This window comes from Dermacentor andersoni, chromosome 10 (genome assembly GCF_023375885.2).
Source record: "Dermacentor andersoni chromosome 10, qqDerAnde1_hic_scaffold, whole genome shotgun sequence".
Taxonomy (NCBI): Eukaryota; Metazoa; Arthropoda; class Arachnida; order Ixodida; family Ixodidae; genus Dermacentor; species Dermacentor andersoni.
Genome location: NC_092823.1, coordinates 28,288,748 through 28,360,310, shown reverse-complemented (window position 1 = coordinate 28,360,310; position 71,563 = coordinate 28,288,748). Strand labels below are relative to the sequence as shown.

Sequence of the window (71,563 nt, the reverse complement as noted above, 5' to 3'; positions counted from 1 at the left end):
ATGTACTTACAAAGAAGCTAGTCTGTTCCATGTTTTTTTTTTTGTCTGCGGTGGACAGTTCGAATGGGCAAGCTTCCGAACGCAAACCACAAGCGATATCACGAGCTTAATGAATCCTGGGATTTTACGTGCGAAAACGCTATTTAATTAAGAGGCACGTTGTAGCGGGGAATTCCAGATTGTGCAAAAAAGGGTGAGGTGTACAGACAGGACACAAGAGAAGAGAAGTGGACAACACGAACGCCGAATATCAACTTACTCTCTTGCGTCATGTCTGCACGCTTCACCTTTTTTGCATATTGAATCCTTACCAACTAGCTCAGCTTTGTGTCGTTCTAAGACTCCAGATTATTTAAGATCATTGGAGCGTATTTTCATGCCCCCATTGCACGGGACACGGCTGTTCTTGTAGTTCGCCCCCGTGGAAATGCGGCCGCCACGGCCTGGATTTGATACCACTGCCTCGTGCTGAGCCGCCCAACACCTTAGCAGCTAACCCATCGCGGCGTCTGATTTCACAAGCTACGTTGTGTGAAGAAGATCGAAGAACAATAACAACAAGAAGAAGGAGTCTCTGATTCTGTCACTGTTCATTTTTTCACTATACACTAGCCGCGATCTTCTGCTGGGATTTCCACGCCGGTATTCATTGACGAAATTCTCATCAGGAGATGCCTGATGCGTACGGGGCGATCTTTATCTTGTGGCTCAGATGGCATCCAGGCGGTCTTTGTCAAAGCCTACAGTAGTGTTTGTCTACCTCTGGTGAGATTAAACTTTTATAACTGTCTGAGTTATTACACTTTCCTGCGTGCTTCGAAAACCGCTTGCTCTTATATTGTGTTTCAATCCGACCCCAATACGGATGTCGCGAGCTATCGGCCGATTTCTGCGCTTTAGAATGATTTATTATTCTCGGTGTATTGTTCTTAGTGTAAAAAAAATGTGTTTTTCCAAAACAGCATGGTTTCCTTCGGGTCACATAACGTCCACGAACCTTTTCAGGCGTATGATGCAGGTTTGCAGTCCCCTAACGTAAAGGGGGTAAGTTGGTGCGGTGTACTGCAACCTCAGCAAAGCCTTTGATGTAGTCAGTCATCCGCTATGGCTCAAAAAGCTAGCGCACTATCGTGTTTAAGCTGCTATTGTAGCTCTACTATAGAGCTACGTCCTCTCGAGTTCCTGCTTTCTAAGTATCAATGATTTGTCTGCATGGTACCTCGTGGTGTGCCCCTGCGCTCCTTTTCAGGTCCGCTTCTCTTCCGAATATTCATCGGCGACGTTTCCTCAACAATTCAGAAGTCTACATTCCGTCTTTACGCTGACAACTTAGAAACATTGGTGGAGATACAAGCTATCGAGGACTGTCGCGCTCTGCAGTCCGACCTATCCTCTTTTACTGAATAATGCCAATTAAGCGCGCTCAGTCTAAGTTCATCTGGAACTAGAATTTTGTCCTATTCGCGTCAAAACTACACTATGGTCTTCCAGCATTCGAAGAAGTCTTCCCGTATTTCAGAGCTATCCGGGCAACTGCAAGCCGTAGCTTATACACTAAGCCTTCGCTACTGTTTTCTGCAGGATTCTTCGCCCGCCCTGACTGCTGCGCCACGCTTTCCGTCGAAAGCCCCACGGGCGACTGGCCCCTTCGACAGTCTGCGCACTGCGCTGCACGTGGACAACCGGATACGGGATGCTCCAGTGGCTTAGCGCGGCAGTGTACAGTATATACACTATACAGTAGTATAGTGTGTAGTAGTATACTGTATAGTATATAGTATACACTATACAGTAGTTTGAACTGGCAGCCGCACATTGATAACATATGTTCGATACAAGCATCAGCGTGCTATGGGCTGAAAGGCAACGACGTGTTTAGATATTCCGACATTGAAATTAATTTACTTTTCTATGTTTCATTGCTATATCACATATTGTTGAGAATCATGGGCTACCACATTAAAACATACTTGGATATAATTGTACGCTTACAAAAGAGAGCCGTGCGGACAATGACGTTTTCCGATCCGTTCGAATTCAGCAGTCCTTTATTTAGCAGGTTGGAAATACTTCCTTTTACCTCATCCTCCGAAATGAAAGTCGCTATTGTAGTGAATAACGTAATACATCGCAATCACTCATTGCCATTTAGTATGTTTGTGATTCCTACAAGAATTACTAGATATACCACTAACATAATTTCTGTTTACCAGCTATTCGAAACACATAAGGCCAAAGAATATTTCAGTATCACGCTACAAAAATATGGAACGCCTTGCCAATAGACGGGAAAAGCGCCAGTAACTTTGTGTTCTTAAAAAGGTATCTTTCAAAGATCAGTTAGGAATGTTGCAATGTCTTTATGGTGATATTGTTTCTGTAATCATACTATCTCACTGCTGCACTGATGTGTTCTTTTTTCCTTGGCTTCTCATGCTGATTAATTATGTACAACCAATACGCGATTGTTCTACTCCGTCTTGATCGTTGTTGCACATACGCACGTATACCATATGAGCCTACACTAGCCTTGGCTATGGGCCCAACAGTTGTTTGCTTGTGTTCATGTACAATTTTATTATGAATTAGATGTCTAAGGTCTAGTGTGTGATCCACGTACCAAAAAAGGCATCTCAGAACTGGAAAAAGTGCGGAGACGTGCAGTGGATTTCATTTACAAAAGACAAAAAGATGATGCAGTGGAGATAAAAGTAGTTCACATAGGTGACTTCGCTGTGTTTTTGATAGTACGTTGCGCTTTTCTGCCCACTTTGAGCTCGTAGGATCAGTCTATCTACTCGTGCTCGGTTCCATCTTCAGAATTACAAGAGGTGTCCGTACCCCAATTCACGTCCCCCCCATTACTTGAATATGCCTCCGTGGTGGGTAATGGCACAATGAATTGAAATATAATTTATTGTGCAGAGAAAAAAGTTCACGAGTGTACAGATATCTATAAATATCCTCTTCTGAGCTCACGCAATAAATTTTTCCACTGTGAATAATATTCCTACGCTTTCATCACTTAGCTGTCAACGTAGTCGTACTAACGTCATTTTTACATTTATAGAAAAAAAATCATTTACGAAATAATTACATCTTCGGATCTACTAGCTTCGCTTTCATTGTGGGCTCCGCAGAAGACTACGAGGGAACACAGGCCATACCAGGTTCATGTCTCCTTCAGCAGACACTCGCTTCTCAGAAGAATGCGAAAGCTTAACAACTCATTTTGCCCTTCATGATATCTTTCAAAACGTGTTGTCGTCTTTCTGTTCCCCGTTTCGCACTTCCTTCCTTTATGAAAATGTGCTTAGAGTTCCATGAGAACTCCTAATGAGTTCCTGTGGAGTCAAAAGGGACTCTATAGGAACTCGCGATCTATAGAGTCTTCCACACAGAATCTCTATAAGAAATCTAAAGAAACCTGTCTATAGAAACAAGTCATTTCACACACAATAGATGTGCAATAGAGGGCGTATTGACGCCCTATGTACTGAATTCGATAAAGTCATTTTTATAAAATGCCTCTAAAACTTATAACGCGACCTGTCTATAGAATGGCCCTCTATTCGCCCTTATAGACGTTCTATAGAGGGCTTATTGATATCATATGTACTAAATTATATAAACTAATGTCTATAGAACGTTTTTAACACTTCTGATGCGGCTTGTCTATAGACTGACTCTCCACTGACCCTCTATAAGCGTTCTATACAGAATTTATTGTCATAACATGTACAACATTCTATAGAAGAATGTTTATAGAACGTTTTCAGCCCTTTTAATGCGCTGTTTATAGACTGGCTCTCCATTCCCATTCTAAAAATGTGCCATCATAAGATATATGTAATGACTTCTATAGAGGAACGTTTATAGGACATATAAAGAAGCTAAAGTGCGGCCTGCCTAAGAATTGCTGTATATTTGCACTCTATAAACATTCAATAGAATGTGTTCAATACTGTTGAATATTATATCAAGTTATCTTTCTTAACTCTGAAAGGCAACAGTGCACCCATGCAAAATTTTGTACATGGAACAAATTATATAAAAAAAATGTTCTTTTCATGCGAATCGGAGAATTGCATTTGCCCTTAACGTGGTGCGAGACGTACCGCACTGAGAGCGTACTGATATATTGACTCATCATATCATCATAGTACTATTCACGCACTGTAGCGCGTTTAGATATTTCGGTTTTTAGTTCCATGTATAGAGCTTTATCACTAAGTTCTTGTAAAATTAACACTTACGCACTTTTCGAGGAATAAAGAGTCTGATTATTTCAACCCAATTTCAGACGTTTTGCTATCAAGCAAGATCGTCTTTGTAGAGACACTCATTGACGAAGGCGAACAAGACTATAATCGAAATTATAGAAACCAAGACAATGTCACGGAAGCACGCATTCTGGTTTCTATCGCATATCCAGGTAAATCACAAAGATGGCCAAGAAACACTAAGCAAAACTTTGCGCAAGCAGTCGCGTCATATCTATTTACTGGAATGCAGTGACTGCAGCACTTGGGGTAGAAACACATCGAACGTCGCCGCACATTTCCAGAAGACATTACTTCAATGTGGCAAATGCACGGTGAAGAAACGTGCAGTTTTCTATTTTTTTTTTTAGAACTCTTGGTTAGTCGCGCAATGCACACAGAAGGCGTGGACGACATGAGCGCGATCCGCGCACGATAAACACACCGCCACGAAAGTAAGATACACACCACATAAGCGTAACCTGCGACTCATAAGCAGAACTGAATACCATCGCATATTTGTTGCTATGCGACGGGCACAGTTACAAAGCGCAAGGAAACATCATCCACTGCGCACGTGTAGCTCTGAGATCGTGTCAACAATATCTGGGTTACATTTAAACGACAGTAGAAAGATACTTCAAAGAGAAACGAAGTGATCCCACAGGAAGTGCAGGTAACGGCTGCGCATAATGTCATTTAGGGCTTTAAGGTCAGTGACCGAAGTTGAAATCGTTGAAATCACACCCCAGCGATAGCTACCTCAGGCTAGGTTGCTCAGATATTGAAGGCCATGATTTTGCTGTCTGTATGCGGCATAAGCGATTCAAAAGCAATACGTCATTTAATTTGTTTCTGCACTAAACTACTGCGTACAATATAAGCATGTCAATGCTTGTTTTTGTCTCGCAAGATATGTATGTATTTGGGCCCAAAATGACCCAAAACCTGCTGTAGCGGTTATTATTGCAGGCATTACGGAGGCCACAACGACCGCACAAGTATGCAGACGGCGCTGTCGGCGCGGGTCCCACGGGACAGTAAAATAAGGGTTCTTGTTATTGCTTTGTCTTCAATCGGTCGTGCGAGCTGCTTCGATGTGTTAGTTTGATCATGTATTTTTAGGTTTGCTGTAATGAAATAAGACGTATTTTGCGTGCACGAAAGTGCCAGAAGATGGTTTGCGTTTCGCTGAAAACTCGCCGTATGCGTGGCACGCCAGCTAAATGTAGACCAACGAGTTTCATGCCTTGGAGTGCGTTCCCTTCGTCTCTGCTGGTTGTCGTAGAAGTTTGGTGGACGTCGCGAAGAAATCGTGCGTATCATTAGCGCGCCTCATCTTGTCCACTACGCAACGGCATATATGCTGCGAGTAACATCGTCGACGCAGCACTGGAAACTTGGAGAGCGCCTTTCAACCTCATCGTACTGTTAAAACGGTAAGCAATTGTGCTCGCCCACTACAGGTGCGTTCATGCGTGTTATGCGTGCTGCTCGTGTGTGCATAGGGCGCCTTGCGAACGTACGAAATGGAACACCCACGACAACAGTGAAACCTGTGCTGATGCTTGCTGCGCGTTGGTTGTTAGAATTTTTTTACGCAACTCTGTTGCCACGGTGCGGAATTGATAATCCTGATAAGCGTTTCCTTCCGCGGGAAAATGTTTGGGAAATCGTGCTCACCTTGCGCACCTGTGCGTGAGCTCCCGCTTCTCTACTAAAGTAGCATAGTAACGACCCGTCTACCTCTTGATCGATTCTTTCTTCAATGAGGTTTCCTCGCTTATAAATGCTTTGATGTTGTGCACAATCTCTGCTTACGAGGTTTTCAGTTAATGAAGAGTTCTAGGGAAAAAATGTAAGCTTATCACAGCTTGCTGCGAATACAGCTTTATTTTCAAGACAAGAGGTGTTGACAGAACTTTGACTTATTTAAACACGACAGGGGAAACTAATGGAAAAAGGAGATTACATTGTAATGTGCTGTTGCGGCGTGTCCAAAAGTTAACTTTGATGAACGGGTCCCTATTATCATGACATTCGAGGATTTCAACATTTTCCTCCCTTGCCACATTAATGCAAACATTGTTTTCGTGACTCTTTAGGTGCTGCTTGTATGTTTTCACAATATGACAACATTATTGTACCACTGCTTTAAGCTAACACAGAACTCATTTTGTAGTATGAGACCGTTACCCACAACATAAACCACAAGACCGAGGAGCCCCCAGAAATGCAGACACTGTAGATATATGGCCGCAGCAGCATGGCGTGTGGTCTTGATGGCCATGTCAGGTGTGTACGAAGTGTACATGTTTCAAAAAGTGGGCTTCATATCATTCATGGTGAAGTTTATCAACACATTACTTAACGCAGCTTACTAAAGAGGATAAATATTTAAGCACCTTTATTGAACTTGCTGCTTATTTATGTGAATAGCCATAATGCCCACATTATCGTGTTCCGTACAAAACTATACCTCACCTTTCCTGATGTTTAGTATTTTTTCTTTCATAAGTTGCTTGGCTACAAGTTAAATTTTATTTTTGCTTTGTACATAGCATATCTATCACGCGTTAGGGTGGTTTTATTCTTTCAAAACTATTTCCTACGTTGTATCTTTTGCTTACATTTTTTCTGTTTGTGCTGCAATCTCTTGCAGTTTTCTGTGCATGTAAAAATTCGAAGTGCAGTGGGCTAAATATGTCTCAGGTCTAAACACGTAGTGTGCACACCATTGTTTGTCATTGACACGTTCAGTTCGTTATTTCTGTGTTTTTTTTATAATAACAGCCACTGGCCAATACATATTGGATGAGCTTGAATTTCTTGGAAAATTACCATGAAGGTCGGTATTCTCTATGCTGCATTTACTTCAGATGTCAATAAGCACAGACTGATTTCGATCCCTTGCGAACTACACAGGATGCATTTTTTGCTGTTGCATTTTAAATGGGGGCTCACTCACATGTGTTGCTATTTATGTGATATGCCTCACTGATTTCACTGGTAATTCTTTTACGGTAGATAAAAAACGATTAACGATTGTAATCCAGCATGAAGCCCCATTTTGGAAATGAACGGCGGTGAAATGTATGGCAATCAATTACGCTGATCTCTTAGGCATATGATAAGGCATCGGCCAGTTTGCCCTGTCTATGTTTGACCACGTTTGAAAGGCATACACTACACTCCTTATGACTCCCGCTGGACAAATTTGGGGGTATCTTTCACCGAACAAGCTTCCTTTGCCTGCTTGCCTTTCTGAATTCACTTGTGCACTGCCATGCGTATTCTGCATACTTTCTTCTTCACAGGATACATAGGCATACTGACAAGGAAGGCTTGCTGAAAGACACCACTAAACTCGTTGTGGTTGCTTAGTGGCCATGGTGTTGGGTTACTAAGCACGAAGTCGCGGGATCTAATCCCGGCCACGGCGGCCGCATATTGATGGGGATGAAATGTGAAAACACCCATGTACATAGATTTAGGTGCACGTCAAAGAACACCAGGTATTCCGAATTTCCGGAGTCGCCCACTACGGCTTGCCTCATAATCAGATCGCGGTTTTGGCACGTAAAACCTCATAATAAAATTTTATTAAGTATACCACTAAATATTTCTTCTGGCTCTCAGGGGTAGTGTAGTCTATTCGTGGGATCATCTCTGTATTTGGTCAAATGTACATGCAGCCGGCTGGCCGGTGCCTCAACATGCGCCTGGGAGAGCACCATAATTAACTCAAGGGACCAGTATGCTCGTCCCACTTGACCATGCATGGATGGGACTGGGGCTGCGTGCTGGATTTAGACTGTTCATCTCTTTCGTTCACCTGCGGCAACCAATCGACCAACAAGATCGTTGAGAAATACCACATAAATATAGCGGGTCAAAATCTGCTTAGTGAATTCTCCGCAACATCCAGTAGTAACAAATTTTTGTTGCTACTAGTTTCGGGCCCCTTATTTCTTGCCAAATCTTCTGCTCGACCTATAGAGCAGTTATGCAATAAAGTTTCAAATTTACGTAATTCCTCAGTATAATTTTTGTTTTCTGTTTTTCACATGCTATGTTGCAAGAAGGACCCTTCTTAATTAACACGGAATTAACTTTTCAATTACAATTGGGAATTCTCTTCATTGAGCTCAGGATACACATCAGTGTACATACCCGTACTATATTAGAAATGAACAGTTTCGATAACTCAAAAAACACTAAAACACTGTGCCCATTGTATCTGACAATGACACGGTGACTGTGTTCAAAATACCACAAACTGGCAGTTATCCAACATAATTTGCGAAAACCACTTAAAACATTATTGGTCCCCATGCAATGAATACTTATAAGCATCATCATGATCGCTCAACCTTAAGCTCCATGTGAGAAATTTATTATTGGAACATTGAGCATAGTACATAACAGCTATGTCTAAGAGCGGATGGAATATTAATTTTGTCTACCGCTCAACAATAGAAGCCAGTAAGTCATTCCCTGCTTTTGAAAAAGTTTGTTTGCTATGCATAGTGTGACGTCTGTACAGGACTCTTAGTTCATGGGCGTTCCTACTTTCTTATGTTATAAATGGGAATGTGTTCTCATTGCAAGATGAGAATAATGTGTGACTGAGCTCTCTTCGTTTGGAGATACTTTTTGTCATTATCAATGATATTCTAGTGCCAGGCACATTAGACCAGGGCTAATGTCACAGAATCATAGAAAGTGAAATTATTCTCAAAAGTGATTCTCGGAAGAACGGCCCGGCCCTCTTTGGCAGAGCGGTCAGGGAGGTGGGGCGTTCTGCCGCTTTTTTGTTATGTTTTTTGAACTACTAAAATGAATCTTAGCATAGTGCAACAGCTATATACATATTTATGCATGTTTGTGCCTGCTAATATATTATGGCACAATGTTCCTTACACCTTTTGAAAATTTATTTCAGTTGTATTTTGCAGGCTCCACCGTCGCCGTTTACTAGACGGACCAAATGAGGCTAAGAACTAGCCTTTCCTCGCTCCTTTCCCGCGAAGTAAAATAGCAGGTGATCATGTAAGAATGAACTTACAACATGTGAGCAGTAGCCAAAGCTCCATACAGGTCACGCTGGTGGTGGAATAAGATAAACCGCAATGTTTATTTCTTCACTTAGTCATTTATTATTTATTTATTTCTATTTCGTGAATGTTTCACAGGTTTCCAGCAAGGAATCAGGTAAAATAAGGAAATATTGCTTGCACCAAAGTACACATGTTATTCGAAAAAGCATAATTCACGCAGCACAATACCATGATGAAACGTTTTTAGGCAACTAGTAGGCTTTTGATACGAGTTCATGAAAGCTGCAATATGTGAAGAAGCAAAGCTGTAAGGTTAACACACCTTACTCATAAGTAAAAACGAGATCACCATTCTATTCGACATATTACAAAAATTTTATCTGGCAAATGTGAGATATTGTATGCTGCTCTATTATACAATCACTAATTTGTGAGTAGATGCGCAAAACTCTCAAACATTGCAACAATCTTATGTTTAAGCTGTAAACTCATATTTTGAATTTGTTGACTTAAGTCATAGCACATGGAGTCTGCAGAACTGCGATATCTGTTTTTAGCACGGAGACGCGGATTATTAGGCTTCGTGGTGTTGTTTTTCTTAAAGCTGCCTATTTTAAATCATTTTTAGCTGTACGCTCTAAATCAAATTTTTCTTCCTTGATCGAGAAGAGTTTCACTTTCTCAAATGCCACAAACTTAATTCAAATTAGTACAGTGGTTGCCTCAAAAGTATTTCTGCATTTTGGACGGATTTCAGTAGTAAACTTTGCAGAATTGATAGAATTGTGCTAGTTCGGTTTTTGCAAATTAGAGTTGAAAACTGAGCAAGTTCTTTTCCTTCAAGTATTGCTATCTTCAGCAATTTTTAATAAGAATTGATGGCGTTAATGTAAAAAGTGTGATCTTAAAATTTTTATATGTGTCAAACCTCATCAAATCTGGTCCCATAGTTGCCGACAGAACGATTTATTGTTCATGTGCATTGCATAGGAGCTGCCGAGCTACATCTTTTTCTTAGGCATTGCGTGTGTCGGTCTGGTTTGTATTTCTCACCCTAGTTTTATAATATTGGCTCTGATCTGAAAATCGTTTCCCTTACAACGAAATTCAAGCTTTTAAACTTTGTACGGTATATCGTGTACTGCTCTATTAAGACCAATATTTGCGAGATTTTTGCAGGGATTGCCAGAGTTAATTTTACCCATAAACATAGAGTAAAATGCTGTGTTGGTTCGGTATATGGTGTACTTATCTGTGAAGACCACTGTTTGCTATATTTTTGCAGGAACTGCCAGTGTTATTTTCGCACTTAAACATAGACTAAAATGATGTGTAATTTCGTTAGGTTGGCACAACGTTGCAGTGCACATTCATGTCAGTCTATTTTCAGGCTTTAGTATCCAACCATTTCATGTCCACTGCTGGAACGGGCGGTCCTTTTGCAGTTTTAATGGTGAGGTTCCCTGTCCTAGTCAAGCCTGTTACTGCCAGGTTTCAACTGTAATCATGTCTGCCCCTGATTTTGTTACCTCATGTTTCATGCGTTAGGACCACCAGCATGACCCTAGAAGCATGTTGGTAGCTACAGCTTGTGTGTTGCAAGTTCTAGTCTGAAGCGTGTATGTAACATATATGAAGCATGTATCTAGCCTGAAGTACAATAAACATTTCAAAATGAATAGTTTTTGGTTTTAGTACCAATTTTTTTCCACAGGATATACTGTAGTACTTATTGTGTTCAAGAGAGTTCTCAAGAAATTTGGTAAATTGCGAGCGCTTTACACACATCCTCCTAGCTTCTACAGGCATTTGCCTGTACGGACTCGCAAGCAACTGCATAGAAGTATTCTATAGAAATTCGTCTGTAGCATCTCTAAAGCAATTCGATAGAAATGTTCTATAGAAATTTGTCTGTAGCATCTTCAAAGCAAGTCCATTCAGTGATTCCCTAGAAATGGGCCTTTAGAGTTCCTATCAGAATGCGTTGGCCATATAACTTTTGGAACTGTATAGGAAAATTCTATAGGCAATCAAAATAGACCCTATAGAGTTGTATAGAATAACTTGAAAGGACTTTTTCAGAAAACACTTTAAAATTTTTTTCAATGGTTCTGTGCCTTCTTTCCTTCTAATACTTCGCACTTCTCTCCTGACTTCTCATACTTTCTCTCTCCTTCTATACACGTTCTCCGTCTCCAAATTGTCGGTTATTGCTGTACTGTTGCTCGGAATGTACCTGTTTATCTATTGATCTTTTTATTCATTAGTTTTTTACCGTAGCGCACGGCTTTCGATGCGCCTGCTCAACTGGCACATGCCGCTGAATTCAAGCCACCGCATGAAGGCACCAATCGCCCGGCGCCTATTGTAATGATTTTAGACTAAGTTTAATACGCATTTGCTATATAAGCTTTGTACTTCTCGTAAAAGCGACGCAACAAACTCACTAAAACGCGTGATATCGACGCTTTAATGTATGTGGCTTTCAGGCAGTAGTAACGACACACTGCTTGACGTAATATTGCCCTCGTCAAATATAAGTGAGTACAATGATATCTGGCAGCTCGGCGAGCTGCCGAAAAGCAAAAAATAAATAAATGTAGCGGAAAAAGTTTTGTATTTTTCTGGCATCGAATGCGAGTACCCTAGCATGGTAATTGCACAATCTACCGGAACTCTAAGAACTATTTCTTTGCTCGTAATATTACATATTGGACAGCAAACTATTGAGGTATGTGTCGGATGATGTTTGTGGATTTCGCCACTCCTGAAGGCCAATTCTCCTGCGCATTAAGTATATTCTACTTTAACCTCTTAGTTAGAGCGCATTGAAAGCCTACACGCTGTTCTAAATGTCTTTATCGCTAGAAAATCGATTCCGCAGGTGCACTGTTGCTGACTGACATCCAAGCGACTACGGAGGCCCTCCCACATGTTTGCGCAGCACCGGACCTACAGAATTCACGTTTTTATCTGGTCGAACCAACAGCAAGCGTAATTGCCGAGTTTCCTTGGAAACTTATGTAGAAGTCTGCCGTCTGAAACGACATCGCACACACACACTACTAGTTTTGACGTTCTATAACATAGCGGTATGATTACAGCACAGTCTTGCGCAGAAGCGTCGACACGGAACTGCTTGTGAGGGACAAATCAATTTGCACGAGAATAGTCACTGGCGCCTGTTCGGGAACGAAAACGGAACGCAGCTGAAAAAGTGGACAGTAGAGCCAACTGTACGTTGAAGAGTTGCACATCGCTCCTTCTAGAAAGTTAAAATTTCTGTCATTTATGGTATCTCAGTTTTGACTTCGGCGTGTACCATGGCAACTGCGCAATATACAAACAGCACGACCGCATTTCCACCGACCAACCAAGCAGATCGCTAGCAAACATAATCCATTAGCGAGAAGTACTCGTTTCATAGTATGCAATCGAGAGGGATCGAATTGAAAGCGTTTTTCCTTGCTGGAAAAGTACGCATGAACACTGTGGAAGCAGATATCAGAGTTGTTGCAATACTGACGAGGACGGCGATCTCGATCGGCGGCATTCACGGAAGTACGATTCGCCGAAGACACACAACAGGAATGTTGACTCGTGAGAGCCACGTACTTGGATTTTTCCACGTGCTTATGGCCGACGTACAATAAGGCGAAGCATGCTAAAACCACCGAGATATCTCGGAAATACGCCATAAAAAAAGAAACCATCACATCCGCCTAACGTAACTGTAAAGAAGTTGAAGAGATGCGTCGGACGTTCTTTTAGCCACAGCTATCATGTTTAGTGAACGAATAATTTCCCGGTAGTTGGTTACATATATATGGCTTCTTGAAATGCATAAACTCAAAAATTGACTTTTATAAAGATTTTATCGAGCTTTCTTGCATACATATGTGCCGTAAAAATTATAATATAAATGGGCGTAATTAGTGTGTGGAGACAAGCAAATCTTGTCTCCCTGGGCAGATAATTCCCCCGCAGTGACGTGATTAGAGTAAATTTCCTGTGACCTGTTGAAACGCGTTCCAAGGAAAAAGAAATAAAAGCACTACATTTACCGCGCTTCGGGGGTGCTAAAAAGGCAAACCTGTTCGTATATGACGTCCTGCTATTCCAAAGGTTTGATCGTAGACATGGAACGCATAATTATTTCTAATAACACAGATGCTACATGCAAGCTCACAAAGGTATCTGAGGGTATTAAAATATGCTGTAAAGTACTAAATAACCACATCACGCAGAAGCAAAAACCTATAGGCCAGTAGGGAAGAAGTAGGAATAATTTCACCTAACCTGAAAGACGGATGTAATGTTCAGCTGGTACAAGACGGGGATCACGACGCTGGTAGCGAATGGGACCAAAATAAGGTTGGACACAGTAAGCCAGCCGAGGTGGAGGCCGTATGCGTAAAGGTGCGCCGGCCCGCCAACGACGCCTCCCGCTGAGGCCAGAGTGGCAAGATAAGATGCAGCCAGCGGAAGCTTCGCCAAGGCCTTGCTGCCGAGAAAGACTTCATCCGTGCTTGTAGCATGCGTGGTGGTCTTGCGGAAAGAGAAGCAGCATCCGACGGCTAGGCTGGCACCCGTTAGAACAAAGAACGCTCCGTAGTCCAGAATATGAAAAGTCATCTTGTTTAGTACAAGAAAGTTGCAACGGTAACAGGCGCTGCTAGACGTGGCGTCGGCAGCTGTCTGGCCCGCTGACTATTATCTCTTTGTTTTTCAGATGTTCTCCTTGTCCTAGGCGGGACAGGAAGCAGTGCTTGCAATTCTGCAGGTGATGGTCATCCGAAGCCGAGGCCGACTAGGATGTAACTGTGAGAGCAAGAAGACCATATGCACGGATAATGAAGACATCAGATGTGATCCCCTATATATTGCATATTGCTTTGATAATTGCATTTTATAATATTTGAAGACTGATAAAGTAAATGGATATTGTTGTAATTATCTAGATATAGCTTCTGCTTTGCCCAGGAATGCAAGTATAATTTTGCTACATGCCTAAATGATTTCCTGAACATACCGGTCAGTTTCGGCATATGTGGAATGATCAGGGCGCTGTATGCTTGCGAATCATAATCTCTATATTTAAACGGTCCCTCGCCACTCTTATCTGCCTATTTAATGCCAGAGCTCCTGCCAGGCTTTCTTAGCATCATTGTAAGCTCGTGGAACAGCTCTTGATAATACTGTAATATAGTATAAAGGGCTACTAAGAATGTATATTTGGCATATAAAGCTGTTATGTTATATAAGTTTGACTATTATATATTTTAATAAACCAGAGCATATGTATTTTGCGTTTGAAGAACAGAAAGACGTATTTTATTTCTCATTTGTAACTCCTTTGAAATTCGCAATTTATCCATGGCTTTTTTTCCTTTTCTACAATATGATAGTTTCATGGAAATTGCTTTCTCATAACAAGCACGTAACTAGCCGTCATGGGGACTTAGTGGCCCTGACCTGGCTTGTCATCGTATTTCTCTCCGTAGAGAGTGAGAAAGCCATTCCGCTGGCAACTTCTCGAACTTTTTGCTGACTGACTGAATGAACTTTTGGGGGAGACTTTGGGAAATTGTGCACACTAAGTTTCACCCAATAAACACTTTATGATTTATTCTATAACTGCTTGCCTGCCTTCCTGCTGTCACAAACACGTGGCAATTAATGTCAAGCAATAGCCATACCAGACAACACATAAGAGGAAGCTTTTGCTCGGGGGCTCCTGTCTATATACATGCGAATGCAGAAATCGTGTTCTTGGTAACCCCTGCACCCAATGTGATTAGGCTTGTTGCATTTAAAAGAATAAGTTGAAATATAGTGAAGGCAAGAAGCGATATCTTGATGAAGGTCATCAACTTGGTGATAAAGCATATCGAAAATCACCAAAATGTTTAGAACCGGTGTATCACGTTCACAACTTTGTAACTCAGTAATGAAAATTGATATCACAATTCAGTTAACTGCATATAGTGATCACAAATAAATTAACTGCAAATAATAATACATCTAAAGTAGATCAAGTTGGTGCAAAGCACACCACATTCAAATATACCCCGATGCAGGCGTAGGATTTTCCAAATCAACGTAAACTATTCAAGCAACACAACTAAATGTCATTAAATGTATCACATTTTTAAGCCTCTGTATGTTCTAAAGGATGTGATTTACAGAGCTCGGATACGTTTCGTTTTCGTTTTTTTATCGAAGAATAATAATTTGTACATTTCACCTTTTCACATTTTAAGCATAACAATTTTCCGGAAGTATTGTAGAAAGAAATCAGGCTCTAAGTAAAAATGTTTCTTACTAAATTCATTCGACATTAAAGTTCCCTCACAAATAAAAGAAAATGTTAGTCATGTGGGTTGATTGGTTGCCACGAAAGATCATTTCTGCGCAATACATATATTTAAATCGGCCGCATGACAGTTGGCCCCGAGCTAAAGCTTCGCCCTAATGCTCCGGTAAATGGAGTCAAGATTTTTCACAAGAATGAGGTCTCTGCGATGAATTTTACTGTAGTTATTGCTTCTTTTTTCAACATGTCTTCATTTCTTTGTGATTCAGTAATTACAATAATCGAATTGCCATTTTCTGCGCTTCACACAGGATAACTGAAATCTGTGTTTGGGGCTTCAGTTTTAGCCCTAATCTTGGCGCTGACACTTCAGTCTTAATGAGACAATATTTTTATACTGCGAGTTTCATGCTTTAGTTTTTGGTACCTTTCGGTCTGTATAATAGCGATTAGCGATTGTCAAGGACTTGCAAAGATTTCGAGAATTTTTTAAGCAGTCCTTGTTATGCTGTTCGAAAAGCTTAAGAATTCTTATTTCTCTATCGGTTGCTAAAGATTTTTCTGTTGTGACGTTCGACGTTCTCCGTTTCAGTAGTACTTTACTTTTTAAGTGGTATCATTTGTCTTCCTACTTTAGCAAAGCTGAAGCAAGTAGGTCAGGTATTGCTGCTATGCGAACTTCTGGGAGCCCACTTTTTATGCAAGCAAGTTTTTATTTCTTGAAGAATTCCCTTCTAACTAGCCGTGGTAGAAATCTGCCTACGGTGCTGAACGCTTAACTGTAGATCAGGGTTTATTTATTTAATTAGCATACTTCCAAGGCCCGAGGATATTACCGGAAGGAGTGGTGAATAAATACATTTGCGCAGAAGACGACAGAAAGAATACAGTTATAACAAGTAAAGAAGAACAAGTTAGCAAAAGGTTTCATGAATGGCAGTCTTGAAGCTGTTGATGTCGATGATAGCGGCGATGGACGCCGCAAGGTGGTTCCATTCTTTGCTAGTCTTTGGAATGAAAGATTCGCTGTAGGAATTAGTTCAACAACATGGCACACCAACTTTATAGCTGTGATCTGAACGCAATGACACGTAGACGGGAGCGTAAAAAACGTCATTTAAAATCGGATTCGGAAAGGGTTAAGCCGCAGGCCGCTGCCTTTTGATGGGATGCAATGCAAGTACGTTCAAGCACTTGCATTTACTCTGACGTTAAACAGACGCAGGCAATCAAAGTTATTCCAGAGACCTGCACTACGGCGTGCCTGATAATCAGTTCGTGAGACTGACAGGTCAAGGGCTAGAATTTACTTTTTAGTTTTCCTTTTGGAAACACACTTATATCAGCTACAAAATTTTTCTGCTTGGGCAAGTCGGTGACTCAATATCGTGGCTGTACGCCACAAAAGTAAAAAAAAAAAAATTGACAAGACAACCGATGGGGACAAGCGCTGGTTCATTATTTTGAGTGCACAGCACGAAAATGAAACGTGGACCAGACAAGTGACAAGGACAAGCGCTACTTGACAAGGACAGCGCTTCTTCTTGTCGCTCATCGCGTCTGTGTTTAACGTTCGCTTTGTACTGTCACTATATTGCGCTACCGATCACAGTAGTGGGCTCAGCTTTAAGTGAATATGGTGAAAAAAAGATCACACACCTGCAACGTCACTAACATCCCGCTTTGATCTCGCTCTTAGATGCTTTTTATTTCGATTTTTTGTCGGGCTTTGCACAGCTAAGGTTTGCTGCAGCCTTCTTATAAGAATAATTTTATCAAATCAAATCAAAGTTTACTTCATCTCTCAACAAAAAGAGAAAGGTGGCGGGAAAAAGCAGCATTACTGCAGTTTGACTAAGCGCGGCCCCCTAAGGCACAATTCGGCAGTGTGCAGCACTAACATAGGTACATGGCAGCTTAACATATGTCTAGGCTCTTTACAGAAAATGTGAAGAAAAAAGCAACGTCCAAAACAGTAACATGGATGTACATGCAGTAAATTTGGTTTTCCTCTCTTTTTGATGTAGCACAAAGAAGTAGAAAACGGTATCAGAGTGGTACACACAAAATAATTTCAGAAGATAAGCTGTGCCAATGCAGTTTAAGAGAAAGTGAAAACAAAAAGGAATACATCAGACGCATCAAACTTCATATACATAGACGACATACCTATATTTGCATATATGTGCAAGAATCACACAGGGAGATTTTCCGAAAGGAAATAAGTGAAAAAGGAACGAGTACACATAGTATCCGGTTTAATTCACTTGTAGTTAGGGTGTTTAGGAAATCAGCAAGGTGGTAGGATACGTTTTGCTGTACATAATTAGTACGACAAAAGTGTATTCACCAGATGGCTGCAGGTATCGTGCTATAGGGAATTTTGCGATGATTCAGGTTAAACAAATTTACATAATCAACATTTACCCTTCTCAACGTAGTTGCGTACATGCATGCCAGATGAAATGAAACAAGTAATTCAGTTGGTATTATATTGTATTCGTAAAAATATATAGACCTGCGTTCTTTGGCGGAAAGATTAGATACAGCACGAATTGCTCGTTTTTGAGATAACTTTAACTTAATGATGTTTTGTTTTGATATTGTTGCCCAGACTAGGCGACAATAATTTATTGTAGATAGAAAAAGGGAGTCATCCCTAGTTCGTTCCACGATGGGAGGCAAGAAATACATCTAGGTGCCTATGCACAGTCCCATTATTCTAGTTAGTTTCCGCAAATAAATTCGTCAGGCTTGTTCCAAAGTAGATTTTCTGAAAATTTAACTCCTAGTGTTTTACGCTCATTTAGAACTTCAATTTCTTCATTTCTTAAATACAACCTGTTTTAAAGATTTAGGGCATTATGCTTTGGGCGAAACATGATCGCTTGTTTTTTAGCATTACTTTTTAAATAGTTTTTATCACACCAGTCTGCGATATCCTGGAGCACAAGGTTTGCACAATTTACGAGAGTGTCCCGATTTGTGCTCCTGCAAAAAATGGTGGTGTGGACTGGATATCGAATCCATAGATATCTTCAGCGGTCGGAAAAAGGTCATGCATGTAAACATTGAGAAAGAAGTGGTAGGAGAATGCTACCTTGTGGCACATCAGGGGGATAGGTTTTTTTTCAGTTCAAATGATGATGGCTAACATACTGGACCGATGTTGCAGATACGAAGAGAAAAAGTCGTTTACATGGCCACGTAGTCCGTATGGATCCAGCTTAGCTAAAAGTGTGATACGAAAATCACAATAGAATTCTTTTGTGAAATCTAAATATCTACCCAAAACCAGTTCTTCTGCATCAAGCGCGGTATTTACAAATTCTTTTTGCGTTAGTGAAGCCAATTCCGTTGATTTTCCATTGACGAAACCATACTGTGGTGTCTAGATGAGCGAGTGTTTGTCTAAGAAACCATACATTTGCTTGTGTATGATTTCTTCGAAGCCCGTAGAGAAGACAGGCAAGATCGAAAGAATATTTGGGTCGTTTTTATTTCCACCTTTATGGATTGCTACCACTTTTGCACTCAGAATTTTCTTCGGTAAATAGCTCTTTTCTAAGTATAAGCTGTAAATCGCAACTAAAATGCGCGCATCATTCGCATCAGGCGAGTTGGAATTTTTTAGGGTATAAAATACATTTTTACCTTTATTTACCCGTTTGGGAAAAAAGCATCACACTACAAGAAAAATTGCTGTTTTGTTGCAACCTCTAAGCTCACCAACAGATATGAAATGATCATCTGAAATATTTGAAAGATCTGCCGCGCGGACAACGCGCGGCAGAATTCAAATCTGTTATACTTGAGTCATCCGAGACCACACGAAACACGCCGCGATTGACCACTCGAACTTCCACACGGTTCATTCACCACATCACACATCACACGAAGTCAGGAGTGCCATAGTTCAAATCGCTGCAGCGGCAAACAGAAATAAAAACTCATTTCCTTTGAGATTGTTTCTGAGCTGGGCTCGTTCACTGGCCAGTTACGAACTCGATGGACGTGCTAGACCTACGCGTAACTTAAACAACATCGGCGGTAGGCGAGTGCTGAATATCCAGATTTCGCAGTTCGGAAACATGTTTCCGTGCGTTTTGAGCAGAACGAAATACCCATACAAGTACAGACGTTGCGGCAATCGTGATTATGTTGGCTGTTTTAGATGACGATCGCACTGTGGCCGGCGGAACACAGTGGACAGGTTGCATTAGTCGGCGTCATTCGAAGTCGCTTCGGACCCACGTCGCACTGCCACAACCCACGGTCGTCTGTCGGTCGGTTGTGTCGTTGACGGCCTACTGTTACAACACCGTTTTTCAGGAACACTGTCGCATGCGTCGTGCGTCCAAAGAACTCGGACGATCGTTGGTGCCGGCGCCTTCGCATGGGCGGCCATCATAGGCATAGCAGCCGGAGGTTTCGCAGCCTCCGATTGGTCGACACCGGCGACGCGTCACAGCCTCTCACTGGTGCACGCCGGCGAACCTTCGCCTCGCCTCGGCGAATTTCTACCATCGGCAATAGACATAATCGCTGCACATCGTCATGCTTCGCCCTGTTCTCGACCGACGCTTTCGACGCTTTGGCGCGTGCCGAAGCTTTCCGACGCGTGCCAGTGGTTGAGGTTTTAGAATTATTCCCTCTTTGCGCGTGGGCGTTCGTGGCAAAGCGCAAAATCTATGCATTCTTGTGTTGAGGAAACCTTGGAACGTGAGTTCCGTTCTGCTCAACGCCAGATCCACTTTAAAAGCTATTTTCATTAAGATTGGCATGAATGTGGTAGATACAGCCTTACTCTGCAAACTAGGTGAAGCTCTCGAAATATTTTACTTGTGATAATACAAATTGATCCAAAAGGACAGCACATTCCAACTGAGACAGATCCAGCAAGAAAGAAGCCTGACGATCAAAATTTGAACAAAAATGTGTCAACTTTAATAAAACAACATAAATTCCTCCAATGAGAGCGGCAGTATAGTACCTGACAAAATGGCAATACGCCTGATTAGGAAACTGAGTCCGAGACCAATGCAAAGCTCACTCGCACTATGGAAATTTCCCATGAGATCAAAATGAATTTAATCAGCAATGAAGCTAAAGCTAAGAGAGATTGGATCAGATTAGCTGCATTAACATTGGTGATATTATACCCCTGTAGTGACGGTGAAAAATATTTAGAAACACTGCGGAGAGCGTACGTTGGGAGTGTAACTGTTTATTGCGTGAATATGTTTCTCGAACGGCAAGCAACGCTCAAAGTTCATCAGTAGCAGTGAGCGTAAACAAAGTTGGTCGTCAAGTTTGGTCCACAGGTAAAGTGCGTTGGCTACTTATACATTGTGCATTCCTGCATAATCGTGGTCGCTCGCGTACATTTCAGGATTTACCCCAGGTGTCGCATTGCGCGCAGAATATGATTACACAACGCCATCTTGGTATGAAATCGGCCACAATGTTTATGAAATTCGAACAAAGTTTGTGCATCTTTGGCCTAGTGGCAAATTGATAGCACATAATAGCACTTAAGGCACTCGTTGCAGAGCTCAGACATGCTGAGGGCCAGCAAGAACGCTGGCTTGCTTAGATGCTCTTTCATTGCGCACACGTCCCTCTCTTCCTGTGCGCCAATTATTACCCCAATATTATGCCATCCTCGAGCTGCTGCGGAACGCCATACCGGAGTTGACGAACTTCGCGACGAAGCTGCGGTCTTCCAACAGCTTCTTTGTGTGCTTCACGAGTCGGTTGGAAGGCGCGGGGTGGGAAACTTGCCTTTGAATTGCAATTCGTGCGGAGAAAACCGCCACCTGGTGTTCCACCGCCGACGTGCCGGGCTGTACTTACGCACGCCAGCGGGCTTGGTGCAGGCGAGAATCAGAGGCGACAGTCGTAGGATGGAGCTCGAATGACGATGTTGCAGCGACCACGCCGGCAATGCGAACATGAGCATGTACCCAGCAGCTCAAGTTGGTAGCCAGCGCAAGTCTCACCGGCGTAGAAGACTACATGGATAGGAAGACACACTCAAAACGTTCGAAGTTCAATGTTTCGCATTAAGAGAAATATTACGTAAACTGGAGCATTTATTCTGCCGAGGCCAACGTTTAGGACATATTGCTACACCCGTGGGGTATTTCATTGTTTGAACGAGGGGCGTGGGTGCCATCACTCGAGAAAAGAGGAGCAAGAACGAACTGGGCTCGCGCTGTGAATCGCGCTGTGTGTGTTCAGCGCTGCAACCGCTATTGTAAATATAACATGTAAATAGTTGCTAGTCTTACTGACTCGTCCTTCGCACAACATTGTCGTGGAGGTGTAACGTTGGCCGTCCTCGCCACGGAGCTCCGAAGCGGCCACACCGTCGTCTTCTCAGCCATGGCTTCCGAAGAAATCACCCCGTCGCCACCTACACCTGCGGCGTGAACCACAGCGTACGTTACGGTTCCCAGTCTCCGTGAGCCTGGTATATTCTCCGCCATCACGGTGCCTTTGACCAAGCGGCCCACACTATTTCCGTTATTCAAGCAGTTGTGCTTGAAATTGCAAACCTTGGCATCCCTACTACCTGCTCTGTCTCCCGACCTAATTCGGCACTCATTCCCATGTCCACAAGCGTAATGACCAGTATTTCGCTCCCAGACAACGTAATCCTACTGAATGGCGTACTGCAGACGGCAAACCGATCTGCTTCCGCTGCCACCGCGTTGTTCATGTATCCCGCCACTGCCACACCACCCGGATGCCGCCGCACTGGAGCTCATTCCCTGCTCCTCGCCCATACGCCGACGCTCGCCGTTATTCACCTCGCCATCCTACTTCTGATGCTTCAGACAGCCGCACCTCCGTGCGATCGCTGTCGCCTCAACGCCGTCGCTCCCCGTCACCCCAACCCCGCTGCTTTTCCTCGCCAAACCGGCGGACGGAAAACTAGGCCATGCAACTCTTGGAGGTAGTACTGATTCACGTTCGTCCTGTCCAAATCATCCGGTGATTCTCCTCACCAATACGAACCTAATTGAAGTAGACGTAGGTGGTGTTCCGTTGACGGCATTATTTGATACTGGAGCCGAAGCGTCCGTAATGAGCGGTAACCTATGTCGTCGCCTAAAAAAAATCTTACACCTGCCATCACTCCAGCCGTACGCGTCGCCAATGGCGCCACTGTTGCCGTCAGGGATATGTGCACAGCTCGCATAGGAATTGCTGGCCGCCAAGTTCCAGTCCTGTTCACCGTGCTGACGAGTTGCCCTCATGGTCTAATCTTCGGGCTAGAGTTCCTGAAGACGCATTCTGCCCTCATCGACTGTTCCAACAGTACGCTGTGCCTCGAGCTTCCTCGTCTTTCAGACGTTCGTCCCGAAAAACCGAACACCCTTTGCACTACCGCGTTTGTTCGCTTACCTCCAAAAGCCATAACCTTCGTCGAACTGGTCTCAACGGCAACCGTGCCTGATGGCGACTATGTCGTCGCGCCTATTCGTGATGTCCTCCTGGCGCGCGACATAGGACTTTTGCTTTCCTACCGCGACATTTCTGACACCGTCAATCGGCCACTTGCTCAGACGTCCCCTGTTAAGCGTCGGATAAACACTGGTGATGCTGTTCCCATTCACCGCGGACCGTATCGCGTGTCCACGGCAGAGCGGCAAGTTATTCAGCTGGAAGTAAACAAGATGCTCGCCAGAGGCATTGTTGAGCCCTCGTAGAGTCCTTGGGCGTCGCCGGTCGTGCTCGTCAAAAAGAAAGTTGGCACATAGCGTTTCTGCGTTGATTACCGCCACCTATACCGAATTACTAAAAAGGAAGTTTACCCTTTACCACGAGTCGACGACGCTCTTGTCTTCCCGGCGCCAAATACTTTTCGTCCCTCAAGCTGGTTATTGGCAGATTTCAGTCGATGAGCAAGACCAAGAAAAGACCGCTTTCGTCACTTCAGATGGCCTCTACCAATCACAAGGTTACGCCTTTCCGTTTATGCATTGCCCCCGCCATGTTCGAACGGATGATTGACTGTCTGCTTCAAGGTTTCAAATGGTCAACTTGCCTTTGTTACCTCGACGACGTCCTTGTGTTTTCTCCTACGTTTTAGACGCACCTTGAGCGCGTCGAAGGTATCCTTGACGTCTTCTGCAAGTCTGGGCTCCAATTAAACTCATCGAAGTGCCACTTTGGGCGCCGAGAGATCACAGTGCTAGGCCATCTCGTCAATGTTTACGGAGTACAATCTGAGCCGGAGAAGGTTCGAGCAGTAATGGCTTTCCCGTACCTGAGTCTGTCAAAGGCGTCCCGAGTTCTCTGGGGCTCTGTTCTTATTTCCAACGGTTCGTGACAGATTTTGCAGCAATCGCTCGACTACTCAACTTCGGAAGAAAGACGTGCCTTTTACGTGGGGTTCCCCTCAGGCTGCCGCATTTTCACGCCTTATCACGATTCTCACCAATCCATCGGTCTTGGCCCTCTTGGACCCATCCGCGCCTACAGAGGTCCGAACCGATGCCAGTGGTTATAGGATCAGCGCATTCTTATCGCAACGCCAACACCTACACGACAGCGTTATAGCCTACGCTAGCCGGCTCCTGACAACTGCAGAGCGCAACTATTCGATTACCGAGCACGAACGTCTTGCTCTCGTCTGGGCTGTTTCAAAGTTCCTCCCATATATATATGACAAGCCCTTCTCAGTAATCACAGACCATCACGTGGTCTGTTGGCTTTCGTCGTTCAAGGATCCTACTGGCCGTCTCGGTCGTTGGGCCCCCCGACTACAAGAATATCCCTACACAGTGACTTACAAGTGGGGACGCCAACACCAGGACGCGGATTGGCTCTCTCGCTACCCAGTAGAAGACGCGATCTCTACGTCTGATACTGACACCGACGCCTGTGTTCTCTCAGTTTTTCCCCTACTCCATGTCGCCGACGAGCAGCTCCATTACCAGTCCTTGGGTATCATCATTGACCGCAAGTGAATTGGCAAGTGAATTCATCACAAGGAAATCATTGGCAAGTGAACTGTACTCGCCGACAGTTCCCGTCGCTTATTCACACTTCAAGGCGGCGTACTCTACCGCCAGAACGTTCAACCCGACGGCCCTGCATTACTCCTTGCGATCCCTAAACACCTTCGCTCGGCTGTTCTCTCTGAACTTCACGACCTCCTCACTGCCGGTCACCTGGGTGCGTCACGTACCAAAGACCGGATCCGCCGACGCTTCTTTTGGCCAGGGCTTGCTGGCTCCGTTCCAATATACGTAGCTGCGTGTGAGAAATACCAGCGACGCAAGACACCATCGACGCTATCTGCTGGGTACATTCAACCGCTCGACATTCCCGCGGAACCATTCTTTCGGGTTGGTTTGGACTTACTTGGCCTTTTTCCTCTTTCTACCTCTGGGAACAAGTGGATCGCTGTGGCCTCAGATTATGCCGCGCGCTACGCCATCACCCGAGCGCTTCCTACGAGCTGCGCCACAGATGTCGCCGATTTTCTTCTACGCGACTTGATTTATTATATGGAGCTCCGCGACAACTGCTCGCAGACCGTGGTCGGACAATCCTATCACAATTATCGCGCACATCCTGCAGTCCTATGCCACGAGGCACAAGCTATCGACTTCATACCATCCGCAAACAAATGGCCTCACGGAGCGTCTCAATCGTACTCTCACAAACATTCTCGCGAAATATGTCTCTTCAGGTCACACTGACTGGGACCTCGCTCTGCCGTTTATCACATTTGCTTATAATTCCTCGCGCCACGACACAGCCGGTTATTCACCATTTTTCCTTTTGTTCGGCCGAGAACCAGCGCGGCCGCTCGACACAACCCTCCCTGTTCACGCGGCACCGACGAGTAAATATGCACTTGACGCCATCGACCGCTGTGCCCACGCAAGGGAACTTGCCCGTGACCGCCTTCTGAAACACCAAGACAGTCAAAGACGCTTGTACGACCGGCGACACCGAGACTTCCACTTCCCGCCTGGTTCTTCGGTGCTTCTATGGTCTCCGTCGCGTCAGGTCGGCCTGCCAGAAAAAACTGCTGTCTCGTTACACAGGCCCATACCGAGTGCTTCGTGGCGTGACGCCCGTCACCTACGAAATCGCCCCTGACGCCCCATCAGCTTCGCAGTCCAGTGATATCGTGCACGTTACACGACTGAAGCAGTATCACCCTCCAAGTGATGATATTTAAACGGTCCGGGACGTCGCTTCTGCCGCCGGGGGATTATGCTACACGAGTGTGGTATTTGATTGTTTGAACGAGGCGTGTGGGCGCCATCACTCGAGAAAAGAGGAGGAAGAACGAACTGGGCTCGTGCTGTGAATGTAACCGGTCAGCGCGGCAACCGTTGTTGTAAATATAACCTGTACATAGTTGCTAGTCTTACTGACTCGTCCTTCGCGTAACAATATATTTACTACTCGGCGTACAGATTAGCTCAGAGTAGAACTTTACGCACCGTGTGTCCCAGCTAACGCTAGCGAAATCGTTCAACAAAAAACGATATTTAAGAGACACGGTGCGAAATACAATTATAATACCTACGGTGTCCGGTTGGCGCAGATCTCGCAACGAAACCGCACGCTTTAGTATCGTGTGTTGCACCATTCATTTTTAATCTTGCTGTCTTGCTGTTTTCATTGAATAGCTTGGCTAACGTTAGATGACGCAGCCTATATAATGTTGCTGGATATTAAAGGAGCGTATAACTATCCACAGTAGGAGTCGCTAGGGGATATTCTTAAGCAGGAAGGCATAGATAGGCATTTTGTAGAGTTGCTCGGGGATAAATATAGAAACAGGCGAATAGAATTGACCGGGGAAGTATGAAAAGAAAAGATGAACAAATGGGAATTCGCTCACAACTAAAATTAGGATGACCTATATCTGAAGCGCTCTTTACAGCTTCTAGTAGTTGAACACAAGGAAGAATGGAAAGTTGTAAATTAAAGTTTGTTTTGTATTACACTGGTAACGTGCAGCTGGTACAACCCAGCTGCATACGTTAGATGAGGGTCGCATGATCAATGTATGCTGTAGATACAGTACAACTAGATAACAATAGGGGGACACACAGGCTTGCAAAGACGTGTGGCAATGAAGCGACATAGGTCTACCCTAATTGCCGCGCTCTGGAATGAAGAATAGTGGTCTTTATTGAAGAAAACAGCAAGGAATTGGCATGAATGATAAACGGTGAGGCTCACGCTCAGTCGTGCAATATAATAATGTGGGTATTTAGATAAATGAAGAATATACTCAGACTACCACCATGAAACGCAGAGGATGAAGGGAAAACGTTATGCGGCTGTAAAGAAACAATGGCGACCTTTTGGCAACAATGAATATGAGGTGCAGATGTGAAGGCCCGTTTGTGTAGTATTAAGGTGAAAATGGCTGAATACACAAGGCGAGAAACTTGAGCACTTTCTTGCAACAAAGGGTATCTTTGAAAAGCATCTTGTCAGCAACGTGTGTGTACAACGCACGTTATCACACAGAATATTTCTTTATTACAGTCATATAGTAAAAATCAGTGTTACATTGATATCAACTCGTCATGATTCAGTTCCACCATTAATTAGACCCACGTATCAGTCATAGAAACTGCGTAGGCGCTCAAACTAAACAAGCGCTATGCAATTCTTCCGTGCAGTCATGACGCCGGGCATGTCGTGTGTTGTAATGTAACTATTGAATTGGGCCTTACAATGTCTTCTGTCATCTCTTCGTCGCGGGTCGTGTGAACAACTAGTGTCGGAGATACGAGAAATGCACCATCGTATGATAGCGAAAGGACACGACGTCGTGTTTCAGTGGCTGCCTGGCCATTGCGGTATCTCCGGCAACGACCTCACTGACGAAGCTGCTAGGAAAGCACACGAAGAAGCAACCCTTGTTTCTGTACCTTTATCGCGGACCGACGCAGCCCAACACCTAAGCAAGGTAGCACACCGTATGACATTAGAGAAGTGGCACACACCTGAATTCACCCAAGAACGATTGCATTCCCTCGACCCCTCTATGCAACTGCGGCTGTTACCAGGGCTTCTGCGAAATGAAGAAACAATGCTGTGCCGCTTACGCTTGGGCGTCGCATTCACCAATGCATACACGTTTTTGATTGGAATGACTGATAGCGCCGACTGTAATGCCTGCGGTGCCGAGGAAACTATAGAACATCTACTGTGCTACTGCGCATCTTTTCAAAACGAAAGACATGACCTCTGCACAGCTCTCAATCAGCTAGATAGAACACCGTTCACCTTGAAGAAGATCTTGGGACCATGGCCTCGCATATCGCAGCTACAAAAGGCCACAAAAGCTCTGCTGCGATATTTGAAGGCAACTGGATTGAGTCAGCGTCTGTGATCCGAACTGAGTGACCGAACGGTATACCCAGTAGACTTTCTCTTCTTCTTTTAATATTTCCGTCCCCTTTTTCCTTTCCCCAGTGTAGGGTAGCCAACCGGGCTCAGTCCTGGTTAACCTCCCTACGTTTCCTTTATTATTTGCTCTCTCTCTCTCTCTTGAATTGGGTAGTGACCGACCGAATTGTAACAGCCGTTTCCTTAATCCACCATTGCTCCGCTTACTGATTTGCTTACTGCCTATGTATATTCGGTTAGATATAGCGGGTGCGTAATGCATTCACATTGCACAGTTTCCAAATGGCTATTGATACTTGCCTAGATATAGCCATAGGCACTACATTAACCCCTCCCCCTGAAGAGCAATTTAATGGAAGGAGCGTTCACAGTTGACACAGCGGCGTCTCGAAACCCCGTTGGTGGTCTGCAGTCAGGCAGCGGGAACTGCCTCTTATTTGGGAATTGCACAGGTGAACCGGGGCCAACAGTAGCCAAGGCTGCACCCTTGTCTTACAATGTAACAATTGAATCGAATAGTCATGTACACGATTGGAACAGATAACACTTTATGCCACCATTGCTGCGCTTACATGGTTGCCATCTTTACATGAATCTTTAGATGCATTTCTTTACATGAATCGAGTATGTAGCCATATTCCCGCTACATATTTGCCAATTGGTTTTGGATACTTGGCTAAATAAAAAAATGTGAATAGATAAATTACATGGCAAAGAGAAGAAGTCATGCCACAGGATGCCACAATAAAACCAATAAAGCGACAAATATGACGTAACTGCGCTTGTGCTGCGTTCTACAGTCGTCTTTGTCCGCATTCGTGCAAATTCTTAATAATTGAAGTTAAAGTGCACGCCTAGCTAAATGTGGCGACGACCGGTAGTTGATTAAATGGCTGACTATGATGACAGTGACAATGAAAGAGAAACGTTGCTGGACAATGAGCATACTTAATTTTTATTGTTTCGTTTTTTCTCTCCAGACGCTCTGGCACCGTTGAGCGGACGACGCCCACCATTACGGAAACATACACGCTGTTCCAGTCTGCGCTGGACACAAACGCGGTAACGAGCCTGTCGGTTCTCATTTCACAGGAAGAAAGAGTTCAACACTTGCCACGCGCAAACCAATGGCCATCAACGATACCAACCTTGAAGATGCCGTTTTATAGCTAAGTGATGACGAGAGCTAAGTGCCGCGTTGCGCGTTGCTTCTAGCCGCCATTGGTGCTTCAGTTCGAAGGCTCCCTATGACTAGGGAAATGGAGAAAGCCGAGAGCCTATTTGTGCGAAAAAAGCTCGTAGTAAATTTTTATTCGCTCCTTTCCTTGTCGTATTTCCGAAAAAAAAAAAACTTAAAGTGACTTATTTACACCTCTATGTGCGTATTACTATATGGTCATGTATTACCTACCTCTTTTCTTCGGAGCGCAGTACCCTAAAAAGCAGGAGGAACTGGAGGTATGCCAAGTGTGAATTGAAATTGGCGAACAAATAAATGATGAAAATAAATTAAAATTGCACGAACATTTCGGAGCCCACGCGATGCGAAACCTGACTACGTGGTCTAACGAATGCTTCAAAACTAACGGCTATGAGTACAGTTTTGCTTACTTTTATCTTATGGAAATTGCATTCTAACTTAATACTTATATTTATAGACACGAAAGGTGACGACTTTACTGTCCTGCAATTTTTATGTTGTGCATTACACGGCTCAGAAGCTGTGCCAAAATGCAAATTCCAAATCAAGCGGATGCGCAATGTGAGACGTGAACGCAGCGATGTCACGATGATGAAGGCGATGCGTGATGCTTGTCAACGGAAGAATAGTGATGGCAAGTGTATGCACAGAAAAGCATGGCACGTATCAAGCAACATTTAGAAATTATGTACGTGTTGCAACACAATACTCCGTGTACTGCCGAGCATATTCCAAGATACACCCGCCGTGGTTGCTCAGTGGCTATGGTGTTAGGCTGCTGAGCACGAGGTCGCGGGATCGAATCCCGGCCACGGCGGCCGCATTTCGATGGGGGCGAAATGCGAAAACACCCGTGTACTTAGATTTAGGTGCACGTTAAAGAACCCCAGTTGGTCGAAATTTCCGGAGTCCCCCACTACGGCGTGCCTCATAATCAGAAAGTGGTTTTGGCACGTAAAACCCCATAATATAATATAATAATTCCAAGATACGCTAATTTCAGTACTGCCGAAATTGAATTATTGTATTTTCGTTCAGTTGCATGTCTGACAGTATGCAGTTGATAAAGTGATGTATCCGAAAAGTATTAAGTTTGGGAACAGTCTCCAAACATTAGAAGCCGTTGAATAACGAATGGAATATTGCATTATTCAGTTTGAGGAACAAATAAAGTACGATAATATTCAAATATTATACGCAACATTGCACTATATACTCAGCGCTATTCATTCCCTTTTGTTGCCTCTTCTGAGCACCTTGTCGGTGCTGACTATATTGATTAAACGCAAGCCTACCACCAACTGTCACACTAAGCACTAAACTGCTTCCAAATGCCCAACTATTTCTACCGCTACGTAGTGCGAGCGTCCCATGATTGCACCGTCATACTGTCGTTGTTGCGGCCTTAAGTTTGTTGGTACATGGTGATCACGCTGTGCTATCGTTTCGGGAAGAGAGGTGAGCATTTCTTCCCGAAACGCGGAGGAGAGTAGCATCGGTGCGCAGTGAAGGATGTCTGAGAAAGCGAGTGCATACTTGCTCGTAAAGGCGGTGTGGTACAGAACCTATACGCAGTGATAAGAGCGCAGCAGACTAGAACCGTGTCCGTTCACACGTGCGAACAAGTATTTCGAGAAACCAATTCCAACAGGAACAGTTTGGTTTGTTGCGCGGTGTCGGTGATAGAAGCTACTTTAGGGGAGGGAAATCTATTCTGTTTGAGTGCCACAGGCTTAAACTGAGTGACGCATTCTCCGGTGTATGTTTGTCAAACTTTGTCATGCTCTTCTCAGTGACAATGTCACGTTCTTCTTCTTAATGCTGATGAGGCGCATACGGGGTTGGAGTGCGCTGTCACTCAGGCAATCCTCACATCGTCGTAGGAGGACGCAACCGAATCCCTTAAGCATGCCGGCATTGCTTGACCACAGCTAACCGGGTGAATGTGAGCCAGCTCATCCATACCTGACCGTAAGTACTGGAAGATAGCGAGTGCTATCTTTCCTATGCGAGGATGCAGGCAATAGACCCAGTATCCTACAAGACATGGAGGAACTCGAGCGCCTATGCGCGAAGTCTCCTGAACTTTCAGATTCCGCAGGTTTGCCCGTATATTTCACAATTTTAGGCTTCTAGGTCCATTCTATAGGACTAAAAGACAACAACGACCAGAACAAAAGTCAATAGGAAAACGCTGTGTATATTTCGCGACAATCCTAGCTGCCATCTGGTGTTTGGTGATTGCCACAGTGGAAAGGTTATTGCTTGTTTCTTCGATGAGAGAGCAGTTACCTCCATGGGAGAAATTCAAAGAAAAGTTTCTGAAGTCAATGGAATTTGCAGATTTTGTTCCCTTATTGCGGTGGTGTGATTTCTTCTCGAATTGGTGGCAGAATTCTGAAAAGAAATCGGTAGAATAAATCAATCAAATATTTAATTATTGAATACTGGTGCTTGAAAATAGAAAAACCTGGTGCTATTAGTACTGGCGAACGTGAGAATCGGTATAACATGCATGCGCAAAACAATATACAGATATCGCTCTACGCAGGAAGCGCCCGCATGCATCGGAAGTTTGTCGAATGTTATCGATAGTTATCTCCTCTGCCTGTTGTCGCCGAACCTTGTGTAATCTTATTGTATACGCGACGCGGATTGTGCAGTACTTTCTGCAAGACACACGGGTGCCAGCGATTACTATGCAACACTCGATGACTCATGTGTAAAAGCCGACGCGCTTGACCCGCTGATCAGATTTTCGACCATCGCCGACAGTGTTCGCCGCTATCATTCTCCTTGGAGCGTATCCTGTTTCTCTGGTTCGCCCAATAAATAATTATTCTCGTCATTTGCAGTTATGCCGTTTTGATCCCGTGCGCTTAACCTTCCCTACTACGTGACATCTGGTGGAGGTGCTTCGCGTTCGTGTGCCGGACGGCCCCGACTAGCCTTGATCAAAGCCAGGACCGCGAAGAAAACACCAACGTCATCCCGAACCATTTAGGAAGCTACAGACTAAAACGCCTACCCCGCACCACTACCCTGCACCCAGAAGTCAAGTAGCAGTAACGGTCAAGAACACAGTAGCAAAACTGCGAATGGGGAAAGTAATCCTTCGTTGGGCGAACCTGTGCCCAGAAAAACAGGCTACACGCAAAAAACGATAGTGGCGATCCCACTCGACGATCGTTGATAATACGATCAACGGGCCAAGCACGTCGGCTTTTATACATGAGTCATCGAATGTTCCAGAGTAATCGCTGGTGCCCGCGTGTCGTGCAGAAAGTACTGACAACAGGCAGCGAAAGAGCCACCCATATCGTTCGAGAAATTTCCAATATGTGCGAGTGCGTCCTGTGCTGAGCGATATTGCTTAGACGGTGAAAAGCGGTCAGCGAATAAAGGTAAAGAAGTACACGGGTCAATATATATATATATATATATATATATATGGCTGAGGAAATCACGCTGGCCCCGGTAGTACCATGAACAAAAAGAGTACAACGTACGTTGATTAAGCACAGTACATTTGACTGACGTTTCGGGTGATGAACCAGCCCAAACATCAGTCAAATAACTATGCTTATTCAACGTACGTCGTCCTCTTTTTCATCATTGTATATATATATATATATATATATATATATATATATATATATATATATATATATATATATATATATATATATAATATGAATCTAGAAAGGATAACACAAACGGACAGTGGAGCTAAAGAAAGCCTCGGAGTAATTTTTTGTGGTTCCAGTTGCAGAAAATAAAGAAGGGAAATCAGTAGACGAAGGGATAACTTGTCACTGGTGAGAGGTAAACGTATAACATCCGCATTACGCGTGCGTTACACTAACAATTCTTCTACGGCACGGGTATCATTTCGTGCACTAAACTTGGTATTTACGTTTGCAAGATGTAGCCCTCGGATCGTTAGCCAGCGTCACTCAAAGCCATAGTGGACGGATATGGAACATCCTTTTTTGCGCGACGGCGTCACGTACCACGTGATCTTTACGGACACATGGCTAATAACTATCGCACCCTACTTAATTAAATGAAGGCTGGAAGAATCTAGACCCTCGCACTGAATAAAGGAGACAAGGGCAACCGAGAGGATCGATTATGTCGTCATGTGGAATGCGAGGGTTTATTAGCCACGTGCATACTCTCCTGAGATCACGTGTAAGGTGACGAAAACGGGCAAAAAAGTATGTACCACATCCACCCACCATGCCTCTTTGTGGCGCTGGCTAACACTCCTAGGGCTAGAGGTAGCAAAGTGCAAAGCACGAGTAATGCGGATGTTGTGGGTTCGGCTCCCAGCGGCGACAAGTTCTCTTTTCGTCAACTTTCATCTGCGTTTTCTTCATTATTTTCTAGATTCCAAATTGAACCACAATTAATTTCCCCGATGCTTTCCCTGGCTTCAGTGTCTGTTGGCTTCATGCTGTCATGATTAACACAATCCTGTTTTCGGTCTAGGTTCTAGGCAGCGCAGTTAGTTTTCGCAGAATTGTTATACCAACGTTATCCATTATTTCCGTAAAATGAGCGACCATATACAAACTTGAATAATAACGTTAAGTCAGCCTTCGTGCTTCTGTAGTCCAGGTTTTCTAGATGAAGCGCGAAATAAGACCGGAGCTATTTTAGCGGCGGACTGGCCTGGAGCACTGATAGCGGTTTATAGAGACAAACTTTCGGTGAACTCTGTCTACTATGTCTTTTTAGACCAGCAAGTACTGTTCGTAACGAAGGTGGAATATTCCAGCTGAGGCCAGCATAGGTATGTGTACAGCTTCAGAAATACACCGACATTTCGGAACTCCGGACAGTATATGCGGAAAGGCACCAGATATATTTTTGCGGCTCAGAAAGTTGCACATGATTCAGAAGCTTTGGGAAAATATAATGCCATGGACCGCCTTATAGAGGAACAAATGGCCTGATTTATAGCATTGTGATTTTAAAGGTGTAAGTTGAGCTATATTTCAGAGGGCTCGGCTATGGTCGCCAGGGCAGCAAAACTGGTACTTGAAAATAGGTATAAATTTATTTCAGACGCGTTCAATGAAGTCATAATTAGGTTCGTGCGTTCGACTGGAAACTACAGACGTATGCTCTAGTGTTGAAAGGCACACAGAGGAATACAGTTTCAGAAAAGCAACAGGGGAATGTAAGTCATGCGATATACGACAATGTCAAGAGCGAGAAGAACGCGTTCTTTCTTATATTTAGCTTGTGAAGAGAAACTAAGCGCTGTTGTCAAAATACACACCGAGATCTTTCATTTATGCCCCCCTGGACAGTGCAGCATCCAATAGGGTGTGTGGACATTGCGCATGGCAAGTTCCCCTCGTATAACTTATTGTTAGAACATGTCTTCTTGGAGGCCTAGGAACTCATAAACACTGTTGAAAGTGTTAAATAGATTAAGGTCATCAGCATATTGAAATAATGAAGAGTGTGGAATTGCTGACGAAGTGTCATTTGTGCACAGTACGAAGAGAAGAGGGCCAAGAATAGATGCTTGAGGAACTCCGTTAGTAACCTTATGGCTAATTGAATTCGGTCCAATAATGCCAACGCAGCACGATATATTGCATAGGTAATTTGATACCAGAGCCTTTAGGGCGAAGGTGCGTCCATTTACACGAGCTTTGTAACAAGTAGCTCAAGGCAAACAACATCAAATGCTTTACTTCATCATCATCATCAGCGTGGTTACGCCCACTGCAGGGCAAAGGCCTCTCCCATACTTCTTCAACAACCCCGGCCATGTACTAATTGTGGCCATGCCGTCCCTGCAAACTTCTTAATCTCATCCGCCCACCTTACTTTCTGCCGCCCCCTGCTACGCTTCCCTTCCCTTGGGATCCAGTCCGTAACCCTTAATGACCATGGTTTATCTTCCCTCCTCATTACATGTCCTGCCCATGCCCATTTCTTTTTCTTGATTTCAACTAAGATGTCATTAACTCGCGTTTGTTCCCTCACCCAATCTGCTCTTTTCTTATCCCTTAACGTTACACCTATCATTCTTCTTTCCATAGCTCGTTGCGTCGTCCTGGTGCAGCGGTGGCGTAGAGGTAGAACACCCGCCTCGCGTGCAAGAGGTCCGTGGTTCGAATCCCGGTGCCGCCAAATTTTCCAAAGGATTAAAAAAAAACCGCGTGTTGAAAAAATTGCACAAACAGGCCTGGAGTGTGGCCTGATTCCGGTGACCAGAACCGGTAACGCGCACTCCCCTCACCAGAGCAGGATTGGCCACCCTTGTGCAGTACTTAACCACAACCTCCTATATGAAGACAACAATCCAATGCTTTACTTAGGTCAAAGTAAACAGCGTCTCATTAGCCACTAATGTTTACTACACTGGAAGTATACATCAGAAATGTGGCAAAATTCATTGTTTTGTGACGCCCTGATACTAATCTATGCTCTTTATCTGTTACCGTGCTCTTAGCACTAGCAGAAAGCAGGAAATGTATTACCGATTGAAAACACATTTGAGGCAATGCAGGGGATAGATATAGGCTGGTAGTTAGTAAGGGCACGTCTAGCACCCGATTTTTGTACAGGCACAGACACTACCCTTGCTAATTTCCAAGGGCTAGGAAACGTACTAGAATTAGCGGAACTGTTAAATATGCTTGCGAGAACAGGGACAAGTGTGGTTTCGTACATCTCAAGGATTTCTGGAGGGATTCCATCACCGCTAAAAGAAAGGGGATGCTTTAGGTGCTTAATAGACTTGAAAACAAGTTCTTCATTGAGTGATATACGTACACACAGTACCCAGCTTAGAATTAAGGCTACTTGAGGTAGCTGCATCTTTTACATTTAACACAGAACAGAAATGTTCAGCGAAGGCACCAGCAGTGTTCGAGACAACATTGCCTGTTTCATCAACAAGTCTACATTTTCAGCACTCCTTTTAGTAGAGGGACCACGCAGGTAGCTCCAGAAATATCTTTATGTGGGTGTCATGCTGGATTCAACACGCTGAATGTGGTCGTAGTGATCATTCTTACAAGAAGTTTGCAAAAAGAACGACAGCTCCTAAATTCAAGTTGTCGCTTATGTTGGCCTGTTTGCCCGCTTTGCGCAATCAATCTTTCAGTTTCATTGCTGTTCTGAGTTCTTTGGAAAAGTAATGAGAAAACGTTCCCCTTTTCAGCTATTTTGCAGGAATGAATATGCGAATGTAATCATCAATGACTTTGGGAAGTAAATTACCCTTTCATCAACGTAATATGTCCCAGTACGAACCACCAGTCAGTGTTTTTAAGGTAACGATGCAAACCAACGTAGTCTCAAAGAGAAATGTTGAAGCTGCTCTTGTCGTCACCGTAACGGGTGCAGCGTTTCTGAGCCACCAGGGTTAAAGAAACTATTAAAGGAGGGTGGAACTTTAGCGTAACCAGATGAAGGTTACCAGAAGCAGAAGCAGCGATGGCGTCCTGTACGCTGCGCATTTTGAATTTTACCCTATCGCCAACAGCTCATGGGACGAAATATTAGATCCAATTGGAGGCTATGGACGAAGACAGCGTAATGAACGTGGTCAACATTGATGGCGACATTAGTGTTGCGCGAAATGCTGCTGATGCCCTTCCGCAATGCTGAGTACTACAGCTTTATTACATCACATTTCATACGTGCAGCGCGGCTTAGCTAGTTCTTTACGGGAGACCAAGTCTGGCGCTACTTCGTACAATACAAGTTTTGCGCGTAGATTGTTAGCTGGCAAGCATTCCATGCCTGCATGTCTCTCTCATCTGTACTCTACAAAACTACAATTTTGTTAAGCTTACGCGCGTTTTGTGCTTTCTGTACATGCGTGCAGCATATGTAAAGAAACGCCCGCACAGATGTGTCCGCGGAGCAAGCATTTTGCGCCATGTGCGCTTCGGTTGAACCTTTACTTGAACTTCCTTTATTGCACCCGGCATTGGTAAAAACACATTTAGGTTGCCCCACCCGAAATTTCAGTTGTGAAACTTCCAAATGTAAGTTGACCCACGTTCAAATTTAAGTTTGGCCCACCCCCATATTTCAAGTCGGCCCACTCCCAAATTTAGGTCAGCCTACGCAAAATTCCAGTTCGCGAGCCCCCAAATTTAGTTGGCCAACCCCGAAACTTCAATTTGGCCAACCCAAAGAATTAGGTTAGCGCACCCCAAAATTACATTTGGCACACTCCCAACCCCAAATTTCATGTTGGCCCACCCCTACACTTAAGTTGACCTCCATCCAAATTTCAAGTTGTCCCACCTCCAAATTTAGGTTGTCGCACCCCCAATTTTCATTGGCCTATCCCCAAAATCAGGGTGATCTTAACGCAAACTTCATGTTGGCCCATTCCCAATATAAGTTGGCTCCAAATTTCAATTTGACCAAAATAAAGATTTCAAGTTCGCCCTCCACCAAATATCAGCAGGCCCACCCATACTATAAACTTTCCACGTATTGTCTATGAAGCCCTATCTATCCCTACGGGTATATTATCAAATTTTTAAATGTTCCTTATGTCTTATAAAGCTACCAATCATCTACATTTACACTATAATAATGATTTATTATCTCCGCCAATTACGCTTTCTTTAAGCAAGTACAAGGCAATACACTTTTCTAGTGACGGAGCTGTGGTACTCGCCAAGAATGCTTACGCCTCAATATAGCAAGACCGACGTTTGGCCGGGGCACTGCCTGCCGGATGGTCGCTGAACAAGGTCGCCATCACGTCTGGCCGCAGCCTAAGCTTTTCCCCGAGCAGACGCAAATAGTCGTTGTAGCTACCCGGCTTGAAATGTTGCGAGAACGAAACAAAAGCGTCAGATGAGCGCCAGTCCTTGCTGCCCACATTCATATTCAAAGCTTAACGATTGACGGGCTCCTTGGGGAACATGGAGCGCGATTGAAGATCGTTCGGAACGCGCGTTCGGTTACAACGCGCGCGATTGGCCTAGGACGCGGAGAGGTCGTCAGCCGCTGGGCGGGGCCAAGTTTTTGACAACGTCCAGAATGACGACGCACCCCTGACAATCATCTTCAAACCGAGCACGTCGTCTGCTAGGAGCAGAACGCGACGAGGTGTTTGAACCTCGAGCGGTCTATATATGCGCTCGTTACGAGACCGGCTTCGCATGTCGCGTCTTGTGCATTGTATTAAATCCAAACCGTGGCTGCGCTACGGAATCGCACGTTCGGATCTTGTGATGGGATTAGCGCATTCCATCTGAGAACCCCCTGACGGTACCGGTCCACTACCAGTCGGTGCGGTAATTTGCGACTCAAATTCTTTGCTTCAAAGTATCGCAAAATGAAGAAAAAAAGAAACTTTACACCGCTCTACCTAAATTTCACATTCGGGAGTATCGTAATCATCGGACAACTATTCTTTGTTTGTACCTTTTTGCTCCATAATACACAAAACAACAGCTTTGCCACCAGATCTACGTATGACAACCGGATACATACCGTGGTGTTTATTCTTTTTAATGGCATATGGCTGTGATAAGTGTTATCATATTTTGCTGGCTGCAGCACTAGTCTGAAGCAGTAGCGATATTTCTTAAAATTCGAAAAGAACTAACAATATTTTGGCTCGCCTTACATTTCACCTTGTTCTAGAGAGTAACTGTGATAGAGACTGCACACTACACGGTGGGCGTGCTTTGAGGTATACCGAATGTGTTGGCGGCAAGACACGCTCGGATTACTTGGCAATCATTAGGTGGCGCATAAATGAAATGATCATGCTTACTTCTTCTGCAGAAGGCATCAGCCTAAGACGTCGCCACAGTGGGAATAAGAGATTGGACGTCAATTTGTGCATTTCCACATCGGAAAGATTGGTGCCACCTGCAGGAGCGAGGAATGAACAGTTTTTAGTAGGTGACGTATAAGTTCCATCGAAAAAGTGGATGACTTTATTTAGGACATATTGCAGTGTGAACCAGTGCTTTGGTGAAGCGCTTAGCCCTTTATTGACGGCACATATATATACCACTGTACCCCTCCCCCCTAACCCAAATGCTTATTTTCTACCTAAATGTGCAAAATAGGTCGAGAATAAGCATAGCCCACTAACTGAAAAAATATATATATTTTGCGCATGACCACCGTAATGTCAGAAATGTTTATTTCTGCCTTGATGTCTTGGCATCTGTACAGCACAAAATCCCCAAACTACTTCGTCCTTGTGGTCTAGCCCTAAATTGACTGTGACTATATTATGCCCGTCATGCCCGTCTGTCGTGTCGAGGGAGCATTCACTTCGTCATGCTACCAAATGTAGTAGCTTTTACTGAATGCTCCTGTACTTTGAGCTACGGGCAAAAGGAAAGGTACTCAATAATGAATGTTGACAGCGAAAATCAAGAAGAGTGCTTAAGCATAGCCTAAAAGAATAAAAATCCTAATTACATGTCTGCCGGAACTATGATGTGTTTTCTCGGGTGATATATTACAGCATAGAGGTATGCCACGATATTGCCAAGCGATGATCCCGGTAACGTCCGAGGGCACATGCGAAGGCGAAGTGCTCGTAGAGTGCGACGCCTCCCTCCTACTTACCCTCGGAATCAGCCTGGATCGAGGAATCGTTGAAGTTAGGGATGGCCAAGCTGATGTCTTGACCACTAACTTCGGAAAATAACACCGACACCTCTACCGTGACACAAGCGCGTGTCACTATGATATCCAAATTGCAGCAAACGTGTAAATACACTCTTAAAAAAAGGGAGCAAGAAAGGAGGAACCAGCCGTTTTCCTCCTTCAGGCCGGCGTTCCTTCCTTCTTCACACGCACTTCACATATCGCGCCCTCTTGCGGCAATCAAAAGAGGAGGAACGTTTCTCGCTTGCGTACGTATCTTGCGTCGCCGCAGCCGGTGACCTGAACATCGGCTACAATAACTTCCTTTCGACGGAAAGTAATGCTCAGTAGCATAGACTGAGGTCTAAACCTCAGGTTATGACAAGCGACCACCAGTGTCAAACCTCTAGCTAGAACGGGAGCTGCGATACGAGAATAGTTCAACTCGAAAGTAGCGCCCGGCTGATGACGCACAGCGAGACAAACCCGTACTCGGGCATCTCGGTCTAGATGCCGCAGATATTAACCAGTGCTTCTCGTTTGGATGCGTGAAATTATGATGAGGAGAAGGTTAAGCTACATCAAATGTATGCATTTGTGATCGTTTTGAAGCGCCATCCGCGACGTCTTGGAAGCGAAAGCAAAATACGGTTGCTGGCGCCGTCGGCCCGTGGCAGCGCGGTGTGAGCGCATCACCAGCGCAAGCGACGGTTTCCCCTGCCTCCAGACCAGGGAGACGCTTGAGCGCACCATGCAACCAGATTATACAGTTGTATATCCAGCATCACTTGCGAACCGGTTCGTCTGCCTCTCCGCCTGCCAGCGGAGGCTTCTCCGTGATGCATAGCGTGGCGCGCCGGACACTAGCGAGACAGGAAGCACCGACCAATAACAGAAGAAATAGAAAGGTGGGGTGCAAGCATACGTGCAAACGAATGTATCCAGAAAATAAATTTGAAAATAACTTCTTCAAGTTGCCGACTTCTGCGTTGCAGCTTTGCACATCAGACTGTCTGCGTCGGTAAAGAAACGGAGACACTCTCGAAGATAACATGCAGAGGGAGAATTGAAACTACAAAGTAAGAAAAGCCTTATGATAGGCACGAGGGTACGGGGCAAACGGGTGTGCCCAGACATGAACGGGAAACCAAGCTAATGGGACACACATGGTGACGGCAGCGTTGTGCACTGTGTCGAGTGCTGGGATTTGAGAAAGTTGCAGGGCATTGTTGAACTCGAACGTCGGTACGAAGCAAAACTACCCTGTCTCTAGCAAAAAGCACGGCTAGCACGGCGCAGACGCAGTTTTGCGGGGGAGGCGCTCGGATAGAGACGGCGTACTCCTAAGTCGGAGCTATTCTTCCCGGTCACTTGTGTGACTTTTACGCTTCAGCCGCTGTATTTACCCTGTGGAGATAGTAATTGCCTAGCAGAATATATCGCAACAATCTTCATTACCACGACTATCCTAAACATATAACAGACAGCAGCAGTTAACCTTCTGATATCCTCAATGGTGAGCGGGGCCAGTCACGCCAATCGCGGTGAGCATTGTGTGGTTCTAGTGTGCAGTAGTATCCTGAGATCACAGCGCGTAACATTTATCCTAGCCTCCTTGGATGCTATGCCAGCACTTACAGTCCACCCTCCTCAAACCACTATATTCTTACAAATTGCACGCAGCTGCTTGGCGTGTAGCACCGAACAACGTCCTCGACGTAGCCAAATACTTTTGGTCTGTGGACAGGAAGAGAAAACATGATTTCGAAGGCTTGCTCGAAAGCGTTGGTTTGAGCGTTCCGGTCAGATTCATCCGTGTACTATATGCCCGGCCTCTAGCCCGGCCGCCGGCAACCGCCGGAACAGCGTGCGCCGGCTCGCACGTACCTGCTTTGCATCGGCGTACGGACGGCGCGGTTAGCAGATTGTTTGCCATTTATGTATCAAATTAGACGAGATAACGTTGAACCGATATCAACAGAATGCATTTTATAAATGTCAGCGATTCTTGAAGCGCCATGTGCTACGGCTGCGAAGTGAAAGGCTTAGATCGCCTTCGCCACCGTGTTGATAATTGAAAGTCGTTAGGCAAAAGCATTCAACATAGTGCGGCTTTAGATTTACAGGTATGTGTGGATTTGCAATGCCTATAGATCAGGTGACTATACCCAAACAAGTATTCTGTCGAAATTTATTGGTGAAATACGCATAACAGGGAGTCACTCACTGGCACTACAATGCCGGTCGAAACATCATGGCTGTATAAGATGGTTCCAAGATGCAAGAATGGGGGCAGTTCGAGCAGTGTTTGTGTATGTACCATGCCTTTGTGTGTTTTGGTTGATGTGTTGTTATAGTATGCGCGAAACACTGCGTATAACTCCGCTGTGCACAGTACGTCTGTGACAGTGTTGCTCTGTCGTAACCGTGCAGTAAGAACATGCAAAATACAGTGCTGTTTTTTTAAATATTTTCTTCAACTTTTCGCACAATCTGCCGGGCCATGCAGTAACTATGCGGTTTAACAAACGAGAACCGGTGTATTCAGCATGGTATGGCCGATGGCAACTAGGCGGTTTAGAAGTTTGAAGCCTCTGCGGGTGCCGCTAAGCGTAATGTTTAGATAGCACTTCGAGAGACACATAGAGGTGTGGTGTGAGATTTTGTGGCGAATGCACATGCTTTTCAAGGCTGCGTGGAGGCGACGAAATGATAAGTTTTCTGTGCATGCTTTGAGCGTTCTTCTGTTTCTGATCCGGATATTTTTTTTAGCCTTTAAGTATTAAGTCGGTAGTTTTTCTTTTTCTTTTTTTTTGTCTCTCTCCTTTTTCGTGTGCGCGGGTGTGTTTAAGCCCATTTGGTTTTGCAGCATAGTCAGAGCATCCTATCGCGCTACGTCCTTCAACACGTGCAACCGGGTGGGACGTTAAGCCTTTTTAACGTTTAAATACTAGCTTGGAAGCGGCAAGACTAACAGATATTAGTGGTTTTACTGTGTGTGCTTTGGTATCGGCCATATTGCTTTGGTAGGAAAGTGAAAGCGTGACCGCGTCGTTGAACACGTGCGAAAACGTGCCACACCTCAAGTCTGTGCGGATTGATTGCTTTTAAAACATTGGTGAGAATTACTTTGCGACATTTTAAGGATTTACATCCTGTGCGTATCCGTTTTCCGTAGAAGGCACGTGTTCTGCATTATTACAGTATTATATTGTTAAGTATTTTGTTGCATTAGAAAAAGCCGTGCAATACATGGCAAAAAAGCCGGGAAAGCGTGCAGTGTGCGGGGTGTCCCTTACGGCAGATGAGGCAATGGATGAGAATGGAGAGGGAATCCAGTCAATCGGCACACACTGTTATGTCGATGCTAGGCTGAAGTAAATGGAGCCTTTCCAGGAAGAGCTTGTGAATGAGGTTGAAGAGCTCAAAAATGAGCTAAATAGGGAGCGTGATGCTTGGAAGGTAGTGGTAGAAAGACTTCAAGCCGCAGAGGAAATGCTGAACAGGGCCGCCATTGTGAACGAGAACGGTCGTGACAGAGGAACGCAGTCTCTCGACGTAACAGGAGAGGGAGCGTAAGCAAAGCACGTGGAATGCGTGCAGCGTGCGGAGGTGGTAGCTGGAAAAAGCGGCACCTACATTAAGGCCGCTACACACAAGAAGCAGGAGCGCCGGGGTCAGTGCCACTTGTCGAGTCTGAATCACGTGGAAAAGGACGAAGGCCTTCAGGAAGAGGTTGGACAGAGCGAAATGGTGATTATCACAGACGACTCAAACATGGCTAAGTTCAGAAGCAATTGTAGAGGGGGTGAAAGGCCATACAAGAGCGGCGGTAGGGACATTTCCAGGGCGGACAATGGCTTCTGTCATGGAGCGAGCAAAAGCAAAGCTCGTGGAACATGCCTACGTGCGCAACCTTGTCATAGTAGCAGGTGTGCTAACTGACGTCCTAGACAGAAAAGGGACAGGACTAGCCCAGCGCTTGGCGAAGGCGGTGGACGTGTTGCATGAACTATCCCCTCAGGTGCATATCGTGGTGTGCACAGTGCCGAAAGTGCCTGTACGTGACAGTCACGTACAAAGACATGTAGTAGCTGCTACCGAGGCGATATGGAAAATGAGCCAATAGAAAGGTTTCGAGGTTGTCGAAGTAAACAGGGAAATGAGAAGATGTAGTGGTGTTGAACGAGACGGGATCCACTTCAATTACAGGCTCGGAAGAAAACTGCACTGGCGACTTGCGGGTCGCACTGTTGCTTTATTGGGGGGCCCACAGGCGCTCCGGAAATCAGAGTAGGTAGTAATGAAAAAGGTCCCCTAAGGAACCTCAGAATAGCATCGCAGTCAATAACGTAAAAAGAGGAAAGCAAGAAAGACAGCTCGCCATGCAATAGGGTACATAAACATGCAGGGCAGCAAAAGAAATGAAAAGTGGGCAAAGATCGAGGAGCACTTAAATTGAGTACAAATAGGGGTGTATGCGGTTACAGAAACGCACCTTGTAGACTCGGCAGAGCCGCCAGTTATAGATAATTACGTTTGGGAAGGGTACAACAGAACTAAGTCGGAAAGAAAGGGAGGGGGAGTCGGAATGCCCATTCATCAGAGAGTGAAATGGAAAAGAGCAAATCCAAAATGTCAAGAGCGTCTTTGGTTGTCACGTACATTGAGTGGAAATAAAACTTGGCTGGTCGTTACGTATCTGTGGGCCGGAAATAATGGCACAGTGAACAATGAAGAGCTAGTGGAATGCATAAGTGCTGATATTAAGGGTTTCGGGAATGATGCCGAAAATATCCAATTAGGTGACATGACTGTGCACATGCACGATTTAGATGGCTATACCGACCAAAACGGGAAGTCGATGCTTGATCTTTGTGACCAACATAACCTCGTTATCGTGAATACTGGACCTAAGTGGGAAGGGAAGATCACGTGGGAAGGTGGAAACCGACAATCAACATTGACTACTCTCGGATGACAGAAGGAATTCATAAGCTGAGAGAAATGGTCATTGAAGAGGAAGGGTATAGTAGCATAGGGCGTGACCATAAACGCATTACTTTGAAGATGGGATATCTGATATGGAAAGAAATGCAAGGAGTGCCGAGTGGCCATTCCAAATTGGAACGCTGAAGAAATAACAAGTATATTCACTAGAGTGGAGGAAGAACTTGTCAAATAGCGAAGTAAGAAGTGGGACTATAGGGAGCTGTGTAATAACGACAGAAATACGGAAAAAGAAACAACATGTTCGTTGGAAAGAAAAAAAAACAATCCGGAAAGCTGGTGAAATAGGGAGATAGGAGAAGCCATCGATGAAGGAAAGAAAGCATCCCGAGGGCACAGGCAGGCAAAGAAGACGAAGTGCTCGCAGGATGAATTAGCCAGTAAATGGGAAATATACCGGGAGAAAAAGTGTGTGGTTCAAATACTGGTAGAAGCAAAGATAAACGGTGAAAGTGAACATTGGTCGTCAGAAATACGTGAGAAAAAGAAGGCCGTACCTAGAATATCTTGTAACCACATAAAATGATTAGGCAGGAAGTGAACCACAACACAACAATACATACTTGACGAAGATGTGAACAAACTGGAAGGAGAAACGGCATTAAATTACAGCCAAAAAGTAACAGCTGAATCTTTGCAAGGCAATGACGAGGTTGTATTTCAAGAAAAAAAGAAAAGAGCATGCAAGAGAACCGGATGGAAAAGGAGCTGGTAGTGACAAATTTCAACTGGAAGAATGTCGAAGAGAAAATTCCTAAGCGCATAGCCACAGGACCAGACGAGGTTCCCGTTGGGCTGGCTAATGAACTTGGAGCTAAACGTAAGGAATCTGAAGCATAACTGCGAGTCGGCCTAGTTGGAACAGGATTGGAACAGGAAAGAACACCATTGCTCACCGTGTCTTAGTAGCACCGTAATTTGGTATAGACATATGAATCAAACCGCGAGAGAAAATGTGGAAGCGCGCTGAATTGAAAAACAAAAGGAAAAATGCATCTCCTATCCTTCTGTTTCATTGCCGGACAAAAAAAATTCGCTGTTGTCATCACACCTATAGCGTATTTTCATCGTAAGTGCTTGTTACATGCGCCTTGATGTTTTTATGTTGACCGGGTGGCTTTCGTCCACGGCATTTGATCTTAAGAGTTATATGCGCTATAGGCGTGCTCTGTTTGACTAGATCGCGCACATCTGTGGGTATTTAAGCAGGAAGTTCTTCGAAAATAAAACCAGTTGTTAGAAAGCGCTCGTTCTTGTGTTGCTCCTCTTCTTTGTCCCTATCTGTTAGCGCTCAAGAAGTTTTTAAATAATGAGTAAGGAAGCTCTGGTGAAACCCGTGAAAAAACTTGAAAAGATGGACGAGTACCAGACAGTTGGCAACAAAGTAGAATCGGTTCAATTTATAAAGGTAAGGGCGAAAAAGAAATCACACGTATAGCCCGACGGCCGTTACATCTTACATCGGTAACATAAAGGCTAGTAACGCAGACAATCAAATTAAAGCTGCAAGCATGGGCAGAGAACAATGGCATTTTAGGAGAATTTCAGAACGGCTTCAGCATAGGTAGGCGTTTCGATGATAGCTTGTTTGTTCTTATTCAGTGTATTGAATGATCAAGAGTAGAAAGCATACAGTTGTATGTGGCCTTTTCAGACTATACAGGAGCGTATGACAACGTAAACCACAATATTTCGCCGGATATTCTGGAATGGAAAGGCTTAGGTGGCGATTGTCTACAGCTTTTTTAGAAAGCTTTACCTAGAAAATACCGTTTGCGTTGAATGGGAAGGGATGAGGAGCAAGGAGAAAGTTGATATAAACAAGCGGCTGAGGCAGGGGTGCCCTTTATCTCCACTGCTGTTTATGATGTACATGATGAGGATGGAGTGGGAGTTGGAAGTAATATGGGGTTTAATCTTTCATACGAACAGGCGGGTACAGTAGTAGAGCAGCAGCATCCAGGTTTACTTTATGCGGACGACATTGTGTTGCTAGCTAACAAGCAAAGTGATATGCAACGTCTAGCTAATATGTCTGGTCAGGAAATCGAGAATTAAGGTTTGAAATTTAGAGTTAAAAACTCAGATGTTATGGTATTCAACGAAAACAGTGTTCAGATAGCGACAATACAGGGCCAGGAAATACTTAGGGTATGAGAATATAAATACCTTGTTATATAGATAAACGAAGGCAATAGATATATGGAAATATAAAAAAATAGCAGTAAAGGGGAAGAGAAATGCAGCAATAATGAAGTACAGAGTGCTACAAGGGTGCAATAGGTACGAGGTGCTCCGAGGTATGTGGGAAGGTGTAATGGTTCGAGGACTGACTTTTGAAAATGTGGTTGTTTGCTTGAAATTAAAGGTACAATCGGGGCTCGATTGGAACCAACCGTCAGTGGGACGCCTCGCATTCGGAGCTCACGGGAAGACTACAAATGAAGCTGTGCAGCGTTATATGCGCTGGACTAGTTTTGAAGTGAGGGAAGCTCACTGTAAAATGATAATGAAGAACGACTGAGGAATATGGAAGAAATTAAATGGGCTCGCAGAGTGTTGAGGTATCTGTACAGGTGAAATATTGATTCACAGTGGAGCAAAAGAATTACAAAGCTTACCAGCAAGTATGCGGCCTGTAGGGTGGGCCACACAGCAACAGAGAAGGTCAAGCGGAAAGTCAGAAAGGGTGGAATATTCTCATGAGCGGCGGAAATGGAAAAGAAGCCTGCCATGAGTAACGAGTTAAGAGGAAAAAACGAAATCACAAAAGAAACATTTTATGATAAGTCAAAGGAAAGCTCATTACATTTCGAAGTGATATGAGGATGCCTTAAAACACGGACCAATATAGCGATCTATAAGAAGGAAGAAGAAGCATGTTCTTCCTACGGTAAAGCTAGTGAAACTATGCAGCATGTTTTATGAATGTGAAGACATCTGCATAGCGCTCGATTTAGGCACCACTGGCCTCCTTGAAGCCCTTGGGTTCAGTGAGAGCATAGGAAAAGTGAACATGTCCGCAACAGAGATTAGGAAGAGGCGATTGGAAGACTTGTGGATGAAAAGTAGGGAAATGACAAGAAACGGATACCTACGAAAGCGAAGTTCACAATAGGGGGACAGAAAATTTGGTTGTGGGAGTTCAAAGTGTTTGTTTTTTTATTTTTTATTTTTATCCTAGGTAGGCGATTAGACAGTATAATAGAAAGAGCTTCGGGGCGCAACCCACCACCCGTTCAAAAGGGGGCGCTTATCACATCCATCCATCCATCCATCCATCCATCCATCCATCCATCCATCCATCCATCCATCCATCCATCCATCCATCCATCCATCCATCCATCCATCCATCCATCCATCCATTCACATAAGCGAGTCTGTGTGTGAGGGATTGACATATGGATCTCCTTATGTTTACAAAAGTTCAACGTCGCGATCTTCTAGCAATATCTTTTTCGATGGCATTCCCTTTCGCGCTTCAACAGTGGTTAGAGCGGCTCGCCGCCCGCATTATCAACATGCTCAGCCGGCCGTGAACAGTGGGTGATAGAAGTGGTAGTCGAGCGGAAGGCATCGCTACAAGATGGTGTCGTAGTTGCACCTTGTTCCTTGTATGCGCCAAAGAAAACAAGATTGTTTCTCTCTTGTTTTTGCAAATATCAGTAACGCTCATGACGCTTACATCGTTTTACACTGCGAACTAGCACAATTCGTAGACCCAGTCGGATCCATCACTTCGCTTCGTTGCCAGGTGTCGGCCATGTTGGTTTCGAAGAGGGAGAAAGGGTTGCTCCCATGCATGAGGGAGGACAATTGCTCGATTTTTATACAAACGTATTGGACATCGCCGTTTCTCCCTCAATGGAGCAAGGGTCGCTCCTTTTTTTCTTAATACATGGTCGCAACGGCCAGAACAAAGCTGCTAACTTGGTTTCCTAAAATCAGTACGAAACAGCGGACTTACCAGCACTACGTAAAGAAGCACGCTGGCTGTAATTTTTACGCACTTGTACAGGTGTATTACTTCGCGAAATATAGCGAATGATAATACAATTATAATTATATAACGAACGAAATATAATGAATAACAAAAAAATCGCATATATACCCAAACAAATACTTATGGCAAGTCCTCCGACGTATGTGACAACTGTGCTGAACAGACTACTCCAATAAGGTGAAATACGGAAAAGTGTAAACGTGCCGATGGACCTGTGAAAAGAAAGAAAAATGTCAGGTTCACAGTGCGTGATACATAAATTTTCCTAAAGCCGCGCGAAGAAGTAAACGGGGTATCGACTTTCAACGCTACTCACTCATGGAGCTGGGGAGTGACAAATTGTTGTACCGTATTTACGGACATCTTTAATCGCATAAGGATTTAGCGGGATTTGTGTATTTACTTACTTGATCTAATGATCCAGAAAGCTTGTGAATCAGAGTAAAACATTGGAGTAAAAACGCATAATGCCACTGGCTGCGACATTTTCGTTTCTTGAACAACGGTAGAGACACATTGCCTGGATGACACTACGTAAAGTTCAGTGCTCATGGTCGCCTTTCTCCTGAGAGACCCACTCCAAGCACTGTTTTACTTACAACATTTGAGCTTACGCACACACACACACACACGTAGACATACACACACAGACAGACACACACAAAGACTAGGACGCTTTATTTGCCTAGTTTTGTTACAAAAGAAACCCAAACGAGAAACACAAAGCTGCACAACAGCCTCTTGACGGCGTTTCTAAGACTTGACTTGGTAGTTATTATAGCTCACTCGGTTCATATAATGCAAACTTACTTAACAATTCACAGTTTTTAGCCGATTCCCACGTATATATTTGTTCATAACCGCAAGGACATAGAAACCCTTTTCTTGCTTCTCTCTTCCCACTCATAAAAACATTTCGCTCATGTATGCGAGCGAGTTCTTACCGACTATTCAATATTGACACGTTTGTTTATTCTGATACGCGTTTTTTAGCCAAAACGGTATTATAAGATATTGTTACATTCAGAGAAAAGAGGACGTAGTGTTTTTTTTCGTTTTACTTAAGAGCTCCAATGCTTAGCTACACCTTCCTGCTGCAACATTAAGGCGAGAGCCTCAAGTGGCTTGTGGGTTGAAAAATCCGTTGTCAACTGTCACCGAAACCTGACCGTGCGGCGTAATGGCACCAAAATTGATTGTGCCACACACGACCATTCATGGGAGTGCAACACTCGACCTTTCGTCAAGTCAAAATTCAATATCACTAAAATTGATGGTGCCACCATTGATGGCCGAACCCACTACCAGTGGGAGGAGTCGAACCCATGATCATTGGTGTTAATGAAGGCGAACTTAATTTAGGCATTCTCAATCGAAAGAGCGTTAATAAATGCACTCGAACCCAAAACATTTGGTGGCAGTCGAAACCACGACCGTTACTTTGAGTCGACCCCACGACTTATGATGTTAATTAGGGCGAAGTACTTTCAGGGAAAGGTAATTAAGATGAAGTTGATGAAGCCACCCGAACGGCGGTCTTTGTTGGGAGTCGAACTCCTCATCTTTGGTGAGAGGTACCAACGACCTTTAAATTTTGCTGCATTTTCCGGTTCCTGAAGCATATAATGCTTTCGCATTAAAATAAGTAGAGAGAACAATAAATAGGAAGTAATAACGCATTCTCATGAGAATGTCAACTAATTTAATGAATGTCTCGTGAGCGCGCAGCCTTTCGCTTTCATTCTCTTGAGCGTATGCTAAGGTAACTGTCGACTCTTGTGCAACCAAATAAATTTCACAGGCCTATCATTCTTGACTCTCTGATATCTTATGCCAAGTATCAGACTGCTGTGGACTTAATAATTACATGAAACGCCTCGAATATTTCTCAAAAGCGATGATGTAAGAATTATTTCTCCTTAACCTTTGCAGTCAGAGCAAACACCGATACAGGCCGAAAATTTGTCTTCTCTTGATTTTCAAGTTTGAATAACTCCCTTTCTGAAGCATGTTGTACATTTTAAGGAAGTACACCAGTTCATGACATGGCCGTTATGTAAGTTTTTCTTGCCCGAGTGCCAGTGATAAGCGAAAGAGCATCATAGCTAGTTATTGAAAACTTCTAACAATGTTAAATATTGGTGTGCGATTATTCGGCAAGATATTTAAACCAAAGCAATATGCTTATAAATCCTTGGTGAAGGAAATACGCATAAGCTATAATATATGTACGCTAATGATAAATGAGCTCTGATGATAAGACTGTTGTCGTGTGGCGCCAACATATCACTACTGCTCGAGCAGGGCCAAGAGGTCACCTACGTTAGAGGCTACCACAAGGAGGCTTCCGCAAGGAGGGTGGAGCTGCCGGCAGGCTGTTCTGAGGTCTATACTATTTCTGATATATTACGCCTCTATACAAAACGTCTTTGGAAAAAGGAAGTGTGGCTATCTGTCTTTCAAAGTGACTCGGAAAGAATAAAAGAAGAGAAGGCTGCAGGCAACGTGAGATTATAAATGTGAATATCCACTGCGCGTGGAAGTCCAAAAGCGTGCCTAATAAGTAAAATCTCAACCAGTTCCTGTACATTGCGTGCTTTGCCGCGCTTTGGGTCATAAAAACAGAGAATATTATTTCGGTGCTCTACGCGGGATAGAAAAAAAGCTGTTAAGCGATGGGTGCACTGTGAAAGAAAGCCGCTGTTTCATAATGAGTACCTGGCTTTACAGATAAAAGAGTTGGTTAAGTTTATCAAATATTTCTTAATCACTTATTGCCTTAGCTATCGTTAGCAGTTCGAAATTGTCGGCTTTGATGTCATCGACGCTCCTTATGTCGTTCTTGTTCTCGCAGTTGAGAAAGCGAAGCGTCGCGCCAGCGCTTGTCATTTTAGGTCAACCAGTCAGTCAGAACAAAAATATCACAATTAAAATATCAATTTCAAATGCCACTCTGTGAATGTTTTGTCTAACTTAGCGGGGAGACTATTTCCGATATATAGGCACATATGCGCACGTGTGAACGCCGATGCGTACAGACACATACACACGTACGTAATTGAACTTAATTGAATTTTAGTGTTTTAACTTTCCAAAAACACGACTTGACTATGAGGCACACCATACTGGGGGGAATCCGGATTAACTCTGACCAGCAGGGGGTCTCTGTAGATGGGACGCGGGCGTTTTTTCATCTCGCCCCCATTGAAATGCCGCTGCCGCGGCGCGGATTTGATCCCGCGACCACGTTCTTAGCAGCGCAACTCCATAACCGCTAAACCGCCGCGCAGGTGCTATGCGCGCGCGCGCGTGCAACACATGCACACGCACATGCACACGCACACACACGCACACACACGCACGCACGCACGCACGCACGCACGCACGCACGCACGCACGCAGACATGCGTACATACACAGAGAAAGACGACCTCGTAAACTGCGTGCAGAGAACTTGCAAATAAATGCTGTTTGGCTGCTAGCGACGATGAATTCGCTGTCACATACCTTACTGAATGTGTTGGCAAAGTAATATTCAGGCTTCCCGACGTGGTCGTCACATTGTCTCCGCAGAAGTGCAAGCTTACTGGCATCCGCTCCTCCCGAACACGAGAATTTATCCGAAGAGACATGTGCACCAATTGGTAGACGACCATGAGCAGAGTAGTCGCACCAGCACCCTACGGCAAAGATGAAATATACCTTTAGGCAGTGAAGCTCTTCGTGTCACTGAGGGGCTATAAAATAGCGTAGTGCTTGTGGCAGCTAGAGCCCGAGAGCAGGATGATGCGTACTAATCGGAGGGCGAGTTTATCTTTGAGATGTTTTTGTTCTTGACCAAATAGGCAGTGACTAAATCCGTAGCAAGTGGCGCTCCGAAATAATTGAACATGCAGACAATGCAGCATGCGCGAGTGTCCTGTTTGCATTTCGCCTTTAAACCGCCACGGTCCTCTATCGATCGTGGCCCTGCGCTCATAATTATGGTCTCGCGGATTCAATTCCTCGATGCGGCAGCCGCTCTTCATCAGAGGAAATGCAAATACAATTGTGTTCTTCTGTTTAGATAGATAGTAAAGAGCATGAAGTCAAAATTATTTCGGAATACACTACAGTGCTCTTCAAATTGGGTTTAAGATTTTGACAGACAAAGCTCGGGAATATATTTAATTTTGTTGATTAAGTCCCATTGGATGGCATGCCCTTGCGAAGATCACACGTGCACCTCCGAGTGCGCCCTGTGATGAGAGCCTCACCCTACAGCGGACATGCTGTGCAAGCAGCGATTCCAAGTTCCATATGTGGTTCCTAGAAGGAGACACGAACGTCAGCGTGCCAAACCACCTGTGCCGACTGGCGCCAACCAGGTGCGGAGCCGCAGCAGATCCCCGTCGACAGCGCCACGCTCTTAGTCCAGGAGTGGGCGCTCCCGCTCTAGGGAGCGCTCGCGATCCAGGAGACCACCTACCGTTCGACTACAAGCACCACTCGCTGGGAAGACTCGCTGGGCCAACTGTGTCAAGGAGTGGGTCAAGGGAACGTCACCCATGGTAATGACGGAAGTATGACCACTGCCAGAGCATGACGCGGCTAGGATCGCGCAACTCGAGCGCGATAACGCTTTGCTAAGCAGCGCCTTTGGGCGCCTTAAAGCAGAGGTAGACGAACTAAAATTAGCGGCCACATCGCCGCATTCGCAGTCAGCTCCCCCATAGACACGTACACACGCCGTAGACACGCCAATTGAGATCCCGTCGGAGACGCCTGTCGCCCGGCGCCCCGCTAAGATGTGAGCACTGTGAAAGCCCTTACAAGATATGCGACTGAATTTATCTCAGTTTAAGAAATTCTGAGTTCAAGAAATTCTGCGTTTAAAAAATCTAAGTTGAAGAAATTCAAGACTGACATGAGAGGGTTTCAGACCGAATCGAAGAGTACGCTCAAGTCCCTTGGCTAGGTGTTCTCCTCTCTCAGCGCGAGGGTCGGAGCACTGCAATTGGCGGTCAGTATTGGGTTGTCGAGCTCAGCGGTTAGAGATCCGCCGTAGGGGAAAATCCATTAAAATTAGCAATCATGCAGGTCCGACCTAGTAACATCGTGATATTGCAGCGGAACTGTTGTGTATTCCAGCATAATGAGGTGGTCTTTGATCATTTCATTAGATGTAATCCTAACAAGCCGCATTATGCTAATCCTAGAAACGCTGACGGCCTCATTAACCTTATCGGACTAATGGTCTCGCTGTCTCTTTAGGCATAGTAAAAGGGACCTCTGCACACTTGTCTCGAAAAAATTCACCACCGTAGTTCACGATCTTTCTTTGAACCATCCTAAAACTGAGTACTTGTTAATTGAAGTCATACCAAGCGGGCAACTTAGGAACAGCTTCTTCATCCTCAACATCTACAGTACTCCTAGGGACATGAGACAACGCTTCACGTCGCTCATATTCAAGGCAGGCGGAAAGGCGGGCGGGACCCCACTCATATTTGCCAAGGACTTTAATGCCTCGCATCAAGAGAGGGTATATCACCACACCAACGCAAAAGGTGGCGATATCTATGGCAGCTGACTTCGGACCACAGCCTCATTCTAATCACTAATCCACCTTCCCTACTAGAAAAGGCAATACACAAATGGCACAACACTCCGGACCTCATCTTTCTGGCCAACTTGGAGTCGGTAACTTACCACAGCCTAAACTAAAGTCCCGGCAGTGATCACTATAATATCGCCACCTCGATGGAACTAGAGAGCAGGCCCCAAGGGAATTCAAGTTCACGGATTTGGACCGTTTCCCAAAAATCAGGAAGCGGGGTGCTGAGCACCGCCAGTCGCCGAAATTTTTCGCCCACTGGGTAGCACACCTCGAAGAGGATGTGGCTGCAGCCACCAAGTACCTAGTTACTGATCTTAAGGTAGACATGGTGGACAGCCGTCTAGCGCACTTGCTCGAAGCTAAAAACGTCCTTCTATTCAGGTGGAAAGAACCAAGGCTCAATCGTGGGCTCCGAAAAAAAGATTGGTGAGCTCAATCACGAAATTGAGGAAAGCTGTCACACGCTTTCTAGGCAACAGTGGGACGAGGCTTATAGCTCGGCTGATGGCCATATGCGCACGGGGGGTAAGTGGAGTTTGCTGAAGCGCCTGCTCAATGAATCGAACTGGAAATCAAACCAGAGGGGGAGGGGGTAATGGACAAAATTCTCCATGTTGCCAAAGAGGAAGACTCAGACAAAGAGTATTAGGGGTGGGATTGCGCAACATTTTGACGAGACCCAAAAGAGGGCTCTGTGGTGTGTGTTTCTCTTCTGTGTGTCTCGTCAAAATGGAGCGCAATGCAACCTCCTATAGGCTATACCAACACGCCCAAACTTTAACCTTGGTCAGACCAAGAAATACTCGAAACACTTGAGCAAAAATATTGGCGGGTTGATCTCTCATGCGATCCCAACTATCCTACTTACGAGGTTTCCCACGCCAAGTCTCTAGACAAACCTTTCAGCATGGCTGAAGTGAGGGAGGCCCTCATGAGATTGAATGGACTCTCGAACCCGGGCCCGGACGGGTTCTCTAATAGGCTCCTTTGTAATCTGGACGATGCCTCCATACAAACGCTTACGGATGAGGTTAACAAGGTGTGGGAACAGGGCGCCGTCCCGAAATCGTGAAAACTGGCGTCAGTTATTCTTATTCAGACACCGGGACGCCCTTTGGGTCTGATTGATCTCAGGTGCATTCCGCTTAAATCCTGTGTAGGCGAGGTGGTCGAGGCCATCATTAATATGCGCATTTCTAAACAAATTGACGAACACGATTTCTTTCCGTACAACATGGTTGGCTTCCGCCCGGCATTCTCAACCCAGGACACCATGAAGTTGATCAAACATCAGATTATCGACGTTCAGACGAGACATGTCAGGGCAAACGTGGGACTTGACCTGGAGAAAGCCTTTGACAATCTCTACTCCTGTACAGCAAGTTCTACTCCTGTAGCAGCTGCATATGGCACGGCTGGGCGAGGTCGCGCGGGTCCTATATTCAAAGCGATCTGCGATGGGTAAAGAGTCTAGGCGCGCCGAGAGCTGATACCTGCGTTTTAGCCGATTAGTCTGCGTTGAAGAGGCAACACAAAGGGGAAATCGTTCACTACTGCTACCGCTCTCTCTCTCTCTCTCACGCTCGCCTTGCTACAGTGAGTGTCCGCGGTCATCGAGTGGGATGTGTTCATGCTTTTCTGTACGCGGGTAGCACCATGTTTGGTGTTTTATTGGCAGGCGGATAGGCTGATATGTAAACTTTATACAGCCGGTGAAATAATTATCCTTACTCCGTATTGATGTGTAATAATTTGCTAGAGCAATCAATCGAGGCGTCTTGATTCGGGCAATAGTGACATTTTTAAATGGTAGGTGTCGGAGCTACACGTTCGATGGGTAGGGATGGCGAAGCTGCTAACATTTTTATGTACGTCTGTATCAAAACGTTCTCCAGCCAACTTAAATCACTGGGTAGCCCGTGGTCGAATGTAAGCGTATCGGGCTACTGTGCTGAGGCAACAAGGTTCAACACTAACCATCGGATCAACTTCGGACGTTGGGTATGGCCACTGTCTATATATGTGCCTCTGTTAAACGAACTTACTTCGTACTGACATGGCTAACTGTAGATGCAGGCCTGGGTAGGCCCCGCTGTTTGAAGGAGTATTTGAATCCGCCTCAGACCACCGAGTATCTGCAACTCGTTTTCTATTGGTCTTAAACGAACCCCCTTGGTACACGCTTGGGTCACTCGGTATGTGCCCGTGGCGCGTGCATGCCCCTCTTGAATGAAAAGATTCGACATGAATATGGGCAACTAGGTATGTGCTACCACGAATGTGCGGCTCTAAGATTGACAAAAAAATTGCGGCAGAACTCATGTCACGCTGACTACCGGTAGTAATGCGTAAGCATATGATCAATAGAGTCACAAACGGATTGAAACGTTCGAAAAGAGCTATGTATAAGGCGTCTGCCGTAGCGGGACTCCTCTTTTGCTCTACTGTAGGAACACTTGGCGGCATCTAGCACGGCCGCCACCTGCAGCACAGCTTTGATAATCAGATTGGTTGCGAACTGGCAGCAGAATTTCCTGAGTTGGTTGTTGGCGCAGCGGCCGAATCTCTCCTGCAAAAAGTAAAGAACAGAGCCGGAACGGAAAGCGCGAAGACTGAGCGACGGACGGCGAGGCCCTTAATAATGCCTTATATGCATAAACTCGCGCACAACCTGAAAAAAGTGGCTGACAGGCATCGTATTCCTGCGGTTTTTATGGCCCTTGAAAGCTTGCCAGGCTCTGGCCTCGGATTTGCGTCGACATCAAGCGAGGTTGCCAAACCAGACATTAACACCCCTACGTAGGTTGCGCGACAGGAGTGGTATATTCAATTCCCTTGAAGTTCATCGGCCAAAGTTAACGGTGCATCAACGACTGGCTCACGGAGCATACGATAAATGTTAAGAAAAAAGAGGACAAATATGCACATTTGTTTGCATATCATCGCGTGTGGTTGCGAAGCACTTTTTTCTGAGACCACTATCTTAGGCAAGTCTGCAAACCGCACGGCTGGAGTGGCTTTAGAAGCATTCCATATCCACAAAAATTCTCCTTTCTGTGTATCTCTGTGTATTATCTGAAGGCCGTAGTTTTGCTCACCTATTTTAGTTTTTACTTATGTTTATCACCTTTGCGTAGGAAAAAAGGGTGGGACACTTGTGTCGATTGGAATAAACATATGGTATGCTTGTTTAGGTGTATGTGTATTTTTTGCGCTGTCTTTAGACTTTACAATGTTAGACCAACTAGCCCAACAGACGGTTCTTCTGTTGTCATGCCATCGTCGTGATTGTGTCGTCGTGATGCAATGGGTGTAACAACGTCATTGGGATGCCGTCACACTCATTCCATCATTGTCATTCTGAGTTATTCCCGCTTTCGTCATGCCGTCATCGTCGCTCCATCGCCGTCACGTAGCCGTCGTCATGCTGTCGCTTTGCCATTCTCCTTACTTCAGTAAGGACATCCCATTTTCGACATACCACCTTCGTCATTACATCGACGCCAATTCTCCTCGATTGTATCGTAATTATGGTGTCCTTATTCAAATGTGGTTATGGCGCGTTGTCATGCCGTCGTCGTGCTGTCGTCATCATCGTGTCGTTGTTGTCCCTGCAGTTTCGTCATCGAATCTCCATCTTGGCATCGTCATTATACAGGCTCCATGACATAATCGTTGTCGTCTAGCTGCTTTCGCGGTCCTCCCATCGTCATCGTTCGAACTTTTGTATTGGATTGACGTGTCATTTTCGTCCCTCAGTCATCATGCCATTATCTTCTCGTCGTCGTTGTCACGCCGTTGTTTAGGCGTGGCATGAATTGGCATGACATGAATTTCGAAAGTCATCGCATTTTCGTCAGACTGCGTTTTTCCTATCCATCGACGTCATTCTATAATATTGAATACGTCAACACAGAATCGTAGTTTGTGCCGCCCTTGCCATGCCTTAGGCCTAGTTCCGTCGTATTCAGAAACTATTTTGTATCAAGCACGCTTTTTATACAGTCGTCGTCATGCCATCAGGATTGTGCCATCATCGTAATGTAAGCCTCGTGATCCGGTGGTCGTCTCGATATATCCTCGTCACACACTCGTCTGATCCCATTGTCACCATGTCGTCTTTGTCATGTTGTCGTCGTTAACGATCGTCATCATTTAAGAATTATCTCTGTAATAATGGTACGCGGGAGCCGAAAAACTTAGCGAACAAAAACAAGTGATGACTGCGCCATTCGGTGGCGCAGAAGAAACCGATTTCTGAAGGACCGCAGTGGCGGGTCGGGAAGCGTTTGTACGAAAGAACCTCCCCCGTGGCACCATGCCCGTGGCAAGTGCAGTGCGCGCGATTATTCGCTCGAAGGTAGAGTTTTCTCGCTGCGCGCCTGGCCGATAGGAGCAATCACCGCCCACGTCACTACGCCTGCACCTGAACCAACACTCAGGTGGTCTCTCATCAGTTGAGAGACCGCCTCGGCCGGTTCTCCCGTTAGACAGCTGGCCGAGGAGGTCTTGCATTCCTGAGCTTTGGTTAAGGAGCGTTCGGGACAGTGGAACCAGGGATACTTTGCCGGCTGTTGCACGTGACACGGTGGACTGTCCCGCCATCAGAAAACTGCGCACGACGAGGCTCTAATCCATCAAGCGGGATGCGCAGCCACCTGAACTCTATGCGGCTAGACGACCACTCTTACCCAGTGAAACTTCTGTCCGGCGACAAGAAAAAATCAGTGACGCGTTAACTATGATCAGCCGGATGGCTACTGCGAATTCTTTTAGACTACCAAATGTCAAGAAAGCTTTGCTACTGAGGTTTCCATTTACGGCTCAAAGTTTCCAAGATACGTTTCGGAAAGCACGAGCAGCAGATGGCGAAACTAGAAGATAGTAGCAAGAGTTGCGGGTTATTATAATCATTGAATTGACATGACTAATGTATCTAAAGCGCATGGGTCTACAAGATCGCATGATCTCGGAGCAGCTTCTGCGCTGTTGTCAACCAAAGGTTGTCATTTCCATCACGAAGTTGCTAACATGACGGATAAGGAAGATGTCCTGATAACGCAAAGGATTCCTTTGGGATAAACGCTGGAGCTCCCAGGAAACTACTGTTCAAGCGCATACTGTGCCATCGTTTTCATCAGCAAACTTTCTACAATCAATAAAGTTTCTACACGCGCATATCGCTTTGGACATTTGGCTCCTGACTGCCAGAACCCAAGTAAGCATATGCTAAAATAAAAGCTGTGTGGCGGAACGGGACACCAAGCTGCAAATTGTCGACATCAGTACGGGGACAACATACCGAGTGCTTCCTGTGCCCTCACCAAATTTCAATAACTTCGTACTCGTCCAGTCAAATCATCAAAGCATCCCAGGAAAGAAGATTCGCCGATCAATTCACTGTGACGACGAGAACTCTGGGAATGATGTAGCTTAGCTCGTAGACGGGATGCCAGTGCTTGAAGGGCGATTGGTAGGCAAAAGGCTCGAGTAATATGGCGCTCGTTCTTGAGCTGTTTATGACAGGAAAAGCAAGGAATGTTGGTCTCGACAGCTCAACAAGCTACCTGCCTGAAGCTGCACTTTATGGGCAAATTATTAATAGCATGCATGGATCAACCCCTCTACGACCTTCTTTTGGGAAATATTCCAAGCGTCAAAGGTCTTTACGACCCAGATTCTCACTGGAAGCATGACGTCGCTTCCCAGGAGCAGAATGAATCGTCATTGGAAACCAAGCTGACCAAGGTACCTATGAAGCCTCAACGTGTTTACAGGGCAGTTTAGCAACAACAGGGAAGCTGAAGCCAAAACTCAAGAGCAAGAACAAGGCAAGGTCCGTCTCTTGTGCCTCCCAAGAATTGTCTTCCGTGACTTTAATCGAAGACAACTCACTTGATAATAGCGGAAAGACGCTACGTTGAAACATATTTCTCCCATACTCAACAAGAAAGTTAAGTGTGGAAAAGGTCACTGTTACGGATTTATCGAAGAAAAGTTGTTGCTGTATTGTCATTGCAGCCTGGCTACTGGCAGAGCGTTTAGGCATGTGACGATTACGAAAGCATTTAGAAAGGCATAATAATGTTGCGCATGAAACCACGATGAGTGGACATAAAGGTATCAGAACAACTAATCCTGCCCTAAATTAATTTTATCGGCCAGATGTAAATGGAGACGGAAAGCGCTTAGTCATGTTCTGCTACATTTCCTTACAGGAAAAGTAGGAGTCGCCTCACTCGACAACGTGCCTCTGATACGGACACGTTCGCAAAGGATGGCGTTGATTTAATCTGGCCCTTTACCCGAAAATCGGACCGTGGAAGGCGATCTGCTTTTACATTGATGGAAACAATCACATTGACCACAAGAATTTTGCAAAAAGCGACATGACGTACAATAGGATGGCTGAACTGGAAGAAGAGGGGGCGAAAACTTACGACAGTATTGATCTGACCAGGTTGGTTTTTTTATTAGGGTATAATGCTCAATTTTATTAATTTCACCTTTTCGGAGTATCGCAAAAATTTACCGTTACACCCTTGAGGAGCATCGGAAAAGGGCAACTGTTAGTCCTCGAAGGAGTAAGCGCATGGGGAGTAACAGTTCATCCTATGTCAGTTAGTTCCCAAAAGGTCTAATGGTTGTGGCAACTCAGTTAGTCCCCAAAAGGACTAACCTTCCTACCCCTTTTAGTCTTTTTTTTTCTTAGAGTGTGTCCTCTAACAAAAATAAAGAGTCGGCAGTATGCGCTTCGTCGGTCCGCGTCCTTCCCTCCTTCGTGATCTTTTTTGCCAGTGTCAAACTCAGCGCAACGTTATGCTCAGTGACGCTCTCAACTTCCTTGCCCGATCTTTCGAGTGTGTACTGCACACGGACGCCTCAAACACAAGCCTGAGCGCAGTATTACTCCAGATTGGAAACGACCAGGGGCTGCCTCCTGTTGCTTACGCTAGTCGTAACTCATCGCCCAGAGAAACCCGCCATAGGAAAATTGAACGGGAGCGCATAGTACTCGTTTGAGCCGTACAAAAATTTGATATTTTCCTATGTGGCGAGCCTTACGTCGTACAGTCAGATCAGCAGCCCTTACAGTACTTAAATTCCGGCACACCTCAACAACATAGCATTGCGTTGGAGTCTCCTTTGGCAGGAGCATTCTTTTGCTGTTCACTACATAATATCTTGTGACAAAGATAGCGCAGACTACTTGAGTCAGGCGCAGGCACATGCTTATTTACCAAAAGGTGATTTGACAATGCGACGAACCCAGTCCATGCCTTGTCGTCAAATCCACAGATGTGTACAAAAATGTGTGTTATAGTTCTTGCGTTAGCTCTGCCCAATGCCCTATGAACAATACGTCCCTCGTGCCCATATGAAAAAATTGGGCAAAGGCACATTGCACACTCATTTCCTTTAATCCCGCGTCCTTGAGTTAGAATATCTGTTCAACAGCTTTCTCGAAAATGCGAGTAATGTAAGATTACATTGCACGTGGGAGTGAAACAATTCACCAACGATTACGATACTTGCTAACGCCAAATTGGAACGCAGATCCATACGTGTTTTCATTACGCATGTCAATATTTTGTATATCTGTTTATATGAGGAAGAGAACGCTGCGAGTAGCGCTCTTTGTTTTCATAAAGACAACGCGCGCTTCTCTGGCGCCACATCGTAGCCATCGTGGCCGCACAGCCCGTCTTGCGCGACAATATGCTTTTTTTGTCACGCTTTCGTTTCACCGACGACGAGAGCAGTCCGTTATCAACGGGAAATTGTTCCGCCAGTGTCAGCGGCGACAGCACCCAAGGTAGCGTCACATCGAGCCTGACTCGTAGCCTCTCGCTATCGCCCCTAGCAAGAGCACTGATATATGTCATACACGCTCGTACCACGGACCCACCTTAGCAGCTGACGCCGCAGACAAGCGTAGCCCTCCCCACCTTGCGCCACATCGGGCCCCCTCGGAAGCGCAGATGATATCGCCCAGGCGGCGGATGCCGTGGTCACTGGCAATTCAGCGCATGCGCAGGCCGTTTCCCCTCCGCTCCTCCTCCAATTTCCGTTTTCGTTGTAGCGTTCTCCTCCACTATCCTCCTCGCGTGCTTTTCTTTTATCTGCCGCTGCGCCCCCGTTTGCTTTCATCTTTCGCCTGTGCTAGTTCCCTCTGCTACGAGGTATAACGCCGTCGACGCTCAACGCAGGAATGGGCGCTTAAGATCTGCGCTCTTAGAACAAACAAACCCGGTTTAAAACAAATGAAGTCAGTGCGGCATGCACTGGCGAGAAAGCTGATTTGGGAGCGGCGGCGCCTCGGGAAGCGCAGCAGGAAAGAGTGCATCCCGCGGTGTGTGCAGAGCGCCAGTTTCGGCCTTCGAAGGTCAAGCTGCTGGACGTCCGGTGCATAGCAGCCATCACCGCACCCGAAGCAACGAGCTCACCAGCTGAGGAACGCCTCAGCTGGTTTTGCCGCTCTCCAACCGGACAGGAGGGCTGACGCTCCTGAGCCTTGCTGAACGGGCGATCGGGAGAGCGGAAGCAGGGCTACCTCGCTAGCTGTTGCACGTGACACGGTGGGCTGATGTGTGCTCCTGAGCATTAGCCCACCGATGAAAAATTGGACAAGCAAGAGCTTGTCCAATCGACCCCAGCAGGGGTCAATTGGTAATCGTATTAACATTGACTGTCATCCTGAAATGAGTTCTGCCGTGAGTTTTTCACGATGCGAAGCGCTGTCTATGTTGTGATCATTTAAAGGGAAGCTTCCTTTGACTTTCCCTTCGACTTTCCATTGGTGCTGCTGCTGCTGCTGTCCACCACACCGCGTCGGGGGTAGGTTCGGAGCGTGCATATGCTTTGAAGAAGCGTGGCAGAGAAGAAAAGAGACGGGAGGAATTCGTTTATGCCGCGCCACGTCGAATGTGCCCAATGACCTGTGAAGCTTCCAGGTCGTTGCCACTTTCGGCTCTTGACAGCTGCAATTATCTGTGACCCCCCACAAGCGCATACCTTTCTACCAACGTGCAAGTCCAGAGGGAAGCTAGAGAGCATGGAAAAGAGGAGGGGGAGAGGGGAAGAGAATGGGTAGAAGCGACGTAGTCGCGAAGCGAATGAATAGCAGCCTTGCTGCTCTTCGCTCTCAGTTCCCATACAAATGCAGATAGGGGTATACAGATAGGGGATAGGGAAAAGGTGACGTGATGAGGCAAGAAAACGCTGGATAAACTTTATTTCAAGGTGCGCTACGGGGCGTTTCTGCTATTTCTGAAACATAAAACCATGCAAATATGTCTAGCCGATAACTTACGCAGGGCGTGCTGAAGCAAAGGCGCATTAATTAAAGCGCACCGCAGGGTCTAGGCGACACAACAGAAGCGGTCGCACGTCAAATCAACACTTCTGTGCATGCCGCAATAGCTTTGCGGCTATGGCGTTGCTCGAGGTAACAGATTTGACCGAGGCAGCCACATTTCGACGGGAGCAAAATAAAAGACGTTCATGCACTTTGATTTAGGAACACGGTAAAGAGCCTTACGATGCAAAAATTAATTCGGAGTGCGCCAGTATGGCCTCCCTCATATTCCGATTGTGTTTTTCGCACCTAAAGCCTCATAATCGAATTCATGTTTAATGCTTCTGCTACGATGGGATGTACCATGTGAGGCAACGACAATGCTCAACCCTCTCAGATGTTATGAAGTATGGGGCACAACAACGCTTCAAGCAAACACCTCTCCCTTGGCGTTTAGCGTACTACGCAGACAAATAGCAGTGGTGCACGCTAGGTAATCTTTAACATCAATTCACTACTCTTGTGTCGGACAAAACGTTGATGAAATTAAATATTCGCTGTCAACATCACCGCTAATCATCGTCAATGAAAGCAAACAGCACACAAAGCTTCGCTTATATCGATTACCACAGCGCGTGGGATCTGCATAATTTTTTACTGCGAGGAGGTTACGAGGCTCTTCCATTTACTGCAAGGTCCTTCTTTTGCCCCATGTGAGCACAGAGCTGTGAACAGCTACGCTGAAGCGTAGCACTTCGCTTCTCTGCACAAAGAGGCATCGACTTTAGTAGCGCTTCGCGCGGTTGCTGCTTTCCACGATGCTTGAAAGAGGGGCCCCATCTCTCGCCTTCAAGAAAGCTCAAGCTCTTCTACATTCTTTGTTAGCCATAAAGGGTGTTCTCGATAGTGGCCTAGTAATTGCCATCCCCGTGGTAAACTGTGTCACAGGATATCCTTTCTTTCCGCCAAGGCGAAACTTTATAGCACGCCTTTCGCAAGTAGGCGAGGCCATAAGTTCAGCGCTCAATTAAGCACCGCGCTGCAGTAAGCACAATTGGCACACCTTGCAGCAATCTGTTTCCCGTTTGCAGCTGGCAGGAGACTGCCAGGCCACTTTTAATTATGCAGCGCCTGAGTCCCTCACCACACAGCGCTTGCAGAACCACGAGTCCCAACAATGCTAATCATGCAAGTTACTTATAGTCTTTATTATTCTAGGCTAGAGGACCTTGCAAGCTATCCTGTTTTTTTTTATTTGCGTCTAGAATTGTCCACCTCGTCCATCAAAGACCTTCCATGATGCGATTTTTTCGAATAGAAAGAAAGCAAAAGCACCACGACTGTACAAACCCATTTCCGAACGCAACAGATGTTACTGTCTGCGTGATGCACCATATAGCTCGAATAACGCGGTGAAATTGTTTCTGATCAGAACAATGCGTAAACTGGTAAAGAATCTACTGATCTGCGGAGCCGCATTCCGTCACTAGAAAATCCAAGGTTCTCGTAGATTCAAACAGAAATGTGCGCATAATCGCGGCCGCAAGCGAGATCTCCCTCAGAGCCTGCAGGATAACACACGATCGATGCAATGATTAAACAATTTTCACCTGACACACTACACACGCGTGTCTAGGAGGGCAGAAGAGAAAAGTTTGTGGTAAAGCATGGAACGATGCTGGCTGCCACACTGCAAATGAAGATCTCAGGTGGTGTTTTTTACGTCGATTCTAGCTGCATATTGATTTTTATTTTCTCGAATGGCGGAGGAAAGGGTAATGCAGAACCGCCAAGCGGTGGTGTTGCCCCAGAAGAATTAATATCATGATTTTTGAGGACGTTTGCCATGAAATACATGACCTCAGGGCCTCACGTGACTAGCAGGTAATAGAAAATTATGGCTGAACACTTTGGCGCTCTTTTCTATACGGGGAAAAGACGCACGAAGGTATTTCTACCCAGCTCGCTTTGCAGACGGATGGGGCTGGTGAGACAATTGTCTATCAATTCGTGAGCATTCTTAGGGTACTTGACGCAATTTCAGGAAGAGAACAATCCATCTGTCGATCTATGTCTATATCTGAACCGTTTTCTCACTTAGCCGGGGAGTCATACACAATGGGTAGCCCGTGATTGAATGGGTAACCCATCGGGCTTCTGTGCTGAGGAAACGGGTTTCGAAACCAACCATCAAACCAACTTGACTCTCTGTGTATATTGGCAATATGTGCACATTTGACCCTATTCAACGAGCCACTTTCACTCTGAGAAGGATCACTCTAGATTCGGGACTGCATGGGTAACGCTGTTGGAACAAACCCTTTGACCCCGACTTGGAGCACAGGGAATCTGCCCGTCGTGCGGCGATGTACTTCAATGAACCACTTTGTTGCCCACTTGGCCCATCGATAATTTGCCAGTACGTATGTGCCGCTCTTCAATGAACTTCTCTGACGCCAACTTGGATAAGTACGCATTTCACTCTAGGAATATGCCTCTCTAGAATTCTGAAAACAAATTCGCCAAAGCTAATGCCAAGATGGTTGTGCGTGGGCATTGGATCAATATAGCGACACAACTGATCAACACGGTGGACACCAGTTATGTATGAGGCGTGTACAGTAGCGTGACTCCTCTTTCGCGCTTTCCTAATACCACTCGGTACCATATAGCGCTGCCGCGCTGAAGCCTGTGCACGGCCCGAAGGGTTGCCTGAACAGACCAATCAAAAGCTCTCCTCGTTCATAGGAGGTAACTTTTATTTGCTTTAAAAACGAATAACATTGCCTACACTGAGCGACATCCCTTACCTAATTGGCTGACAAGAGGCGAGGAGCACGCTCAATTGGAGAAGGATTCGATAGCCGAGTCACTGCACTGAAAGTCGATAACCGGATGAAGAAGGTGGTGCCGGCGTCTGCTATTGGTCCGCTTTCCCTTACTTATCTTGCGGTGGCTGGTCGAAAATCGCGGCGGCATGCGACGGAAGCTTAAGAATGACGCTAACACGGATCTTCAGCAAAGAGCAGTTGGAAGAAGAAGGTCGTAAACGAGCCGAAAGTGCTCGAAAACGTTACACGACCACGCAAGAAGTTTTATTGTACTCAAATAAACCCGTGCTCTCCGGCAAGTGCGAGTACCTAGCGCTTGAGCGATCGGCGGCAGCCATCTTTTATTCCTTTCAGAACGGGGCAGCCTGCGGCTATTCAGAAGAAAATTCACTTTTGTTCGGCATATTAATACATCTTTAATGCGTGCACATCTATTTGACGCGGTGAGTTATTGCGGTTTTGTGACGTCGCGTGCAGGCAGATGAAGTGAACCAATAGCCGAGGGCTAATGGCGAAAAGCGTAGAATCAGAAATAACTATTTTTCTTTTTTTCGGTCAAAGCATGCATAATCAGTGTGTACGCGTCATATCAGATGGGGAGCTGTCGCGGTTTTCGTGACAAGTGGCGGTGGTCCAAAAAAGTTTTACACCACTCGCGGAGGGCTGTTTGCAGAATTTGAATAGAAAAGTTTGAAATAGTTTTACGTTATAGCGACCCTACTGACACATAACCAGTTAAAAAAGTTAGCATCAAAGAGGTGCAACTGATACCAGCGCAGTCGGGGTGGCACACACCCAGTGCTTCAAAAAGGCGTCAGAGTTTCCTCGCACAGCAGTACCTAGCGGGTACCCCATGTGTGACCGTGTGTGACCCATATCAATGTCGAAGAGGTTCGTTGAAGAGCGGCACGTATGTACCTACTGCCACATAGTGAGTGACCCAAGTTGGTCCGATCGTTGGTTTCGAGCCGCCTTACCCGCCACGTTGGCTTAGCGGTTGGGGAGTCATGCTGCTAAGCAGAAGGTCGTGGGATCAAATCCCGGCCGTGGTGGCCGCATTTCGATGAAGCGAAATGCAAGAACGCCTGCGCCACCTGCATTTGAGGCGCGTTAAGGATCCCCTGGTGGTCAAAATTAATCCAGAGTCTCCCGTTACGGGGTGCCTAATTATCAAATTGAGGTTTTCGCAAGTAAAAAAGGAGAATTCAATTCAATTTAAGCCCTGACAGCAGCCGGATGCGCTATCGACTCGTACACTTACTACCCATTGACTCAGGTAGGATAAGGAAAACGGTTACATACTATAGGGATCGAAACTAGACCCTATACCCCACGAAACAGGTCGTGGGCTAGCCCAACGTGCAAGCGTCCGTCCAGGATTAAAAGGAGAAAGAACAGATTTTTTTTATTCTTCCCAGCGTGTGCCTCGTGGAGTCCGAGCAATGCGTAGGAGCTTGACCGAGTGGGCTGCAAGCGAGCCAGACGAAATAAGGCGTTCCTCCCCCTACCCGTACAGAAAAGACAAAAGCAAAATATGCAGATCCCGCGCAGTGTGGCAATCAATGTAAGCGATATTCGTGTGCTGTTAGCTTTGATTGACGATAATAAGCGGTGCTGTTGGCGGCGAATGTCTAATTTATTCAGCACTTAATCCAACACGAGAGTGGTAAGCTTATATTAAGCGTTACCTTGCGTGCACCACTGCTGATTTTCTGCGTAGTTCTCAGAACACAGAGGTGGACGTGTTTGCTTGGGGCTTTGTCGTGTGTGATTGTTCATAATCTGAGAGAGTTGAGCATATGATTGCTTCACAAGGCAAATCGCATCGTGGCAAAAGTGGTGAACTTTATTTGAATTATGGCGCTGTACACAATTAAAATAATTGTTATATAATTGCTTGTATAAATTGTATACATACATTGGCGGTCCTCACCACGTTTGGCGGCGTAGCGAAGACGCCCCTGTTCCACGCGACGCTTCATTCGGATCTGGGTGTCCTTGACGCTGAGTGCAGGCTTTCCATACATTTTGCTGGCCCGTGTTTAAGTGATGCTTCTGCATACATGATTAGCACGCTGTTGAGACGCCAGCTGCAAGCGCTCTTTTCAGGCTATGGACGATTGCAGTGCTTACGCTATCACAGCCCAGCATACGACCTCCACAGCCCAGCACCTGCCTTTGTGTCGCATAGGACAGCAAGCACACAGCGTGCCATACGCGAAAACTACGCATACAGACCTGCGGCGGCGCTGGCCGAGATGCGCCGAGGTGACCGCCATCTGGTGGTGTAGCAGGAAACCCAACTGCATGCGGGGTAAGGTCATCACAGTAGCGTGCGGAAAGTCGGGAAACGAGGCAATGAAAGCTTTGCATTAAAACGGAGGTCTAACGCTGGGCACACCGGAAAGGTGCCCAGCTAATCCGTTTTCGAGGGTATTGTCCTGGCGCCAGTCAAAGTACAGGCAGAAGTGTCATATGGCGCCGATGTGAGCGCTGCGTTCGATGTAAACGGTGGCTTGACGCGATCGAGTGCCACAACCTCATCATGGTCATTAACACGGATGGTCAGCGTTGTTAGATACAGACCATTTTCCTGGCATCACTCAAGTTCCCCGAGCACGTCCTGTCGCCAACGCATTCCAATTATGGTGCACCGGAGCGCGTCTACCAGGTTGCCGGACCCATCAGACAGGTTGGCAACCCCAACCTCATGCGCCGCACGTCGAGCTATGGTACACCCCCCCTCCCCCCCCTGCTTGACTCTTCCCGAAAGTACATTGGGAGGCTGGAACAGTTCCAGGTATTTGATCTCGGTTCCGAGCAAAGCTGTTTTTCGGGTCTGAAAGGTCGTTCGAGAACAACCCGTCTCCTCCAGCCGAGCGCTTCCAGGCGAGGAGGCGACGCCGAAGGCAAGTCAACCTCTCGGACAATGGAGCCCTTGGAGCGTCCCCATTGGCCGAATGTGACGGCACTTGCAGGGTCGCCTACCATTTTAGGAAAATGTTGACACCTGAGTTGGCTCGACGATTGGCTGATAATGACGTGACTCCGAGACCGAAGGGGTCAAAAGCGAGGGACACGGAGAAGGGTTTTTTGGTGCTTCTTGCCACGGGCCGTCGCGTCCGATTTGCTGCCGGCCGTTGATGACTTTATGACTGTTCATTAATTTGTGTTATTACTGTAAATAATGTAAATAAACCTTCAGTTCACAAAATTCTCCTCAACGTCGGCCAACTCCCGCACTCAACGGCAATATCTAAAAAAGTGTTGTTAGCTCACTGGCGAGGAAAAATATAGGCCGTCGTAACGTGGAGTGTGGGACGGTCGAATGCCTTCCCGGCAAGCGAAAATGCAGGTCGACGTGGCCGCGTCCTTGCTCACAAAAACGTATTTAATGTAAGGCGTCCGTAAAGAAATCCGTGAAGGCGTCCAGTCAGTCGCTGTCGCTGAAAAGTAGTCTAAGCTGTCGCACATAATCCTGTAGGTTAAGCGGTGCGGAAGATAATGAGGCGAAAAATTCACCCGGTAGTCGCAGGGTCGCGCCGTAAACCATCTCAGTTGCCGTGCACCAGAAGGCCTCCATATATGCAGAGCGGATGCCAGGAGGACGAGCGGGAGTTCGTCGACCCAGCGGGCACTGGTATCGCGGACTATGAGGGCAGCTTCGAGCTGACGATGCAGCCGCTGCACCAGATCATTGGTGGACGGGTGGATGCGACGGACAGCAAGCAGGTTTCCCAAGTCGCGGAATAAGTCGCATACGAATTAACGTTTGGACTTAATTACCGTTTGGAATTAACACTTGGACAGCCAAAACGGGAAATCCAGCCGCTGATAAATGTTGACGTCCCTGTAGCTGCAGCGATGCCTAGTAGCGGGAACGCTTCTGGCCAGCGAGTGAAGCGGTCCACACAAGTGAGGATGCGTTGGGCCCTACAGAAGTGAGGCAGAGGACTAATGATGTCGATGTGCGCGTGGTCCAAGCTCGTGTCCGCTAGGCGGTCACAATTGCTGTTCTTTTAGCTGAACCACGTAGACACTTTCCGAGGCCGCAGTTCCTGTCCTGTTCGTCGCTGGGGGCACGATAGCTGTTCGAGTGGTGACAGGGTCGCCTACCGTGCTGCTGGCTGACGATTCCATGGGTGCAGCGTCAATGCCTGGGGGTTGCACGTTCAAATCACGTTCGAGTCATCAGGCTATAAGGCTCGAAGCGAGGCCCTATATAGTCAATTCGAGTTGTCCTAGGCTGGTTAGACAGGCAGACGACCTTCCAGAACAGAAAGAAAGAAAAGAAAGACCTGATCTTTTTTTGCGCGAGTGCGTGCCTCGAAGAGCCCGCGAGCTTGATGCAGGAGCATGGCCAAATGAGCTGCGCCCGAGGAAGAAAAGGAGGAGCTATAGATAGAAACACTGACAGATAGGTCTTACATAGAAAAGTGCGTGAAGTACCCTAAGGATGCTCACGCAATAAACTATCCCGTAAAGTTGTCCGATGCTCATCGGTATGGAAGCCAAGTTGCAGGGATTCGTCAAGCACAGCAACCCTACGCTTTACCAAGTTGCCCGACAAGTACACTGGGTATGTGTCCCTCTTAAATGAACGCCTATCATGCTAACTCCTTCGAAGGTGTTCTATAAATGCGCTGGGTATGTGCCGCTTTTCAATCAACCTCTCGTCAACTGGGTCACAGAGTATGTGGCACTGAATGTGTGGCAAGTGAGAAACAATTCTCAGCTGTCGCAGGCCCCACCGCGCCACACTTATCGCCTAGGAGGGCAGGCGCGGACGATTTGGCAGAGCCACAAGAGGGCCCAGTGTGTTCAGAAAGTAACGCGAGAGAGGAGCCCAGTTGTCGCATGAAGCCTATCTGAGCGTTATCACGCAATTGCACGCTATCAATTTCGTAGGTCCCGTACTATGTTCACGGCGCGGCGCAAGATGGCGCCGAGTGTGCTTACAACAT

The 71,563-nt window shown here is 45.6% G+C and overlaps 1 long non-coding RNA gene across 1 annotated transcript; it reads right to left on the bottom strand.

Annotated features, from left to right (window-relative positions):
- Window positions 1–31,424: 31,424 nt before the first annotated feature.
- Window positions 31,425–52,536, bottom strand: LOC126519266 (uncharacterized). Its single transcript, XR_008610040.1, has 4 exons — window positions 52,379–52,536; window positions 48,980–49,083; window positions 39,026–39,123; window positions 31,425–31,641 (listed from the first exon to the last, which is right to left on the bottom strand). It is a non-coding gene; the product is annotated as an uncharacterized lncRNA (long non-coding RNA).
- Between the last annotated feature and the right edge of the window lie 19,027 nt (window positions 52,537–71,563).